Raw genomic sequence first — 71,447 nt, 5'->3', positions numbered from 1 at the left:
ATCACATGGCTTTGAATTCCTGTCACCTACAATTTTTCTCTATAGGGTCTTTGCCTAATCTGATGCATAGTAGCTGATAGATAATGAGGACCTAGAATGCATTTCCAAGAAGGACATGGGCTGCTAGGAATGTCTGTTCTAAAAATAAAAATCAGCTGTTGTCAGATTTTTCTGTGGGACCTCAGCAGACAGAGCTTTGAGATGTCTCCACCATGTCCTGGAGTCCTTCAATTTTAGTCCCTTAGATACTGAGCCTTTGTCAGACTTCTGAAAAGGAGTATCTGAGGTCAGACAGAATCTGACCTCCCAGTTCCACACGGAGCTGGTCCTGTGACACCAGATTTACATCCTTCTGTGTCTCATGTCAGTCCCTATGGCAGAAGCTTCCCCCGTCTGCACTGGGAGCCTCTGCAGTGTGGGGATTCTGGCTCTGGGACAGAAGCCCTGTGAATGTGATGCATGCAGCCCAAGTGAACGCCAGATTATGACATCAGACTGGGTTATGGTTAAGGTCTCTCAACATGCTCTTCTCCCCTGGGAAGAGGCCGAGGTCACCTCTCAACCCTCTTGTTGCACCCATCATGCCTCTGTCACCAATTGTCATAGGGAGGTCACTGCTGTCCATCTTCAGCAGCACCAGACTATCTAAGGCCATATCTTCCATTTGCATCTTCAAGAATGTCTACTTGAATGTTCCCCTCAAAGCTGAGACATAAATATAAATTTCTCTTGTTTAATCTTATTGTCTAATACTTACAGAACGGTGTGAATATTAATGGAGATAAAGGTCACCTTAGCCTGTTCCTGATATTTGTGGAAATACCACTTCCCATTTGATTAACTAAGATGCTGCATTTAGTACGAAGTTATGTATGTGTGTGAGAGACTGGTTATTACCATATTATAAGTGTGTATATTTGTATATTATATTGGTTTTCAAGATGTGGCATTAATCTGTTCAAAGTCTTTTTCTGCCTCAATTAAGGCAAAAAGATCATATTTATTACTATATTAATATGTTGTGCTATATTAATAATATTTCCTACTATGAAATAAAACTTTTAGAATTTGAATAGATTACACATTTTAAAGTGTTTAAATTATTTATCTGGTATTGGGCTATCCATTAATATTTTTAACTCAAGGTAATATTAAATATTATTTTCTGTAATTACCCTTTCTATAAAATTTATCAATATATGTAAGATGTGTTATCAACATCATAAAATAAGTCATGGCATCCTACTTACTTGGAAATATTATAGAAAATATAAAGAATTTACATTGGAACTATCGAATCTCTGAAGGATTGGTAGAGTTTTCTTCTGAAAATGCCTGCATTTCTGCTATTCAGTGTAGTTGTTTTATTACAGTTTTTATTCCTCTACAAAGTTGCTCTTTTTAATTACTTTATTTCTTCTACAACCAATATTGTGTCTTCCAAGGAAAGTATATATTTATCTATTTTATTAGTTCACTCTCTCTCTCTATATATATATTTTTTTCATTTTTCTGAAGCTGGAAACAGGGAGAGACAGTCAGACAGACTCCCGCATGCGCCCGACCGGGATCCACCCCGCATGCCCACCAGGGGGCGATGCTCTGCCCACCAGGGGGCGATGCTCTGTCCATCCTGGGCGTCGCCATGTTGCAACCAGAGCCACTCTAGCGCCTGAGGCAGAGGCCACAGAGCCATCCCCAGCGCCCGGGCCATCTTTGCTCCAATGGAGCCTTGGCTGCAGGAGGGGAAGAGAGAGACAGAGAGGAAAGCGCGGCAGAGGGGTGGAGAAGCAAATGGGCGCTTCTCCTGTGTGCCCTGGCCGGGAATCGAACCCAGGTCCTCAGCACGCTAGGCTGACGCTCTACCGCTGAGCCAACCAGCCAGGGCCACTCTATATTTTTATAAATTTTCTATCTATTTTTACATGTATAACGAGGAGGAAGCACAGTTGATTTGCTCTGTGATCTCTACATGACTGCTAAGTGAGAACAATTGACTAAAATATTCTTGGGTCTCAAGGCTGGGCTCTGTGCTCACTGATGGAGACACAGCAGCTGTGTCCTCTCTGTCCTGGCAGAGTCCCCTGAGCAGGGACCTTTGTGTGGTCTCAGCAGGTGCTTCCTCCCAAGGCTTCCTAGAGAGTGAAGTCACCCTCCATCCTCCTCAGTGTGGGGTGTGAGCTGAGCTCAGCACCAGGGCTCAGGGAGGGGCTGGGTAGTCACTGAGGAACACACATTTGCATGGACAGCCCCTCCTCTGGCAGAGGGGGGAGAAGAAAAGGAGGCCTGGGGCAGCCCAGCCCCACTGTGGGCTCAGGGCTGTGAGCACCACGGCCTGGACCCCTCTCCTCTTCGTGCTCCTCTCTCACTGCTCAGGTAGGGACAGCCCTCCTGGACACATGGTAGCTGTCCAACCTATATCAGCCACTTTGGTTCAGACTCTGATAAACTTTACTTCAATGTTTGTTCCATGTACCATCTGTATTTGCAGGTTCCCTGTCCCAGCCTGTGCTGACTCAGCCGATCTCTCTCTCTTTGTCTTGGAGCATCAGCCAGACTCATCTGCACCCTGAGCAGTGGCTTCAGTGTTGGTGGGTACAGGATACGTTGGTTCCAGCAGCAGTCAGGGAGCTCACCTCGATATCTTCTATACTACAAATTGGACTCATAAGACCCAGGGCTCCATGGGCCCCAGTCGCTTCTCTGGATCCAAAGACGCCTCGGCCAATGCAGGGCTCCTGTTCATCTCTGGGCTCCAGCCTAAGGACGAGGCGGACTATTACTGTAATGTATGGGATGATGACAGTAAAAGTCACACAGTGCTCAAGAGTCACGGGGAAGTGAGACTAAAACCTCACTGTGCTCTCCTTGCCTGGGCTGTGAACTTTGTTCTACCTGGGACCAAGTTTAACTCTGGGTGACATCTGTTCTGGGCAACTCCTTTCCTTGTACCTGTGGATGTGCAAATCTCTTCTAGTTTTCTTCATCAAAATGTCCGTTTATTTATTGCTAAAAGGCTCCTATCACAGGACAGAGGATGGGTGGAAGCTGTGACCTGCTTCTAGACCCCCAAAAGTCTAGAGCCAGGGAGCATGTTCAGGATCAGAGTCCCTCACTCTGCCCCATGAGGAACAGGGAGCGCGGAGGGCAGAGTCACGTGCTGTACTTGCTCCTCCCAAGTCCAAGTCAGAAGCTGAGCAGCCTGCTCTCCCTTCCTCTAGGACGCCTTCCTCCTGCACCTGGTTCACACCTTGAGAATTCTGCTGTCATTGCCTTCCTGTTTGGGACACTTGCCTTCCTGGATCTGACCTCAGAATTGTTGCCAGACAAAAGAGGTGTGGGGTGGGGAACTGTGTGAACAAAAGAGAATGGATTGAGAAGTGCAGATTGTTGGTTACAGAAGAGTCACAGGGATGTAAAGTAACTGAAATGCAGACAATTGTGCTGTACTATGTGTGGTGCCAGGTGGGTCCTGGAAATATTAAGATGACATTTGTAAAGTATATGATTGTCTAGCCACCATGCTGTGCACCTGAAAGTGATACAATGTAATGTGGAAAGTAAAGTGCAATTAAAAAAAATAAGAAACATTCTATGTTGTGATTATTAAAGTTATTTGTGAACAACATGAAACACACTCCGCCACCACCTTGACAATTTATTTATTTGTATGTATTCCCTTTCTACTCTTATGTAGATGCAAATAAAGTTTCAAAACTGCCCAACATTGGATCAATTTCACCTCATTATCATGTAATGTGCAGGACACTATAAAATTCTCATATTTTATGAAGTTATTTAATGTAATTACAGAATAAATATAGACCTTCCTCTTAACTGGTTAGTTTTAGGCTTTTAAAAAAAATTTCCAGACATAAGATTACAGAGTCCAACAATCTCTGTATCTAAAAAGTATTGTAAAGGAGGGCTATTATTTTTATTATTATCTTTTCTAAAATACAGTGACTAAATTAAACTGTCATCAGAAATGTAAGTATATATTGGTGTCAACCCATTTTGCCAGTGTGTATTTCTATTATCAAAACATTATTAATTTTGTAATTAGTACTTGCAAAGTTTACCAAATTAAGAAAATACATAGATATTTGAAATGATTACATTAATAGTGAGCTTAAACCTTCTCAACTACTTTAAAATTCTTTTCTGAGTTGATAACTTCTGTCTGTTTGCCCAGTGAGGTCTTTGTCTTTCCGTGAGGAATTGAAATGCTCATTTAAATATTACATTTTATCTGTTGTATTTTGTGTAATTATTTTTAGGTACTTATGTTTTTGTATATTTCAGCCTATTTTTATACTGTAGGTGTACGCAGAATAAATTTGTAATTGAATTGCAAAGATTGTATTTTTAATGTTTTACAGCATAAGATCTTGCAAAGTAATGAAAATATTCTGATGATTTCTTCCCGAATATTCAGAGAACAGGATAATCTGCAGTCCCTCAAATCCAAGGCCACGTATGAAGGCAGAGGGGACATTGGCAGCTTTTCCTGGTGAAGGATCCTGATTCTGGATTGCTGGGGAATATTCCAGTAGTAACTGTACAGTGTTCACTATGGGCTCATTCAGTGAGCAGTTTGTTTGCTTAGCTACTTGTTTATAACTTTTCATTAAAACCTTTAGTCCAGTATGTGCATGACCTGTTGTGGCTCAGTGGATAGAGCATCAGCCTGGAATGCTGAGGTCCCCAGTTCAAAACCCTGTGCTTGCCCGATCAGAGCACATACGAGAAGCAACTAACATGAGTTGATGCTTCCTACTCCCCCCCTTCATTCTCTCCTCTCTCTAAAATGAATAAAAAATCTTAAAAAATATTATAGTCCAAAAGTATTCTTCTCTATTAAATATATAATTCAAGGACAAATGTGCTTTTTACTGATAAAGAAATTATATTCACTCCTTAAATTGCTCACAAATACCTAGCAATTTAAAATGTTTTTAAACTGTTAAAAAACTCATAAGTGTTAGAAAAATATTATCAAAGAGTTGATCAGATGCATTATTTTAATAGAAAAGAAGAACTTTCTAAATGGGTAATCTTTAAACAAGCATCCATAGGGATGTAAAGTACAGCACAGGGAATATAGTCAGTAATATTCTAAAAGCTATGTAGTGAGATGATATGAGATGATATGAAAGCTCAGATGGATATGAGATTTATCGGGATAATCACTTAGTAAGCTATATAATGTCTAATAACTGGAGTTATACTTGGAACTGATATAATATTCCATGTCAACTGTATTTGAAAAATAACAAGTGACTTTAAAAAAACAGCATTTTAATTTTCACCAATGGGATCATAAATTAGCCATACTTTTTGGAAACTATTTGACATTTATATAAATATCTTCATAGAATGTTGCCCTCATTTGAGGTAACAGCTCTACTTTTCCTTAATGATGACCAGAGGTGACCACGATGACCAACGTTTAGAGGCCTTCAGTGTGGACTACGGGGTACTCACAGTCCAGGGGGACTTGTTCTCAGGGCTGGGTTTTCTAAGGAGTCTTCTGTCCTAATGAAGGGCACAGGGTTTGTGACATAAGAAACATATCCCCATCTTGTCTCCACCTTTCTGTGACCCAGATGTGAGACCCAGGTTTCATTGACAGAAACCTCTGGAATCACTTGTCCTAGGGTGGCTGTTACCGAGTGGCTGAGTGAACAATTTTTCTCTTGTGAATATGCTGGACACAAGTGCAGGGACTGTAGCTGTGCCCACCCCACACACAAGTCTGACACCAGCACCACTCTGCCCTGGCACCTCTCTCTGTGGTTGGTGTTCCTGTTACTGGGATGGACCTGAAGCTCACGGAAAGAACCCTCCGTGGGGTTTCACTGGGCACCAACTTGGGCTCCTGGCAGCAGGACCAGACCCCGGTACATAGCTCATACCCTCATGATGAACAAATAAAGTGATTTTAGAATATTTTATATTGTATATCTATCTTTTCAACCAAAAACAGAAGTCCAGACCAGGTGGTGGCACAGTGGATAGAGCGTCGGACTGAGACACAGAGGGTTCAGGTTTGAGACCCCAAGGTCACCAGATTGAGTGCTGGCTCATCTGGTTGAGCAAGGATCACTAGCTAGAGGCCAAGTCACTGGCTCAAGCAAGGGGTCACTCGGTCTGCTCTAGGCCCCCATCAAGGCACATGTGAGAAAGCAATCAATGAACAACTAAGGTGCCACAATGAAGAATTAATGCTTCTCATCTTACTCCCTTCCTATTTGTCTGTATCTATCTGTCCCTCTCTCTGACTTTCACTGTCTCTGTCACAAAAACAAAAACAAAAAAGGACAACAAAAAACCCCCAGAAGGCATTGCATTTCCAACGCTTTTTTATTTCTATACTAACCAAATTTATATTATTCATGGAATTGTTAAATCAATCATTAAGTTGGCATTTATATACAATAACATACATGCATTTTAAGTGGAGTGATGACTATTATATAAAACTTCGTCACGGCAATTTAAAAATTTTGTCTAGAACTTTTTTCATGTTTGCCCTTTTTATTATTAGATAAATGTCACACACAAGGTCTTTTGACAGGGCCCCTGCTAACTTTGACTATGAACTTGAGAATAGACTCCTAGGGGGACCCACTACTCATGGTATGAGGAGAGCTATGGCTTTGTGCAGGTACAGACATTCACAACAATAAAATATACACAGTGTTGCCACCAGAAATCCACGTGAAGGCTTCCTACCCACACCTCTCCATCCCTAGAGAGAAGGGCCACTTTCTCCTCAGTTCTGCTGAAGACTGACAGGGAAGGAGACCTCCAGCTATCAGGGGGCAAAGAACCCACTTCCTGCACAGAAGGAGACACGCCTCCATGGGCCGGTCACTGCCCTGGACGTGATCCTGGTCTCAGGCTTTACGTAACAGACACCACCTCAGTCCTGATCACTGAACAGCCAAGGGCGGTGTGGGCAGACTCACCCTGAGGACCCTGAGTAGAGCAAAAAAATGCCCTGAGTTGATGAGGAGGAAAAAAGAAGAGACACTTGGTCTGGACCTAAGGCAGGGGACAGAGACAAGAACAGAGGGAAGAAAGAAGTTGTCTCTGAAAGATCTGGTGACCATGTCACGCAATGATTTGTCTGGGTCTGTGCACTAGGCAGTGCTCAGGGCTTGTTGCTGAGGGATCTGGGGTGATGAGAGCTGAGACCAGCCCCCTGGCCCTGCCTAGTGCTCTCTGCTCAGGCTCACAGCTGTGACCTCTCAACCATGGGCCTCACAGAGCCCCACCCTGCAAACACCCATGGCCATCCTCAGGCAGAGGGACCTGACCCAGGGCCCCGGTAGGGGTCAAGTAGCTGGGGGTTCTCATTTGCATGAGTGGGTCACCCTCTCTCAGATTATAAAGAAGAGAAGGGAGAGACTGGAGGAAGTCCTGCTTTAGCAGTGAAGACACTGACAGCAGGACGCAGTGATGATGTCCACCATGGCCTAGTCCCCTCTTCTCCTTGCTTTCATAGCTCACTGCTCAGGTGACTAGAAAGAAATACTGAAGAGGGGACCCTGGGGAAATGAAGCAGAGCTTCACCCTCTTGTCACTCAACCCAGAATCACCATCTCTGTTTCTCCCTCTTCAAAAATCCTGGGGCCACGATGTGCTGACTCAGCCACCCTCAGTGTCTGGGGCCCTGGGACAGAGCATCACGATCTCCTGCACTGGAAGCAGCTCTAACATTGGTGATACTGGTGTTCAATGGTTCCAACAGCTCCCCGGAACAACCCCCAAACTCCTCATCTATGATGATAGTGATCGTGACTCGGGGGTCCCCGACCGATTCCCTGGCTCCAGGGCTGGCATCAGGGCCACCATGACCATCACTGGACTCCAGGTTGAAGACGGGGCCAATAATAACTGTGAGTGCTCTGACAACAGCCTCAGAGCTCGCACAGTGCTGCAGGCCTGTGGGGAAGTGAGACAAGAACCCCTCTCATCTGAGAGGTTGGGGAGCACTCCAGCAGTGGCCGCTCAGGCTCAGCCTGGGACCTGGGACTTCTGCTTATAATCTTGCTGCTGTCCTGGGCCCAGGTCCATCCGGGAACGCTGCCTGGGAGAGAAGTCCCCTCTCCCCCTTCTGTCCTCAACGTCACTCACTGCAGCCCTTTCCTGGCCTAGGGGTCCAAAATGAAATGGAATGTCCCTCTCCCCACCAGTGGGGACAGTTTACTTCCAGAATACTTTGTATTCATCCTTTATTTTGATTTTAAAATAAATTAAACATTGCCTTGGGCCCTTGAACCTATCCCGGGGCCTCAGCACTTTGCTGCGCTTGAAGGACAACCAGCCCTGTTTGCACCTCATGCTGTAATTTACTTCCGTTTCTCCAGTGCTCACTAGTTTTGTTCTGATTTCTGATTTTTAGTGCAAAATATGGCAACTGACAAGTATAAAATTATAACAGAGTGGTGGTTGGCAGAGGTGGGGGACGAAGGGGGTGGTCCGAATGGGCCAAGGGTACAAACCCCAGTTAGGAAAGAAGAGGTCGGGGACGTGACGACAGCACGGAGACCACCGCACAGGGGCTGTGATGTGTGCCTGGGACACTGCTGAGAGAGTAGGTCTTCAAAGCTCTCAGCACAAGAAATGATAAAAATTGAAACTACATATAGTGACAGAGGTCACCTAATTGATTCTGGTGATGATTTTGCCCTATATACCAATATAGAATCATAATGTTGTATACTTGATACCAATATAATATTGTATGCCAATTATATCTCAATTAAATGTTAGAGAAAAATTGTCAAATATTTGCCCAAATAAACTATTTTAGTACAGTAAAGGAACTTTCTAAATGGATATGCTTTAAACAAGCATCCAAGGGGAGGTGAAGTCCTGCACAGAGAATATAACCAATGATATTGTAATAACTATGTATGGTGTCAGATGGGTGCAAGATTTATTGGGATGATCTAATCACTGAGATGTATACCTGAAACTAATATAATATTTTATATCAACCATTAGTGAAAAATAAAAAATGATTTAAAAAACAAGCATCTTAGATTCCACCAATGGAGTCATAAATTAGCCTATTAGAAACAATTTGATATTTGGATAAATGTCTTCATAGAAAAATTAACAGCTCTACTGTTGTCCTAATGAGGTGACCAGAGGTGACCATGATGACCAATGTTTAGAGACCTTCAGTGCTGCTCACAGGGTGCTCACAGTCCGTGGGGACGTGTTCTCCAGGCTGGGTTGTCATTAATTCATCCTCCGCTGAAAATTATTTTGTCCCAATCCAGGCTCACAGGGCTTGTGACATCATGAACATAGTCCCCTCTTGTCTTCACCCTTGCATGACTCAGATATGGGACTTTTGAGAGTGGGCCTTGAGTAGTTGAAGTTCATTCCTTTAATCATTGAGTCATTGGATGAACAATTTCTTTATCCTGAAAATGCTGGACTCAAGGCACAAGACACATATGATATCACCATTGCTACATCCTGGGGTCTCTGCCAGTGGTGGGTGATTCCATCACTGCAATGGTTCTGAGGTTCACAAGAAGAGACCCCTCATGTGGTTTCACTGGGCACCAAGTCATGCTTTCCGATCTGCACCCAGACCCACCACACAACACTTATGACTAACAACAAAAAGTGAATTTAGGAAAAGGTTTATATGCCCTTTATTCAACTAAAAACATTAGTTTTCCATTGTTTTTTCATCCATGGTATTATGTACAATTTCCACCAATACTGATCACCACTGAATTTTAAATCAAAATTACTGAGGTGAATTTTATATAAAATTACATTTTTATGTAATTTTATATAAAATTTCTCTACTTTCTGTGCACAGTAGGGAATTGATGACTAATTTATAAACTCTTTGTAAAGATTCTTTTAAAACCAATTTGAAATTTTTACTCACTCTGGGGCCTTCACCATGTTTGCCCTTTTTTATGATATTTAAATGTCATGAATAAGGTCATTCATGGGGCAAGACCCCTGCTCACCTGTGACTGTGAAATTGACAATGGACTCCTAGAAGTAAATCACTGCTCACAGTATGTGGAGAATTTTGATTTCAAGTAAGTGGAAATGTTGACAAAGGTTTACACATCACCCATTTAGAATGCACAGAAGCTTCCTTCGCACAACCTCCCCAGCCCTAGAGAGAGGAGACCTCCTTCCTCCTCAGAGTTATAGGATCCACAGGAGAAGTGTTCTGGCTCCCAGGGAGGAATCACATAAGAGGAAAGAACCTGAACTTGCAAAGAAAGAAACATCCCTCCACAGGGGCCGGTCACTGAGCTGAACTTGATCCTGATCTGATAGGAGTTTATAAAAGGGTCACAACTTCAGACCTGATCAATGAAAAGCCAGGGATCCATGAACAGACTCACACTGAGGAGACTGCGGAGAGCTTAAGGGCGCCCAGAGACAATGAGGAGACCACATGAGGGGTTGGGTGGTGTGGCCCTAAGGCAGAGGGTCAGTGGACAGAGCAGTGGGAAGTCAGGAGCTGTCTCTGATCAGCTTTGGTGACCTTACCACACACGATGTGTCTGGGACTGGGCAACAGGGGGCATTCAGGGTTCCTAAGGGGTCTGGGATGATCAGTGCTAGGACCAGCCTCCTGGCACTGCCTGTGCCCTCTGCTCAGGGCTCACAGCTGTGACTTCCTCACCCTCTGGGTCACACAGCCCCACCCCTATTCACCCCCTTTCCGTCCTCAGTCCTCAGGCAGAGGGACCTGACCCGGGGCCCAGGGAGGGATAAAATTGTGGGGGTGTCTCATTATCATATGTGGGCCCTCCCCTCTCTCAGAGTATGAAGAAGGAAGGGAGAGATTTCGAAGGAGCTCTGCTTAACTGCGGGGCCACTGAAGGCAGAGCTTGGTGATGATCTCCACCATTTTCTTGTACTCTTTCCTCCTCGCTTTCATCGCTGGCTACACAGATGCCTGTAAAGATGCTCAGAAAGACACAGGGGGCCATGCTTCCTCCTTTTGTCTCTCAATCCAGAATCACCATCTCTATGTCTGACCCTGTTCAGGGTCCTGGGTACAGTCCATACTGTGCCTCAGTATCTGGTGCCTGGAACCCAAGGGCCACCCTATTCTGCACTGGAAGCAGTTACACCATCACAAGTGAATGTGATCTGGTACCAACAGCCCCTAAATGCCTTATCTATAGTAACAGCAAGTTCCTCTCAGAGGTGCCTCACTGATTCTCTGGCTCTGAGATTGGCAACTGGGCATTCCTGACGAGCACTGTCTCAAGTCTGCAGAAGAGGCTGCTTATTATTGCTCAATATGGGACAATGGTCTCAGGGCTGACACACTGTTTCAGGCCTGCAGCAAAATGAGACAACACCTACTATCCCCTGAAATGAGATTTTCCTGGACAGACACCACCACTCTGATAAAACAGGTGCTTCTTTTTCATTTGATCAAAAACTGAGGTCCAAGACCCACTTCAGGGATCTTTGTCTGGAAACCCCATGCACATCCTTTAAAGCCCCCACACCTGTCCGTTACAGCAACACATAATGTGATTCTCTCAGATTGAGCAGAAATTCCTGGAAAGCAAGGGGCAGGCTGCCTGGGTGACTGAGTCCATGATGACAGAACCAGGGACACAGAATCCAGCTCTGAGTCCGGCGACATCCAGAGTGTTTGTGTTCTGTTACCAATGGCTCACAGGAGTCATCTATTATGATTGAATCTTCAGCTCACATTTGGCAATTCAGGCTCTTTGACCCTCAATGGGCTCAGGCCTGAGGACAAGGATGTGACAGCAAGGTGACAGCAGACTCAGTGCTCACACAGAGCTCCAGGCCCGTGGGGAACTGAGACCAAACCCCTTAGCAAGAGGGAGAAAGATACCCCAGCAGCTGTTTCGGCTCAGCCTATGACTTCTGCTTCTGCTGCTATTGTGTCCACCCTGGACCAGGTTCATCGGGAGAACCACCTGGAAGTGAAGGCTCCTCCTCTCCCTTCTGTCCTCAAAGTCACTCACAGCTGCTCATTTTTGAGAATAAGGGTCTCAAAGACAATGGACAGTCCATGTTCTCATCACCCAGGCAGTCTGAGTCTGTTTGAAGCTCAGGGACTGAGGTTGGATTGGGGATCCAACTGAGGTCATCAGACCTGAACACTCACTGGGGAATCGCTTGTCTTCATCATGAATCATTTCCCTATGCTAGAAGGTTCCAGAGCTTTGTCATCCTCTCATTAGTCCTCAGTATGAATGTCTCATCTTTTTGCTCATGCAGAAATTACTTCTGTGACTGCTACACTCACACCTGAATATCTCAGGGTGTATCATACATTCAGGTTTTCAGAAAAGAATTACTGTCCACTCCCATCAATGCTAACATCTAACTATTAATTTCTTCTTTAATTGCATTATCTCATACATAAAACATTACGTTTAATGATAATGGAGTTAAAGGCACATTGCCCTTTCCTAGTCTTCGTGGAAATGTCCTCCTCCTCAACTCATGAGCTGAGATGCTGGTTGTAGGACTAAGTCATAGGTGTGTGGAGAATGTGTGAATTATAAACATGTCTCTATTTTTGTTTTTTTCTTAATTAAATTTATTGGGGTGACATTGGCCAATAAGATTATATAGGTTTCAAGTGTACAATCTTATATAATCTGTATATTACATTATGCGCCCTCCACCCAGCGTCAATCTTCCGTCTCCATATATTTGACCCTTTCACCCTTTACTACCTCTACCCCCTTCCCTCTGGTAACCGCCACACTGTTGTCTGTGTCTATGAGGGTTTTTTTCTTTGTTTGTTCATTTTTTTGCTTTTAGTTTTATATCCTATATAAAAATTAGTTTTAAATTTGGTCAAAGAGTCTTTTAGGAACTATTGAGACAATATCATATTGTCTGTTGACCTATTAATATGATGTATAATATTAAAAGGTTTATAAGTAAGGAATCTAACTTGGGTAAATGTAATAAATTACATATGGTAATGATGTTTTCATTTATTAACTGATATGAGAATCTGTTAATATTTTATTTATAAATTTGCATTAATATTTCATATTATTGGTTTATAATTTTCCTTTTTTGTATTTTATCTGTCAGGTGTGGTATCACTGTACACTTGCTTTCTATGATAATTGGAAATTTGTCATTCTTCTCAATGTTTGGATGAATATTGTGTATGTAATACATGAACAAATTTAAACCATCTGATCTCTGAGGGTTCTTAGTGCTCCCTGTGAAGCTACCTGTATTTTATACATTTTTCTGAGGGTTATTTCCATAATAATGTTTTCTTTTTTTTTTAGGGAGTTGTTCCATTAGTAATTTTTTTTTTTTTTTGTATTTTTTCTGAAGCTGGAAACGGGGAGAGACAGTCAGACAGACTCCCGCATGCGCCCGACCGGGATCCACCCGGCACGCCCACCAGGGGCGAAGCTCTGCCCACCAGGGGGCAATGCTCTGCCCCTCCGGGGCGTCGCTCTGCCGCGACCAGAGCCACTCTAGCGCCTGGGGCAGAGGCCAAGGAGCCATCCCCAGCGCCCGGGCCATCTTTGCTCCAATGGAGCCTTGGCTGCGGGAGGGGAAGAGAGAGACAGAGAGGAAGGAGGGCGGGGTGGAGAAGCAAATGGGCGTTTCTCCTATGTGCCCTGGCCGGGAATCGAACCCGGGACTTCTGCACGCCAGGCTGACGCTCTACCGCTGAGCCAACCGGCCAGGGCAGTAATTATTTTCTAATACATCCAATTTTTAAATTTCTAGGAAGATTGGTGTTTTATCTATTTTAATATAGGTTAACTTTTAGATTTTTCCCTTTTAAAATTTTTCTCTTTTTTATTTGTATATTATTAAATTATCCACTTTTATTTGAAAGTAGCAAGTGGTTCTGTCATTTAAGAACATGATTTCATGTGCCGATTAGTTATTCAGTTTGTCTACTGTCTCCCTCATTCAGTTACACTTATTATGAAGGAGAGATGTTTTTGTCTTATTTGTCGTTTTCTTTTCCTGTACCCGGCCATACTCTCAATGTCTCCCTCTTGATTGCTTTTCTCTTTACCAGATGGTAAATTTTCTACCAGCATTTCATCAAATAAGTATAAAGACATGAGTATTCATAAGCCAATATAGTCCCACTCTAGCTGGGATCTGAAAGCATTTCCTCTACTCACCTGCATGTGGACGGAAATTCAGTGACACCCAGACAGCAGCCTGCAATGAAGTCTCCCGTCACAGAGGCTCCACATGGGCCCCAAGGAAGACCCCCACCAATCCCCTGGGGCCACGTCAGTGGCAGCACCAGGGACAGCATGACTGCCATCACTTTAGGAAATGTTAATCTAATACTAAAATTCAAACTCAAAGGTGAAATAGGGAAGGTATCATATAAAGGACCTGGAGTTGTGTGGGTTTGGGTGTGAATATTTTGTCATCCATTAGTCCCCAGAGTCCCAGAGATTCCAGGAGTCACAGTGAGGTTAACCCTATATTTTGATACTTACCTGGATAACAATGTATAAGACTTTACTCCTCAGCCTGATTCTAGGCCTCACTTCCACCCCTGGTCCTGCTCTTATTTAAATGCAGGATCTAGAATGATCACTTGTGGGCAGGTAACTGCAGGTAGGACTTCACTCAGTGTGCCCAGGTCCCACACCGGTGGCAGAGACTCCCGCATAGTCCTCAGGCTTCTTTAGACCTTATGGTTTCTGAATCCATCAGTTCACTGTCCAAGATGTCAACACAGAGCTCTGGGAACCAAAATTTGCCTTATTAAAGCCCCCTCATTCCTCACCCCCTCCAGACTCCAGGGAGGTTGTGCTCACCAAGGATGCCCCTGGGAACCTCAGTTTGCCTGAGGCCCCAGACTAGGTCAGGGATCTCCAAAAGATAGGCCTGTCCGTTCTTTTAAAAAGGAAAAGGGCCTGACCTGTGGTGACGCAGTGTATAAAGCATCGATCTGGAATGCTGAGGTCGACAGTTCAATACCCTGCACTTGCCTGGTCTAAGGCACATATGGGAGTTGAAGCTTCCTGTTCCTCCCCCCTTTTTCTCTCTCTCTCTCTCTCTCTCTCTCTCTCTTCTCAAAATGAGTAAATAAAAATTTTTTAAAAAAAGGAAAAGGGTTTACAGTGGGAAGCCCGGTTTTTGTTTTTTTTTCATTTGTTTTTTGGAAGCCTGGTTTTTGAGTGTACAGTCAAGAAACTCGGTGCACAGATAAGTTCCCTAGGCCTTTTTAGATGACAACAACTGCTCCAATATGACACTCAAGAGAGTCTAATTATGGGACTTCATTATACTGTTGTGGACATGTTGGCCTTAATTAACACAGGACAAAAAAAGTTCTAAAATGCCAGGCAGTGTCAGTGCGTTTATGAAGGTCAATGCCCAGTTTCTACACGTTCATCCACTTAGGATCATTTTTTTGTGTGTGTGACAGAGACAGAGAGACGGATAGATAGGGACAGACAGAGAGAAAGGGAGAGAGATGAGAAGCATCAATTCTTCATTGCAGCACCTTAGTTGTTTTATTGCTTTCTCATATGTGCCTTGATTGGAGGCTACAGCAGACCAAGTGGCCCCTTGCTCAAGCCAGCAACCTTTGGATCAAACTGGTAAGCCTTGTTCAAACCAGATGAGCCCATGCTCAAGCTAGTGCCCTCAGGGTTTCAAACCTGGGTCTTCTGCATCCCAATTCGATGTTTTAACCACTGTTTCACCACCTGGTCAGGCAGAACCACTTTTAATCATGTAAATCGTGTATTGCTATTTCAGGATCACCTTGACAATTCTCTTAAGTCATTTTTCAATTCCAATTCTGCTGTGACTAGTGTGGGGAAGTGAAGACCTAAATGGATGTGATGAATTAATGAGAACACAGAGACGTAGGTAGAGTTTGGGCCAGGTGAGACACTGTGCTTGGATGGAGACACAATGACACTGAGCCTGGAAAACCCGTCACTTGCCAGGTCACTCAAGGACAAGCAGGGCCCTTCCTCTGCTCTCAGCTGCATGTAGGCCAGACACATTCAGAGGCAGTGGCTCTCTACACAATTTTCTTTTTATTTTGTATTTTTCTGAAATGAGAAGCTGGGAGGCAGAGAGACAGACTCCTGCATGCATCTGACTGGGATCCACCGGCATGCCCAGTAAGGGGTGATGCTCTGCCCATCTCAGGTGTTGCACCGTTGCACCCTGAGCCATTCTAGTGCTCGAGTTAGAGGGCATGGAGCCATCCTCAGCCCCCCAGGCCAACTTGCTCCAATGCAGCCTTGGCTGTGGGAGGGGAAGAGAGAGACAGAGAGAAAGAAGAGGGGGAGGGATGAGAAGCAGATGAGTTCTTCTCCTGTGTGCCCTGGCTGGGAATAGAACCTGGGACTTCCACACGCCGGGCCTATTCTCTACCACTGACCAAACCGGCCAGAGCTCTACACAATTTTCTGATTAACTCCAAATACTACATCATTGTCGGGAGTCAATCAACGACTGCTGGCTGACAAGGTCACAGCAGGAGAAGACCCACAACTGCTGGCTAACAAGGTCACAGCAGAAGAAGATCAAAAACTGCTGATTGACAAAGTCACAGCAGAGAAGACCAATGGCTGCGGGGTGACAAAGTCACTGCAGTGAAGACCAATGGCTGCGGGGTGACAAAGTCACCGCAAAGGAAAGGCACAATGATACTTCCCCCTTTGACCTTTGAATTAATCTGGCCTTATATCCCCCCTTTTCTGGGTGTGTGCTATTATTTGTAGCACAGGGATAATAGTACCGTGCTTTCCCTGTAGATTTGTAGTAATTTCTTTGGAAATGAGACAGAAGGTGTAAGTTCCACAGAAAAGCCTGTAAGCCCCTTGAACTGGGCTCATAAACATAAGAGGCTGGCCATGATATCCCTCATAAAGGGTTAAGTTTGTAGGAGAATTTCTTCTTATTAATCATGTTAGAAAGAATAAAGTTAGAACTTAACTAGTGTATGAATATAGTAAATGAATAAAGTTTAACTAGACATTAGAATCTTAGGTAAAGTGTAGTGGAGTGCCTGTTGCGTGGCCTTGGATAGGAGTGCAGCTGGCAAGTAAAGAATGTTTTGTTAAAAGACTTGTTTTGTCACTGAAGGCAGTTGCTGGGCTTTTCTCAGTAAAACATTCTCATGAGATTTTTGTATTTTCCAAGAATAAGGAGAGGAATGTGGTGGGATTCATAGCAGCAGTAGCAACTAATGCCTTCTGATATTGTGTTGCTGCTAGCTATCTTGCAGATGCGCTCTATGTATCTTTGGGTGAAAGTTACTCTTAATACTATGTCAGTTTCTTAAATAGCAAGCCTTTTGTAGTCTCGTGGGAAAAGAATTAGGACACTGCATGAACTCAAGGCCATTTGCCTGAGCAAGCGGTGGTCCTTTTGCTAGTCCTTGATGATTTCGTCTGCTATCTCTTTCTGCGCCCTCGACTCACAACAACAGTAATATAGAGTTATTAATTAGTACTAATCTTTTAGAATTTTGTACCAATATTGTTATTACTATTCAAGTTATTGTATAACTGTACTTTGAATAACTTACCACCTGATCTGTAGTTTATAGATTTGAATTAACTGTTATCTGGAAATATGTAACCACAGTGAAACTAAAACAATGATGTATTCAAAATACCATGTGATTGTAACTTAGTGTGTGTGCATAAAAAGGAAGCTAGACCAGCATTTAGCGGAGATGCCTGGCAGTAAATGCTAACCAGAGAATAAAGAATTCGGCTCTCTCACTCGATTTTTGCCGACACCGTCTCCTCCTGTGGGACCCCTGGATCCCCGCCCCCCCCGGGGCTGGACCCCGGCACATCATTACATGCTTCTCAAACTGGAATGTCCCACAGTCCAGGCCTGGGCCAGCCTGCTACAAAAACAGCACAATATCTGTGCACAGCTTCCTGGGGCATCAGGCTTCCTATCAGATTTGGAAGAAACAAGTTCAGTGAGTAACAATAATCCCCTTCCCTCCCTCCACAAACATGAGAGATAAGACAGAGAAGAGCGGGGGAGGGAAGGACTCCCAGAGATACAGTCCAGTCTCCGAAGAGTCACCAGGTGGGCTGGATGGGCCAACCTGCAGCGAGGTGGTAGCCTCAGTTCTTGTTTCCCAAACAAACCTGGCAGCTCTAAGAGCTCAATGGTTGTTTTGGAATCAATAGTTTTTGAGGTCCATGGAGGTGGCAGCCAACCTCTTCATCTGAACCTTATTGAGGGAACACCCTGTAGTTTGCAAACCGCCATCCTTCACAAAACCAAGTCCCCTGTCCTGGTCGTGCTGTGCAAACAGGACCACGAGTGCTTCTTGCACAACTCTCACCACAGCTGCTTGTGTGCGGCACCTGGCTGGTCTCCTGGGATTCTCTAGAAGTAGTGGTCTTCCTGCTCTATATAATGTGCAGGGTATGTGGCTTCTCCACGCATCCTTGACCCTTAAATGGTGAATACTGACCCCATGGCTGAGTGATACTTGCAGGTCAGTAGTTCAGAGCATCGGAATTGCCTGGTCCACACATTGGCTTTTCTACATAAGAACCGGAGAGCTTCGGCTATTGAAGATCAGCATCTCAGCGTCTCCATCTGATGGGCTGGAGAAATAAAAAGAACTCCAGGTGAAGCTGGTGTGTGTGTTGTATGAGATAATGTAAGAAAGTGTGCAGCTGTGATGGAATTTGAAGATGCCTTGCTCACCCTAGATCCGCACCTGTGACATGGTTTCCACCGCCCTCTGCCTGTTTCAGGTCCCTGGCTCTCACAAACGGGGTCCTATGCGCATGCGCGGAACACATCCCTTCTGCTGGCCTTGGGGCTGGGCCCACTACAGACCACCTGTTTGGCCTCCAGGGAAGAAGGAGCCCACCCCATCCCCCAAATCGCTCTCAGGCAGCAGCTGCAAATGGGAGACAGCCCACAGTGGGACCTGGGGCTTCTTCAGAACCAGGGCTCATGAGTCTCTCCTGTGAGGACACAGCTGCTGTCCCTCCAGTCCCTCCCTGGAAGGCAGCCAGGTTTCCTCTGTACTAACCCTCAGGGCAGTGAGGCCCTGGGTGGGTTCGGGGTCGCACTGGGATAGATACAGTGTCCACCCGAGAGACTGCGCTCAGGGCTGTGCCTCCCCGTCCCGGACCAGCTCCGCCCAGAGCCCTGGCTGCCCGCGCCTGCGCACTTCTCACCGTTACCTCAGCCTGCGGAGCTGAGCCCGCCCTCAAACCTCCATAGTCTCCGGGTCAGAGGGAGCCAACGACCCCACATGGCTCCAAGGCAGCATCTGCAAATGAGCATCAGTGTGTCACCATGAGGATGTGTGGCCTTACAGGCTCCCAGGTCCTCCAGTGGAGGACACCCCGCCCGTGTCTCTCTCCCACCTGAAAAGCAGTTCGTTCTCCTCTACTTTCCCGTGGACAGATGTGCATTGGGTAGTTTAGGTCTGTGCATGAGGAGCTGCCTGGTCCATAGACTCTGCTCCCGTATCCAACCGTCCCTGCTGTCTGGCTTCTCCAACGTCTGCGGCTTCTAGAGCCCTGGCTGCGGGAAACGGTACCAAACGCGCATGCGCTGTATGAACCGTTAATGGCTGAGGCACGTGGGCCTCAATGCGCGGAGCTGAGGGATCCAGACAACCCGCGGGGCGGCAAGGTGGGGAGAGCCCATCCCCCTCAGATTGCTCCCGGGCTGCCACGGTCACTGGAAGGTGATCATTCCCCATGTGGACTTGATACATGGTGAAACCCGAGGCTTTTCCAGCAACCAGGGCTCCCGATTTTCTCTGAGGGAAGGTTCTCAGGCCACCCTGCCTGGCATCTTCCCAGCCTTGCGTGGAGGCTCCTCCAGCCCTGCATTTAATGAGACTGGGTGTCATTAGTAGGTAAAGCCTTGCAATTAAGCAGATCACTTGTTCCCCCAACATCTCAAACTCAGAACAAGACTCTCCCGACCCCTTGTGTGTTTCCAGTCCTGTCTGTCCTAAGCTGTGCTGACCCTGCGTGAAGAGTGTGCACCTGTCAGAGGCCCCGGTAGCTGGAGGCCATGGAGCATGCGCCATGCCACCACCACCTGCACCTCGTCTGTGTGCAGGGGGCTCGCCCCACCCTCCCCAGGTGTGTGCCCTCTGCAGACAGAAACCCAGACACAGCACAGTAATTCTGGAAACTCCGAGAAAACGCAAACTATGAGCCATTCTGACATAAATACACAAATTGACCAAGAAATCATTACATCGTAAGCAAAGAAATGAATTGCTTTTGGAAAGTTAATGTGTACAAATAGAATTGTGGAATTTGAAAGTAGGAAATTCATTACCAGTCAACTCTCATTCATTAATCAAGGATGGCTTTGTGACGATGGAGGGATTTCAGGCAACATGCAGATATCAGAAAGGTGAGCCTAAAGTGCACTTGTACAGGTGGGGTAAGTGGTCCACTGACCGTGGATGGCAAGTAGCTTTCTCTCACCACATCATCCAGGCTCCTAAGAGAAGTCATAGAGCACATGTCCCATGTCCTCTTCTCACTGAAGTCACAGGGTCACCATCACACGCAGATGGTGATAGCAAGTTTCTTATTCCTGTAAACTCACAGCTCTCTACTACCTTTGGAATTTGGGGCTGCTTAGAAGATGAAGAAGAAGAAAAGATAAGGTGTCTGACAGGCTATTCCACCCCCCCCCCCATCTCTGATTCTGGCTTCTTCTCACAGCCCTGGTTATCATCTTGCCGTCTATACAGCCGCCTACATAGCTTTCAAACAAGCCGAGAAACTGGCCTTCAGCAAGCATACTTTTGCAAGTGAAACAGCTTTAGCTGAAATTGCCTAACCTTGTAACAGACTCTTTAAATCTTCTGTTGAAGGGGCAGAGTGTGTGAACAGGAGTGGGGAGCAGGTGGTGGATGGGCTTACTCAATTCTAAGAACAAGTTGGTCTTTGGGGGACAGGACTTGGGTGTGCCGGCCCCTAGCAGAGTGCTCTTTTATTCACTGCCTCCCCTGTCCCCCACTTTCCCTTGTCCTGCCTCTGGGATGCACTTTCAACACGGCCACGTCATCTGAAGAGCTGCAGATTCACTCTGAAGGCTCTGCTGTAGAAGCAGATGGAATGTTCCTTCTGAGCTGATCCTTGCAGGCAGAAAGCCCCATCTTGACATCTGCCTGGGCTCCAGATAGTCCGTATAAAATGCTCACTAATTCTGCAGACCCTGCAGTCACTAAAGCAGCAGAACTACCTCCTCCAGAGCTGGCACCCTTTGTGAAACCGGCACGTGGTTACTGCCCAGCTGCTGGGATCAAGGGCCCCAGACACCGCAAGGTCTGTCTCCGTGCACACCTCCAATGTCACCTTGTCAGGTCCAAAGGATCAGAACAAAGCTGCATTACATTCTCTCTCCGATGTGTTTTATAAATGATGACTTAGTTTAGGGTTTTCTGGTTGTTTTGCTTTGCTTGCCTGACCTATTTTGAAGGCAGCTTTCCTTCTAATGATGTCTCAGTTATTGCCATGCTCTCTTTACAGCTGCAGGTATTGCCCGGGTAGCTTTTTCTCTAAAAACAAAAAGAAACCTCCTGAATCATTTCTCTTTTTTATGTTCTGCACCAGAAAACTGCCTGCAGGAGGTCCTTGAGGCGTTGGGTGAACAGGCACTTGGCTGCTGCCTAGTGTCCGACCTGAGAGTTTAATGAGGTGCAGAACCAGAGACCACTTCCAACCCTGAGATTCCAGTCTGGAGCCTTCTGCTCCTGCTCGAGGTCCCTGTGAACCAGACAGACCCACCCCCGTGCTCCTAGCCCACTTCTGCCTGTCCATTTCTGCCTGTGCTTGTCACTCTGCTGTCACTTCTGTTCCCATTTCCTGAGTTGAGGGGCAAGTTATGAGATCTGAGGGTCTAAGGAAGCCCTCATAGGTAAGTAACATCAACCCATTCATGACAGAAACCATCCAAGAGAAGACGGTGGAGGGAGAAGAATGCTGTTTGAGGTTTGCAGAGGCCCAGAGGTGAACATGACTCACCAAGTACCTGGTTCCAGTCCTCAGACCAGCATGTGCGCACAGCCTGGCGAACTTCCCTGATAAAATCAGTGTCCTCTTACTTGATGATCTCACAACCAGTGAGGCCCTGCTGACTTCAAGTGTGAGGAGAGAGATGCTCCTTGAGCTCAGGGCTGAGGTCTCATCAGCTGTGCCCACCCACCCAGGGTCCCGGCAGAGTCCAGCTGCCTGTGGTTCCACCCAGCAGCTGCTTCCTCTAAGACATAAATTCCTGAGGATTTCCTCTAACTGGGTAATTTTACTTCTTCATATATTAATTAGGAACAATGTGTTTTTAACCACTACTCTAATATAGAAGTGAAGGAGGGGAGTGCATTATCACTGTAAGTGAGAATATTCTGTGTCCCGTAGAGCATGCGTGCTGTTAGACATGAGAACATCATTCCAGGAGACATGCACAGAATGCTCAAGCTGGCACAGAGCTCTGAGCTAGAACAACAGAAGAAAAAACCATAGAAAAATCATTTGAACTTTGTCCAGTTTTAAATTGTGTGCTCTTTGAGAGACAATGTTAACAGAATGGCAACAGAGCCACAGACTTTTTGCAAATCACATATCTGAAAAAAAAAAACTATCACGTAAAGCACCGCTGATCAGGTTATCAAAAGATGCTCCACCAAAGATGATATACAGATGACAAGTAAGTGCATGGAAGAATGTTCAGCCTCAGAAGATCTCAGTGAAACGCAGATTGAAACCACAATGAAAAGGCACTGCATCTCTTGAGAATGGCTGAAGTTAAGACGGCCGACCATGTCAAGTGCAGACAAGGACGTGGCACAGTTAGATCCTTGTGTCCTTCTGGTTTAAGTAAAAATGATTAGATCACTTTAAAGAATGGTTCTTTACTTTCTAAAAAATTAAACATATACTTGTTAGCATGTCCCACTATTGTATATCACAAAGAAATGTACACATACTGTATGTGCTTACAATAAGTCCCCCACAAATATTTATAGCAGCTTTATTTATAATAGCCAGTTACTGTAAATGACCCCCATGTCTCTCAGTAGACAATAGTTTAAATAAACTGTGCTATATCCATAGAGTGGGTACTTTTAGCGACTAATGACTTATGGATATATGATACAGTGTAGATTAAGTTTTTAAAATGCTAATGAAATATAAGGACAAACATTGTAACCTTACACTTCATTTTGATGCCTGGACATCATTAGTGACCTCCAAAAATGAATGTCTCAACACAAAATTACACTGAGGGGATCTATTGATTCTACTGTACTGGGTAGTGGCATCAGAATGACCCAATTTCACAAACCAGAGCCCTTCCAGGAGAGCTGGGTGGTATGAAATGGGCTGCAGGATGTGTGTACTGAGACCAGCAGAGGTCGCTGGTGGACTGCACCTGAGGCTCAGGGTTCTGGGCCAGGCAGGCTAGGAAAGTTCTCTACTGGCTCTTGCACACTTGGGTAGACAGTGTCCTCACTGCAGTGTGACTTGCCTGCACCTGTGGACCCAGGAAGGCCCAGAGGGCTGTGACTCACACACTTACCTCATATCTCAGCCCCTTCCCCTCATGGATTTAATTGTCCAGGCCTGATTTACAGCTCAAAATAGATAGAAAATCACACAACACTTTAATTTTCTATTAAACAACTAATTAAACTGCAAACAGAATGAAATACATATAGATACAAAATGGTAAAAAAATGCGGGGCAGAGATCGCCAATGCATGCTTTGAGCCAGCCAACCAGATGGTGAAATGTGACCCTCGCTACGGTAAATACATGGCTTGCTGCCTGCTGTACCGAGGTGATGTGGTTCCCAAAGATGTCAATGCAGCCATTGCCACTATCAAAACCAACCATACTATCCAGTTTGTAGACTGGTGTCCCACTGGCTTCAAATTTGGCATTAATTACCAGCCTCCCACTGTGGTCCCTGGTGGAGACCTGGCCAAAGTGCAGCAAGCTGTGTGCATGCTGAGCAACACCACAGCTATTGCTGAGGCCTGGGCTCGCCTGGACCACAAGTTTGACCTGATGTATGCCAAGCATGCCTTTGTCCACTGGTATGTGGGTGAGGGCATGGAGGAAGGAGAGTTCTCCGAAGCACGTAAGGACATGGCTGCCCTTGAGAAGGATTATGAGGAGGTTGGTGTGGATTCTGTTGAACGAGAGGGTGAGGAAGAAGGAGAGGAATATTAAAGTTTAAATGTCACAATGGTGCTGCTTTTACAGGGAAACTTATTCTGTTTTAAACATTTAAAAGTTGTGGTCTTAATTTGAATGTAGCAGCGAGTACTGTAAACAATTATTGGCCTATGCTTTAAAACAATGCTTTGTTACAGACTCAGCTGTCCATTTCTCTGATGGGTTTGAATAAAGTATTCCCTGTCTTAAAAAAAATACTTGGAAAACTTCATTTTGATTTCATCCAAAGAATGCAAATGATTATGTATAATACTAAAATTTAATATGAATACAGTATTACATTAATGTATTATTAAAGTTCCACCACTTAAAGGAATCTGGATTGTATTTATTATTTGATGTATAGCGTTTCTGGCAATTGGTGTATTTTTACCAATTATTGAGGGATATTATATTAGATTTTAGTAAATATAAATAATCTTTATAATACAGCTCCAGTCCCCGATAGTAGGGAACGCCTGTCCACTGAGCAGATCTGAACAGTCTCATCACTGAGGACTATGTACACCTGGGAGTCAGCACCTGAGAATGTGCTCAACACAGTGTCATTGGGCATTACAAGCCTAAACAAGAGATGCCACTAGTCTCATTAGAATGGCTAACACTCAGTACACGGATGACAGCAAATGCTACCCAGGATGTGGGCAGCAGGAACTCTAACTCATGCTGCTGGCAGTTCAAAGTCGCATGGTTGCTTTGTGACCCTATGTCAGTTTCATACAAAAATAAACACACTTTTATATGACACAATTCCTGGGTGTTTACTTATATCAGTTATTTGTGTCCAAACAAACAATGCACAAGAAGTTGTAGCTTCTTTATTCATGCTTATTATAACTTAAGGAAGCAACTGCTATGTCCTTTAATAAGTGAATGAATTAGCAAATTCTTGTCCATTTATACAATGGAATATGATTGGAAATATAAATAATAATTTATCAGGATACAGAGAAACATGAATGAATGTAACACACGCATATTATTAAGTGAAATGAGTCAATCTGAGAAGACTGGAACCGTGAGGGGGCCGGATGAGGGCCAGGATAAGGGCAGGAGCACCGAGACCCAGCTGTCACCTGAGGCTGCCCTGTCTCCTACATCCACTCGAAGGAGCGCGTGCCCCCAGTTCCTGAGCTGTGAGTCCCCTCCCTGCCTCTGCAGGTTCCCTGTGTCATCCTTGGGCTGAAGCCCTCCCACTCCTCTAGTTTCCTGTTATCAGCTGGATCCCAGCTCTGTAAAAGGAGCCTAAGGAAAAGGAAGATTGCACAGCCTCCAGAAAGAGGAAGATTTGCATAGACTTCCCCCCTCTGTGTCAGGGGGACATATAAGAAGTGTAAAGGCTCAGGCCTGGCTGTGGGTCAGGAAGCAGAGTCTGGGGCGTCTGCACCATGGATTGGGCTCCACTCCTCCTCGCCCTCCTGGCTCACTGTACAGGTGGAGCCTGAGGGAATTCTGGGAGGGCACCTGTTTGTCACCTGGGAGGATGACCTCTCCCCCCTCCCTGGGAAAGGGGTCTGTTCTGTCCTCCCTGATCTCTGTGTTGCTCCCTCCTTGCAGGGTCCTGGGCTCAGTTTGTGCTGACTCAGCTCTACTCTGTTTCGGGGTCTCCTGGACAGAAAGAAACCATCTCCTGTACCCACAGCAGCAGCAACGTAGGGACTACTATGTGTCCTGGTACCAGCATCACCCGGGCAGTGTCCCCACCACTGTCATCTATGAATTTAACAAGAGACCCTCCAGGGTTCCGGATCGGTTCTCCGGGTCCACCCATAGCTCTTCCAACACCACCTCCCTGACCATCTTTGGGTTGCAGCCCAAGGGCGAGGCCGACTACTACTGTCAGTCTTATGATAGCAGCTATAAGCACTCAGTGCTTCTGATTCAGCGGAAGTGAGACCAAAACTCCCCAGAGCCTCCCTGTCCTGGGTGTGCCCTCACCATCTGCACCACAGAGAGGGGTTCCTTTCTGTCCCCTGCTGAAAAGTTTGTGTTGAGATTGTTGATCTCTGAGTCCTTCTCTTTTTTCTTTTTCCAGATTATTCCCACATCTTGATGATAATTGCCTATTTCCATTGCATTCACTTCATGGAGGTGATTTAGTTCAAAACAGGGTTTCTGAGCCTCTGCATGTCTGACATTGGAGATCGGGTCATCGCCTGTGGAGAGGGGTCTTCTGTACACGTGAGACATAGAAACATTCTTTGGGCTCCATGACTACAGTGCTAGTAGTTTCCTGTTCTCTAAGTAATGACCCAGAAATACAGCTTCAGACATTTCCAAATGTCCTCTAAGGAAGCCTAATCATCCCGGTATGAGAACCACTGTGTTAAAAGGACATGCTCTCGGCCCTGGCCGGTTGGCTCAGCGGTAGAGTGTCGGCCTAACGTGTGGAGGACCCGGGTTCAATTCCTGGCCAGGGCACACAGGAGAGGCGCCTATTTGCTTCTCCACCCCTCTGCCGTGCCTTCCCCTCTGTCTCTCTCTTCCCCTCCCGCAGCCGAGGCTCCATTGGAGCAAAAGATGGCCCGGGCGCTGGGGATGGCTCTGTGGCCTCTGCCTCAGACGCTAGAGTGGCTCTGGTCGCAACATGGCGATGCCCAGGATGGGCAGAGCATCGCCCCCTGGTGGGCAGAGCATCGCCCCATGGTGGGCGTGCCAGGTGGATCCCGGTCGGGCGCATGCGAGAGTCTGTCTGACTCTCTCCTTGTTTCCAGCTTCAGAAAAAAAGAAAAAAAAAAAGGACATGCTCTCAGCTATTGGGACACCTTTGACTTTCAGTCCTGTTTAGGCCATTCAGCTGGACGGAAACTAGATGTGTCATCTCTCTGTGCTTCCGTGTTCCCGTCTGTTAGACAGGACAGTTATACACACTCACATGAGGTCAGAGAGCCTGTGACCCAATCACATGGTACCAACCAGAGAGCAGAGTACAATATTTGGCCAGACTAGGTGTACAGTTCATATATTGAAACTTTATATAATGCACATAAAAATATAGCACAACTGTCTTTATATATTATTTTTTGGTGTATTTATTTTTTTAGAGCATTTTTTAAATGTATCTATTAATTTTAGAGAGAAGAAAGAAAGACAGACAGAAAGACAGAAACATTGACCTTTTTCTGTGTGTGCCCTGACCAGGGATCAAACACACAAACTTTGCATAGGCCCTGGCTGGCAAACTGCGGCTCGCGAGCCACATGTGGCTCTTTAGCCCCGTGATGGCTCTTCCACAAAATACCACGTGCGGGCGCTACCTCGATAAGGAATGTACCTACCTATTGCCATTTTATATCTTGCTTTCTGTTAGTTTTGTGTCTTGTTTGATCCTTCTCTTTTGTTTTTCTATCTTTTGTTTTTATTTGGTTGTATTCCATACATCTTTCCACTGTTGCTATCTTTTTTATCTCATGTGCTTCTGTGGTGGTTTTTTCAATGGTGGTTACCTTTGAATAATGAAAAGGGTCCCTACCCTGTTCATTGTAGCAAACTATTTTTTGAGTACTTTTGCACTCCATCGTCCTTTGCTACTGTTAATCTCCATCTTCTCCCCCTCTTTCTTTTTGTTGTTGTCACAGTTTAAATTTGGTTTTATTGTGTTCTTCTTGGAGCTTTTACTTGTGGCTCTGTTTTTTTTTTGTTCTTTGTATCTGATTGGAGAACCCCCTTCCATTTTCTCTCTCTTCTCCCTCTGATATACCTATTATTCTTATGTTATTCTTTTTGATGGAGTCAGATAATTCTTGTAGGGCTATCTCATTTTTTTTTTTGAGTCTCTTTCTTCTTCTCTCTGTTGTGCCTCAAGTTGCTTGTCTTCTATTTCACTAATCCTCTCTTCTATCTGACCTGTTCTATTAGCTAAGCTTGTTACTTCGTTTTTGAGCTCGTGAATTGAGTTTTTCATCTCTGTTTGATTTGTTTTTATAGTTTCAATTTCCTTGGACATATATTCTTTGTGTTCATTGAGTTGTTTTCTGAGCTCCCTAAATTGCCTTTCTGTGTTTTCTTGTATATCTCGGAGGATTTTTAGGATTTCTATCTTAAATTCTCTGTCATTTAGCTCCAAGGTTTCCAATATATTAAATTTTTTCTCCATAGATTTTTCCTCATCTAGCTGTGTTACCTCTCTTTCTTTTGTATCCATGATATTTGATTTTCTCTTCCTTAATGGCATCTGAGGGTGGTTTTGTTGATAGTATTAATGAGATTTAATAAAGAATAAAAAGTTTAAAAAAATAATTTAAAAAAATCGAAAAGAGTTGTTTTTTTTAAAAAAAATTAATAATGAAATAAAGAAAAATAAAATAAAATAAAAATTAAAAAAAAAAAGAAAAAAAAAAAAAGGAAATTATTCCCCCCCTCCTTTTTTCCTCTCCTCTCCTCTCCCCTCTTTCTTGATAAAATCTTGTGGTGGACTGTGAATTATAACAAACAATGCCTGTGATGGAGGGCCTGAATTGGGGAAAAGTAATAAAGGGGCAAAAAAAAAAAAAAAAAAAAAAGTAAGAAAGAAAAAAGAAGAAAAAAAAAAAGAGCGTATGGACCCACAAAAAGCAAATAAGGAAAAAATTTTGGTCAAGAATAAAATGATTTGCTTTTAGGTGTTGGTTGTCTAAGAGTTATGATGAGAGGATTAAGAGGAAAATGGAAAAATGGGGGGACAAATTAAAAAATTACTATTGTATTTAGTGGAACAAGAACTAGATAATATGGAGAGCCAGGGATGGGAGCACTGCTAGTGAGTTAAAAAGGTGAAGTAAAAACCCCCCAAAATGCCACAAACATAAGTTTGAGTCCTAGATAAGATAATTTGTTTGTTATTGAGGTTTGAATGAGAGGAGATGTAAAGGAGAAAGGAAGAAACTAATATAGAGGGAGAAAAGAAAGAGAGAGAGAGAGAAAAAAAGAGGGAACCACTAAAAGAAGAAAAAAGAAAGGAGAGAGAGAGAGAGAGAGAGTTAAGGGTTTTGGAGTGCAACCCTCATAGAGAGAAAGGAAGAGAAGAGAAAAGATAATGGGAGATGTAACACTTATGGGTAGTGTAGTTCAAGGAGAGGAGAGAGTAAGACCGGTAGAGAGTTAATCGGCCAAATTGGAGGAGGAAAAAAAAAAAGTATCAAGAATGAAGATAAGAGAAACAAACGAACAAATATAATAAAATGGGATAGGTTATAAAGTCTGCAGATTATTCTTGATTTTGAGAGGTTATCTTCTTGCTTTTTCTTTTCTCTCCCTCTTCCTGGTCGGTAACTCTGTACCCCGGGTTTTGCCCCTTTGCCACGCTCAGGTGGAGGTTTGCAGTTGATAAGTCTCTATGGCAATGTCATGTATTGTGCTTTAGTCTCGTTGGCAGTCGAGGCTATTAGCATTTATAGGCTCCGACAGTGAGAGAGTCCGTTTTCCTGGAGCCTTTCTCCTAGTCTTTCCTTCCTCAATTAGTAGCCTGATAATCCAGCTATGGGGTTGCTGCTGTTTCTGCCTGGATAGTAAGAGGCTCAAAGAGCTGGCAACTCCCCACTCTATTTCCACTCAGCACAGGGCTCTGGGTAAGGCTCAGTCAGTCAGAGCTGCTAGCATAATCAGGCGGGCTTTCCGGCCATTCAAAGACCTCTGGCTCTGCCACTCTGTCCGGTAACACAAGCAGGCGCCCACATCCGGGGCGCTTGGAGGAAACTCTCACTCACTGGCTGCGCACGCAGACCAGGATATCCGGCCAGCAGTCTCACGCTCTGAGTGAAACCCCCAACCGCAGGGAAAAGTTGCAGCGTTGGAATTGAGTCTCGCTCCGTCCCCGTGCGCGGCTTTTGCAAGGCGCTGGGGCGGCCCGAGATTCTGCTTTGGCCCACACAATGGCCCCTGACTCTGCCCCTCTGTGCGATAACACGGGCGTGCACTGCCGAGGCACTCGGAGGAATCTCTCATTCACTATCTGCGCGCGCAGACCAGGATATGAGGCCGGCCGCGTTTCCCTCTGAGTGAAACACCCTCCAGTACGGAAAATCTCCACCGTTGGAATTAGTTCTCACTCCCTCCTGTGCGTGGCTTTCCCAGGGCGCTGGGACTGCCCAGAGACTCTGCCCTCGGCCCACAGAAAGGCCTCTGACCCTGCCTCTCCGTGGGGCAACACGGGCACCCACTTCCTGGGCTTAGGAAGAAATCTCTCGCCCACTAACTGCGCACCAACCAGGAGACCGGGTAAAATGTCCGCGCCGCTTGTCTTTCTTTGTTTGGGTTTGGCGCGAGTGTTAGCTTGTATTGCCCGGGTTGCCACAGGATCAGATTTTCCTTGGCTTGGATCTCCGTGCCACAGCCTGGTTCGGCCGTTTGTGTTGCGGCCTGGATGTATTCACCCCCTTTGCCCGCCTCAGTTTCTATATTCACAGTTACCAGAGAAAGCCGCCCTGTTTAGGTTAGTGAGGAAGGCGGAGCATTTCTTACTCCCTATTTCCTTCGGGGTTTGGTTATATATTTAGCCAATTTTTCACTCAATCATACCTTTGGGTGTATTGCGAAGCATCTGGAAGCTCCAAGTATAGGTTTTTCTGTTTCTGGTTGAAGATCTTGTTGAGTTTTGGGGGAGATTTATCGGTATCGCTTCCTACCCCGCCATTACTCTGACGTCATCCAGGAATGTACCTACCTATATAGTTTAAGTTTAAAATATTTGTCTCTCAAAAGAAATTTCAATCATTGTACTGTTGATATTTGGCTCTGTTGACTAATGAGTTTGCTGACCATAGCGGGACGACACTCTAAGCACCTGAGATATCCAGTAAGGGCTGAAGAATTTTTCAAGCATGAGACACAAGGATGAATAAAAACATGATAGTTCTTATACTCTTGGTGTCCGTATTTTTCTGTGGGTCCTAAAAGAACAGGCAGCTGTTTAAATTTACCCTCTTCTCCCATTTCTGTAAATGTCATGGATACACTTAAACACCAAGAAAGACAATGCAAATCCCTCCTTTTTTGAAGCGTTCCCTAGGCTACCCGTTGTGAAGAAATGTGAGAGCCTCAATTCATCATACAGGGATCACCTGTAAGTTTAAATCAACCACACCTGTAATATGACGTCCCAGATGGATACACCCAGAGATGTTTTCACAGATTTCATCAGATGGTGTTTCTCTGGGGCAAATGCACTTCTTAAAACTTCAGAGGACACAAAACACAGAATTCAAAGCAGTGCATAGTCCTGAGGTCACCCTTCCTGGGACTCTTTTAACTTCTCCATAATATATGTGTATAGATACACACTATATAGACATTAACACAGTAAGTCAATGATATACTTTAAAAATTGATTCAGTATATTACTTTACAAAACAAGCCACATGTTTTCTTTGGGATTGTTTTGTTCTCTAACATGGAAGTTCTATGAAAAGTAGATGACAAAGAAGGGTCATATTTTGGAGGAGCGAATGCTGGTCGCGGACAAAAGGAAGGAGCTGGAGAGGGAGGGAAGCCTTCATAGAACGGCTGCTCCCAGGAAGGGGGAGAGAAGGATGGGTAGGAAGAGCCTCAGAGCATAGCGCAGGTCTGGGGAAGTCTCAGGTGGACAGGGGAGACTGAAAGTCTCCTGCGTGTGGGGTGCCTACAAGGACACTGCCTATAGCAGGAAAGGCTGGGCTTTAGGCACCTGCTGTGCCAATCATGCCTGGAGCAGCCTCGAGGCTGTGAGACTACAGGGCACCTCTGCTCCCCATTCAGAGTCTCCTGGAAGTCGTTCTGGGTGGTGCACTTCCAGGGCTGCTTCAGTGGCCTGTGTTGTTGCATTCCATCCCCAGGACAGGGGCAGGGCCCTCTTCCTCTCAGCCATCTCCTATAATTTGTCCCTACATCCATAAAGACACTGTCCTCCCTGCACTAGCTGCAGACTTGGAGGAAAGGCTCTGTAAGACACCCACTGTCTTACTGGTTAACTCATCTGGGAGATGCCAGGAATCCTTCAGCCCGGTAGGTCCTCTGGAGCCATCTGCACCCCGCCTGTGCTCGGATCCTCCTGCTCCAGTGATCCAGGCTCTGGCCCTTTCCATGTCGCAAGTCTGACTCACAGGAGACATTTCTATCTTATCTGGATGTCCAGGCCATGCCCAGGCCACATGCTCTGCGGAAACCTGATATGTGTGCCATCTCCTCTTTTATCTGCCCTGGAACTGTGAACATTCCTCACCTTCTATGCCTTCTTCTGTGAAGATCTGTTTCCCTTGGGTTTTTTTATGTGAGAGGCAGTGAGATAGATAGTGAAACAGATTCCTGCACACACCCTGAGGCGCATACACCTGAAACCAGTATTGTGCCGATGCTCTAATCAACAGAGCTATTTTTAGCACCTGAGGCTGACTCTCAAACCATCCGAGCTATCCTCAGTGCCTGGCACAATGCTTGAACCAGTCTATCTAATGGCTGGAAGAGGGAGAGAGCAATTGGAAAAGAAGCAGATGATGGCTTCTCATGTATGCTTTGACTGGGAATCAAACCTGGGATTGTCCATACACTGGGCCAAAGCTCTATCCACTGACTCAATTTTGATAGTGCCAAGATCTGTGTTCCTTTAATAAGCCTTTGTTCACACAGTACACAGAGTAATCCCCTTCACTGGGCCTTCACACCAATGGGACTCACTGTTTTATTGTTCGTTTGTTGCCTTCTGTTGCCCTCTCTGTGTTCCTCTGCTCCACGGCAGTCCTCAGGCTCTCCTGAGTCAGGATTCACGTGTGCCTGAATCAATGAAGGTCAAACCAGAACGCACTTGCATCGTCCCCTGAAGGGATGATTCTTAACCTGTTGAAAACAGAAGAGTCAACAGGCAAAGGCTAGATGTTGAAATAGCTTGAAAAAAGGGCGGTTCGCCCGGCGACCAGCAGAGGGCGCCTCATGACTGTCAATAGGGATTTCTGCTAAACGAGCTCCCTGCTGGGCAACACTCCAGTGAGTGGACGCTCCAGGGCTAGGCCCTTTGCTGCTTACAGACTAGCAGACATAACTCCTCTGGGCCTGGCTGAGTGCCCTCCATGTGAACCCCTGTGAGCTCTCAGCCCCAGTCATGGTGAAACTAGTGCAACAGTCTGACCTCCCTGTTCAAGGGCCCTAGACCCTGTCAGTGTACTGGGGGAGGGGCAGGGGATGGGGTATATTTGCATAAGCTGTCCCTCTTCTGTGAAGCCACCTGGGAGGGGATAAGAGGCCTAGGCAGCCCACTCCAGCTCTGTGGACTAAGGAGCAGCTGTGAGCACCATGGCCTGGACCCCTGTGCTCCTCGTCCTCCTCTCTCACTGCACAGGTGGGGACAGCACCCAGAGACCCAGAGCACCTGCACCCTGACCCTTCTATTCACTCTGATGTGTCTGTTTGCAGGTTCCCTGTCCCAGCCTGTGCTGACTCAGCCGCCCTCCCTCTCTGCATCTCCGGGATCAACAGCCAGACTCCCCTGCACCCTGAGCAACGACCTCAGTGTTGCTGGTAAAAACATCTACTGGTACCAGCAGAAGCCAGGGAGCGCTCCCCGGTACTTTTTGTACTACTACTCGGACTCAGACAAGGAGCTGGGACCCGGGGTTTCCAACCAAGTCTCTGGAACCTAGAACAAGTCAGCCAATACAGCGTACTTGCTCATCTCTGGGCTGCAGGCAGAGGATGACGCAGACTATTACTGTCAGATCTGGCACAGTGATGCTCCTCACAGTGACACACACAGATGGGGAAGTGGGACATAAACATCAGCCTCCCCAGAGTCTTGTTCATGACAGTTTAATAAGTTGCATATACACAAACTTTACATGGAAGTATTTCTGATTCACAATGTCTACTATTATCCATTCAATGTTTCGAATCCACAGGAAACATAAAAAAAATTCAAGATGACAGTGAAATGTTGCCTGACTTTTCATGTGATAAAACCAGAGACATTAAAGCATCCTTTATTCTCTTGAAACAAATAAAATGAGCTTGTTCTAGGTCATTCTCTCCAGAGCTCAGGGACCACCCCAGCAGGGGGACTATCTTCCACAGCATAGACTGCCCATCAATGGGTCAGGGCAGAGACTTTTCTGTTTCTCCTCAGCTCCCGTGCTCAGGTATGGTCCAGGAGAACTGTGTCTCAGGGACCAGACACTAAGATATGAGACGCTGTGTGAGGACACAGGCCCAGGAAGAATAGAAAAAGGAGAGAACCTCAGAATAGAAATAGAAGTCATAAAAAGAAATCCAATAAATATGTAGAAATGAAAATACAATAGATGTAATTTAAAAATAGAAGTCTCTGGAGGGATCAAGAATACATAATGTTTATTTATTGTCTTATTTATTTGTGTGCTAATATGTTTATAAATTGAGGAAATTGTTCACACTGACCTAAATATTCTCTAGAGGACTTCACCAGGGGACGCTGTGTTTCTTCTTATATCTACAAGGCCTGAAACCAACTCAGATGGCCCTAACTAAATGGGCCCAGGGCTGATGCTCATGGCCTGAGTTAGAAGTGATAGACGGGCTTTCTGTTAAAGGGCCAGCCATGCCAGCCTCCTCCTGAGAGTAAAGCTATTTGCATAATGCACCATCGAACACCCTTTACCAAGGAAGCTAAGGAGAAAATAAAGACTCCCAGAAGCAAACACCAGCTTGAGCTCAAGGAATCTTGAGAAGTCTCCACCATGACCTGGACTCCTCTCCCCCTCCTTCCTCACTCAGTGCCAGGTTCATGGACATTTCAGAGACCAGTCTTTTAATCTACCTCTCTGACTTTATACTTCATTCCTGACACGTTCTATTTTCATTTCATTTCATGGTCCCTGTCTCAGGCTGTGGTGACTCAGGACCCCTCTCTGACTGTGTCCCCAGGAGGGACAGTCACTCTCTCGTGTGGCTCTGGCACTGGAGCATGTACCAGCAGTGTGTGGTCACACTGGTTTCAGCAGGAATCTGGCCAAGCACCCGGACATTCATTGATTTGTGATACAAACAATAAGCAGTTCTGGACCCCAGACTGGTTCTCAGGGTCCCTCCTTGGCCACAGAGCTGTCATGACCTCTTTGAAGGCTTATTTGTAGGACAAGGCTTGAGCACTAGTGCTGGGACTCTGTAGTAGTGATTGACACAGTCACAGAACCAGGAGAGCGACCGAGACACCACCTGCCCTTTGAAAGCCTGGGCACAAACACTGTCATATGATATAAAATTACATGACCAGACAACTGAACTCACAGGGCAGCCAGAGTGTTGGCCATTCATAGATAGAAGGTATGGAGGTTGTTATTAATACAGCCTCGAGAGTATCAGGATGTTTTCATTGGCCAAAAACGCGCTGGGTTGTCTCCCAGTTCGAAGCATTCAGCAAACAGTCGCAAGGCACAGCCACCAGAAACGGACACATGATTTCCATGACAAGTATGGTAATGCTATATTAGCTGGTGGAGCTACTTTCTGTATTGCTACATGGACATGTGCAGTAACTCAAATTGGGATAGAATGGAACTTGTCCCCTGTTGGCAGAGTCACCCCAAAGGAATGGAGAGAACAGTAATCATCGCAGCTGATGTGCTTGTCTGAAAACCAACTCAAAATTGATACCAAGTGAAAGCACTGTGTATCCATTAAAACATGGCATGATTGAAGAAATAAAGTACATTTGAAACCTTAAAAAAATACAGCCTCGTGTGACTCAATGTGTTCGAAACGTTTTCTCCCATATATTGTTGTCCTTGGTAGTTCTACATCCCAGGATGGACAGTCATTCACAGGCATGCTCACAGCATGTGCGCCATCCTCGGCTTCACCGTTAAGCTGATATTTGTGAACTGACCAACAACCCAATAACTGAATACTTCTCTGAAGAGGTAAATATTTGTCCTAAGGGATGAGGCCAACATCCAGCCTCCTCAGTCCATGGTGTGAGCTGAGCTGAGCCCCAGGGCTCAGGGAGGGGCTGGGCAGTCACTGAGGGACACACATTTGCATGGACAGCCCCTCCTCTGGCAGAGGGGGGAGAAGAAAAGGAGGCCTGGGCAGCCCAGCCCCACTGTGGGCTCAGGGCTGTGAGCACCATGGCCTGGACCCCTCTCCTCCTCATATTCCTCTCCCTCTGCACAGGTAGGGACAGGTGTAGGGGACACTGGGCATCCTGAGAATATTTTCTTGGGCCCTAGACCCCTCACACACTGGTAACTGTGTTTTCAGGTTCTCTGTCCCAGCCTGTGCTGACTCAGGCACCCTCCCTCTCTGCATCTCCTGGAGCATCAGCCAGACTCACCTGCACCCTGAGCAGTGGCTTCAGTGTTAGCGACTAAGGTATAAACTGGCTCCAGCAGAGGCCAGGGAGCCCTCCCCCGTAACTTCTGTGGTTCAATACAGACTCAGATGAGCACCAGGGCTCAGGGGTCCCCAGCCGCTTCTCTGGACCCAAAAACACCTAGGCCAATGCGGGGCTCCTGCTCATCTCTGGGCTCCAGCCTGAGGACGAGGCCGACTATTACTGTGCGATCTGGCACAGTGGTGTTATTCACAGTGATACACGCAGATGGGGAAGTGGGACATAAACATCGACCCTCACAGTCTTGATTCACAACAAATGAACATAAAAAAAATTCTACATATAAACTATATTTGCAAATAACTTCTGGTTTAAAATCTATACTATCCATTTTGTATTCCATGTTTCTGAAGTCTAAGGAAAATAAAATCAATATAGAAAATAAATTCCTCATTATGTCACTGACATTTTGCCTAATAGTCATGTGTGGTAAACCAGAGTTTGTGGGATGGCTGCTCTTTTCTTGAAATAAGCAAATGACTCTTTTTTTTATTTTTCATGGTTCGGGGACCATCTCAGCAGGAGGACCGTCCTCCACAGCCAGGACTCTGCCCTTCCAGAGGTCAGAGCAGTGACCTACCTTCCCTCCCAAGTGCCTGTGCACAGGCAGCGGAAGAGCTCTGAGTACCCTGGACGGGGCCCAAAGATGTGGGGTCCTGGGTAGCGACTACAGCCCAGAGGACTTCCAGCACAGAGCTGGGGCAACCTTTGCTGGGCACCCGAGCCTGCTGTTCAATCAGGAGAGAGGGAGTTAACAAGAGGGAAATTTGTGGCTAAGCCCAAGAAATCTTCTTGGGGGTTTTGATAGGGTGGGAATGCTCCACTCTTGCTGAGGAAATGCAAAGCCTGCTCCAGGCCAGGGTGTGAGGTACATCCACGAATGAGATGCTCATAAAGCTTACAGCGCTCAGGGCTGTGGGGACTCCTGAGAGGGGGCTTCCTGAGCCCCAAGGCCATGACTGTGACCCGTCCTTTCACCCCACTGGAACTTTAAACAATCTGGGTTGTGGGTTCGGCTGAGGGACTGCAGGAGCAGGGACTCCCCAGTGTCTGTTTCTCCCCCTGTGAAGCCTTTGATGAGCCAGGGTCCAAGGTCACCATCTCCTGAGCATGGAGCAGCAAACACAGTGAGCACCCAGCCAGTGCACTCTTATGCACCTGTGACTTGGGACAAAAGTGCCTGAGTGTCAGGGGTCCAGCCCTCTTTATGGCTCCTGGTTGTGCACATGGCCTCACTGACCTCCTTTGACCTCCAGCCTGATGAGGAGGCTGACTATCACTGTCACTTAGATAAATACCACCCCATGCACAAAGAACACCTGTGCCAAGGGAAATTGAAGTAATAATAGCTCTCCGCTCCCCAAAGACCCATCATTTTCCATGTCATGGATTGTGACCATCACCCACTGGTCATGAGACAGCTTCTGCTGTCACCAGGGCTATTACACTAGGCGGCCTTATGTTCTAGCCTTGGTCTGTCTTCAGTGGTCAGTAAAAGATTTACTTTTATTACTGGCCTTTCATTCAAAAATAATCACTTTGTACTCAGAAAAAAATACCCCTCAGAGCTGCTGGGCAGGTGACAAGAAATGCTCAAGTCTGTCATCTGTGACCTGGGAGACTCGGGGGCCCTCTCCCGCCTCCCTGCATGGCCCTGCTCCCGGCCTGGGCTTGATGCCCGTCCCCTGCACCCTCACCACTCAGGGAAGCTGCTTTCTCTGCTTCCCAGGGGCTGTCCTCTGAGACCCCTGATCTCCAGGTTCTGGGGGACCGTCCCTGTGAGGACATGGCTCTCAGACCTGTCACCTGCTCACTTCCTCCACTGTAACCACATGACCTGTCATACCTTTCCCTCTGTGGTTCTTTGTTTGGTGTGAGAATAAGTAAACATCTATGTTTGGAGGTATATATTTATAAATCCAACCCCCATGAAAACCACCAAACTCTTAAAAAATGAACTTTATCAGGGTTAATGTGGATTCGGATACAACAGGGGAGGAGCAGTTTTAGGTCAGAAATGAAGAATTAAGCTCCAAAAAGAGATGAGATGTGCTTTTATGGCAATGTTCAGGAAAATCACAAAACTAGACAAAAAAAACCTTATATTTATCAAATATGTGTGTGCATGTGTGTGTGTGTGTGTGTGTGTGTGAGTGTGTGCAGAAGTGTGGGCAAGTGTGACTTAACATTTGTGAATATATGAAACATAGAGCTTAGATTTCTATTCTTATATATTAATATTGTATTGTTTATCTGTAGTACAATTGTAAATGTACCTTTGTCCATTCCTGTGTATATGCATTTCCAGGTTGAGTTTAAACATAAATGAGAACACACTGAATTAATCAACAACAAAAGATCTTTCTTAGCCCTGCCCGGTTTGCTTAGTGGTAGAGTGTCAGCCTGGCATGCAGGAGTCCCAGGTTTGATTCCTGGTCAGGGCACACAGGAGAAGTGCTTATCTGCTTCTCCTCCCCTTCCCCTCTCCTTCCTCTCTGTCTCTCCCTTTCCCTCCTGCAGCCAAGGCTCCATTGGAGCAAAGTTGGCCCGGGCATTGAGGATGGCTCCATGGCCTCTGCCTCAGGCACTAGAATGGCTCTGGTCGCAACACAGCAATGCCCCAGATGGGCAGAGTATCGCCCCCTGGTAGGCATGCCGGGTGGATCCCGGTCGGGTGCATGCGGGAGTCTGACTGCCTCCCCATTTCCAACTTCAGAAAAATACAAAAAAAAAAATCTTTCTTCTCTGACAGCCTCATGTTCTCATGGCAAAGACACAGATAAAGAGCCAGGACGTGTCTGGCTCCCCGTGCAGTGAGAACGGGGAGCTGACGGGAGCCCTGACCACACCCCCAGAAACCAAATCAATCCACTGACAAGTCTCACCAAGTAGAGTGTCCCCAGATAGGAATCAACAGGGTTCTTTGCAGAACTTTAATCTAAGATCTTGTTATTAGGTAGTCACTTACCAGTAATGAACCCCGGGGCAAAATAGAAGTAAACTCGAAGCTCAAACAATCCTGTGATATCTGGTAACCTTGCACTGCTTTTGCTGCCTGGAGATAATTAGTGACCTATAACAATAAATGTCTCAACACAAAACCACACTGAGGGGATCTATTAATTCTACTGCCCTGGGTAGTGGCATCAGAATGACCCAATTGCACAAACCAGTGCCCTTCCAGGAGAGCTGGGTGGTGTGAAATGGGCTTTGGATGTGTGTTCTAGACCAGCAGGGGGCGCTGGTGGACTGTGTCTGAGGGCTCTGGGTTCAGAGCCAGGCCCAGTGGGAAAATTTTCTAAGGGCTCTTGCACACTTGGGCAGGCAGTGTCCTCACTGAAGTGTGACTTCCCTGCACCTGTGGACCCGGAAAGGCACTTGAGCAGTCGGCTCTGACTCACACACTTACCTCATATCTCAGCCCCCTCCCTTCATATATTCAATTGTCCAGGCCTGATATACAGCTCAAAATAGATAGAAAATCACACAACACTTCAATTTTTTATTAAATACCTAATTATACTGAAAATGGAATAAAATACATATTGATACTAAAGGGTAAAACATGTTTTGAAAAGTTTGTTTAGATATCATCCAAAGAACTCAAGTGTGTACAATATAAAATTTAATATGAATATTACATTCTTACATTATTAAACTACCACCACTTAAAGGAGTCTGTATTGTATTTATTAATTTGATATGAAGTGTTTTTTGCAATCTGTGTATTTTTACCAATTATTAAGGGGTGGTATATTATATTTTAATAAATATAAATAATCTTTATAATACAGCTCCAGTCCCTGAGAGTAGGGAACGCCTGTCCACTGAGCAGATCTGAACAGTCTCATCACTGAGGACTATGTACACCTGGGAGTCAGCACCTGAGAGTGTGCTCAACACAATGTCATTGGGCATTACAACTTTAAACAAGAGATGCCACTAGTCTCATTAGAATGGCTAACACTCAGTACACGGATGACAGCAAATGCTACCCAGGATGTGGGCAGCAGGAACTCTAACTCATGCTGCTGGGAGTGCAAAATAGCATGACTGCATTTGTAGACCCTATGTCAGTTTCTTATAAAGCTAAACACACTTTTACGTGATACAATATAGACATCACATTGCTGGGTGTTTACTTATCAGTTATTTGTGTCCAAACAAACAGATGCACAAAAATTTGTAGCTTCTTTATTCATGTTTCTTATAACTTAAAAAAGCAATTGCTATGTCCTTTAATAAGTGAATGAGTTATCAAGTTCTTGTCCATTTATACAATGGAATATGATTGGAAATATAAATAATAGTTATCAGGACACAGAAAAACATGAAGGAATGTAACACACACATATTATTATTGAAATGAGCCAATCTGAGAAGACTGGAAACATGAGGGGGCCCGATCAGGGCCAGAAGCCCTGAGACCGAGCTGTCGCCTGAGGCTGCCACGTCTCCTACAACCGTCGGAAGGAGCATGTGCCCCCCAGTTCCTGAGCTGTGAGTCCTCTCCCTGCCTCTGCAGGTTCCCTGTGTCATCCTTGGGCTGAAGCCCTCCCACTCCTTAATTTCCTGTTATCAGCTGGATCCCAGCTCTGTAAAAGGAGCCTATGAAAAAGGAAGATTGCACAGCCTCCAGAAAGAGGAAGATTTGCATAGACTCCCCCCTCTGTGTCAGGGGGACATATAAGAAGTGTAAAGGCTCAGGCCTGGCTGTGGGTCAGGAAGCAGAGTCTGGGGCGTCTGCACCATGGATTGGGCTCCACTCCTCCTCGCCCTCCTGGCTCACTGTACAGGTGGAGCCTGAGGGAATTCTGGGAGGGCACCTGTTTGTCACCTGGGAGGATGACCTCTCCCCCCTCCCTGGGAAAGGGGTCTGTTCTGTCCTCCCTGATCTCTGTGTTGCTCCCTCCTTGCAGGGTCCTGGGCCCAGTTTGTGCTGACTCAGCCCAGCTCTGTGTCAGAGTCTCCAGGACAGAAGGTCACCATCTCCTGCACCCGCAGCAGCGGCAACATTGGGAGCAGCTATGTGTCCTGGTACCAGCAGCGCCCGGGCAGTGCCCTCACCACCGTGATCTACCTTGACAACAAGAGACCCTCCGGGGTTCCAGATCGGTTCTCCGGGTCCATCGACAGCTCCTCCAACGCCGCCTCCCTGACCATCTCTGGGCTGCAGCCCGAGGACGAGGCCGACTACTACTGTCAGTCTTATGATAGCGGCTATAATCACACAGTGCTCCACACTCAGGGGGAAGTGAGACCAAAAGTCCCCAGAGCCTCCCCGTCCTGGGTCTGCCCTCACCATCTGCACCACAGAGAGGAGTTCCTTCCTGTCTCCTGCTGGAAAGTTTGTATTGAGATTATCGGTTTCTGTGTCCTGGTTTTTTTTTTTTCCAGATTTCCCCCATGTCTTGATTATTGTCTATTTCCATTGTAATCACTTCATGGAGGTGATTTAGTTGAAAACAGGGTTTCTGAACCTCTGCATGTCTGACATTGGAGATCGGGTCATCGCCTGTGGAGAGGGGTCTTCTGTACACGTCGGACATAGAAACATCCTTTAGGCTCCATGACTACATTGCTAGTAGTTCCCTGTTCTCTAAGTAATGACCCAGAAATACAGCTTCAGACATTTCCAAATGTCCCCTGAGGAAGCCTAATCATCCCAGTATGAGAACCACTGGGTTAAAAGGACATGCTCTCAGCTATTGGGACACGTTTGACTTTCAGTCCTGTTTAGGCCATTCAGCTGGACGGAGACTAGATGTGTCATCTCTCTGTCTTTCCATGTCCCTGTCTGTTAGACAGGACAGTTACACACACTCACATGAGGTCAGAGAGCCTGTGGCCCAGTCACATGGAATCTCCTGTTAACCAGAGAACAGAGTACAATTTTTGGCCAGACTATGGGTGCCGTTAATATATTGAAATTTTAAACAATGCACATGAAATTCTAGCATATCTATCTTCATATATTATCTTTTGGTGTATTTATCTTTTTAAGGGTGCTTTTAAAATGTATTTATCAATTTTAGAGAGAAGATGGAAGAAAGACAGAGTAACAGAAACATTTATTTTTTCCTGTGTGTGTCCTGACCCGGGATCAAACACATGAACTTTGCGTAATGGGACGACACTCTAATCACCTGAGGTATCCAGTCAGGGCTGGAGAATTTTTCAAGCATGAGACACACGATGAATAAACACGTGATAGTTCTTATACTCTTGGTGTCTCTATTTTTCTATGGGTCTGAAAAGAACAGGCTGCTGTTTAAATTTACCCTCTTCTCCCACTTCTGTGAAGGTCAAAGATACACTTAGGCACTGAGAAACATAATGCAAATCCCTCCTCTTTGGAAGTGTTCTCTAGGCTACACATTGTGAAGAAATGTCATAGCCTCATTCATCATACGGGGATCTTCAGTAAGTTTAAATCAAACCATAGCTGTAATATGACATCTGATATGAACATACCCAGAGCCCAGAGTTATTTTCACAGATTTCATGAGATGGTGTTTCTCTGGAGCAAATGCACTTCTTAAAACTTCAGAGGACAGAAAACACAGAATTAAAAATAGTGCATAGTCCTGAGGTCACCCCTCTTGGGAGTCTTTTAACTTCTCCATAATATATGTGTATAGATACACACTATATAGACATTAACACAGTAAGTCAATGATATACTTTAAAAATTGATTTGCTGTAATAATTAACAAAGCAAGCCACATGTTTTCTTTGGGATTGTCTATCTCTCTAATCTGGAAGTTGTATGTGATGTAGATGACAAAGAAGGGTCATATTTTGAAAGAGGGAATGCTATTATAGAATCTGTAGCTGCTTCCACCACTGCTTTAGCTCAATCGGTTCACACTGCAAATCATGTAGATAGTTTATCTCGTAATATATCTTTTGCATTAGCAGTACAGGAGACTCTAGATAAGAAGTTAGAAATGAAAGTGAATGCTTTAGAGGAGGCTTTTATTCATATAGGTATTGAGCTGTTAGCTATGAAGGCTAGGATGACTCTTAGATGCCATGCAGAATTCAGGTGGATATGTGTGACTCCTTTAGAATACAATCAGTCTATCATAGCATGGAATAATATACAGAATCATTTGTTAGGTGTGTGGAATAATAGTGATATTAGTTTAGATTTGAAGAAATTACATCAGCAGATACAAAACTTAGGACATTCAGGCTCTTTAGTCTCTGCCTCAGAAGTAGCTGATCAATTTGTTGAAAACATTAAAAGTATGTTTTCTATGCATGGCCTGACCTCTTTAGCTACTGATATAGGCATAATAATAGCTGTGGTAATTATCACTCTTCTTGTCCTTCCAGTCATGTTCCGACTCTTAAACAACAATCTCAGGGAAACAACGGTGAAAATACATAGGCTTTATTTAAATAATAAAAAAGGGGGAGATGTCGGGAGCCGATCCACAACTGCTGGCTGACAAGGTCACAGCAGAAGAAGACCCACAACTGCTGGCTGACAAGGTCACAGCAGGAGAAGACCCACAACTGCTGGCTGACAAGGTCACAGCAGAAGAAGACCAAAAACTGCTGATTGACAAAGTCACTGCAGTGAAGACCAATGGCTGCGGGGGACAAAGTCACTGCAGTGAAGACCAATGGCTGTGGGGTGACAAAGTCACCACAAAGGATAGGCACAACGATACTTCCCCCTTTGACTTTTTGAATTAATTTGGCCTTATATCCCCCCTTTTCTGGGTATGTGCTATTAATTATGGCACAGGGATAATAGTACCGTGCTTTCCCTGTAGATTCGTAGTGATTTCTTTGGAAATGAGACAGAGGGTGTGAGTTCCACAGAAAAGCCTGCAAGCCCCTTGAACTGGGCTCATAGACATAAGAGGCTGGCTATGATATCCCTCGTAAAGGGTTAAGTTTGTAGGAGAATTCCTTCTTAATCGTGATAAAAAGAATAGATTGTGACTTGTGAATGGTTAGGAGGCAGTGGCTGTGCACAGAGCACCCTTCGGCCTTCACTTAACATTTTTTCCTCCCTAGCCTTTTCATGTGATAAGTAGAGAAACATTCCTTTCTTCTTTGATCTGCAAATAGTGGTATATTCTGAGAAGAATAGAGTCAGAACTTAACTAGTGTTTAAATATAATAAATAAGTAATATTTGACTAGACAATAGTATCTTAGGTAAGGTATAGTAGAATGGCCCATTGTGTGGCCTAGGATGAGAGCGTAGTCAGCAAGAAAAGAATGTTTTACTAAGAGAATTGTCTTTTGACTAAAGGCAATTGCTAGGTTTTCTCAATGAGATGTTCTCATGAGATTTAAAAATGTAGGGAAATCCATGGAATGTCTTGTGTTGCTGCTGGGCTATCTTGCAAGTGCACTCTGCATATCTTTGGATGAAAGCTATTCTTGATGTTATGTTAATTTCTATAGAGGCAAGCCTTTTAGAACTAATACTCTAAAAGCTTTTACTGATGTTGTTATCGCTATTCAAGTTATTTTGTATTTTGAATGATTTGCTACCTGATTTGTGACTCATAGATGTAAATTAACTGTTATCCGGAAACATGCAAACATAGTGAAAACAAAAATAATAATTAACACCATGTGATTGTAACTCGGTGTGTGTGTATAAAAAGGGAGCTATACTAGCATTTGGCAGAGATGCCTGGCAGTAAATGCTAACCGGAGAATAAAGAGAAAGAAAAGAATTTGACTCTCTCACTCCATTTTCGCCGACGCCGTCTCCTCCTGTGGGACCCCTGGATCCCCCCCGGGGCTGGACCCCGGCACTACCGCCCACCATGAAAGCTGGAACTCCCACTAGTGGGCGATAGGGACCAGGTTGACTACCACTGGTTTAAAGGATGACTTTATGAATGAATAAATGCATGAATGACACATTCAAGAGCCCTGGCAATTGGTGACTTCTTATACTGTTGTTCTTCCCGTAGAGGAGGACACCAGTCTCTGCAGCACTGATTGTCTCTGAATCTTCCTAACACATCTCCACTTTCAGAGCCTGGCCTCAATGTGACAAATGGACCACAAACCTGACACACAGCCCTCACACCTGCCCTTCCACCCAACAGCACCAGTGTCGGTGGGTCATCCCCACCTCGATCAGTAATACCATTCATCTACCTGATACTGTGGCCCATTTCTCCCAGTTCCCCAGCTTGCAGTTCAATCAGTCACCTACCCGTGTCCTAACTCGTGCCATGAGCCATTCCAGCCCTTCCCAGTTTTCTCTGCTGTCATTTTCCTCCAGCTTCCCCAGGATGTCCCCTTGCAAAGTCCTAGAATGATCCACAGACATAAACCTTTAATTTGAAGCACTGGTGACAGGCACAGCCAGATTAATAATGTCCCTGCACACAAGACAATATCTCAGGATGGCCGCAGTGGTCCCTCTGGATGTCCAGGCCACGCTCAGTCCCCTGCTCTGCAGAACCTTCATGGGTGTGCAGTCTCCTCTCCTCTCTGCCCCGGAAGGGTAAACATTCCTCAACTTCTAGGTCCTCTTCTGTGAGGATCCCTTTCCCTGAATAAGCTTCTGTTCACACTCAGCATCCAGAGCAAAGCTTCTCCGCTGAGCTCCCACCACGGGGACTCATTGTTTTTGTTTGTTGTTTGCTTTCTGCTCCCCTCCCATATCTTTTCCAGTTCAAGGACCCCGTAATAGACTTGTCATGGCTGGACCATGACAATTGGGTCCCAACATGGGGCCATTGAAAAAGGGAAAGTGAAAAGGTAATGAAACTTCCCCAAAAGTAAACACACGAAGTAAATTAAAGCTTTTAGAGAATAAAGCTTTTAAGTACAGTGTGTGTGGGGAGAGAGAGTATAGTAATAATTTGGGAGTAAATAACTATGGGAGTACTAGGTTCAAAAGTGAGGAACCTTTTTCTTTTTGTACAAATGTTTTTATTTGAGAATAAGTTGTTTGATCAGAATGAGGTAGAAACAGAGGAATGTAAATATAAAAGCTTGGAGTCTAAGATTAACTTGGAAAATGGGAATATCACAGTTATGGCCATTTTAAACTTTGTGGCTCTGCAGCCCTCTGCTCCCAAAGTTTTTGTCTCAGGCCCTTGGAAATCTCGGCTCCAAAGAGCAGAAGGCTGGCCTCCCCAGGCAGGGGCGATGAGCCGAGAGCCGGTAAAGCGGCAGGGACGAGGCCGCCCGTGGACTAGGGTTTGCGCTGGCCTCCAGGCTCACCCTGCCCAGTACCTCTGAGGTGAAGCGAGCAGGCGACAGCTGAGGCAGAAGCGATGGCTTCCCAGGTCAGTGGGGCAAAAAAGACACAAATGGGGCAGGTGAGAGCTCTGGCCAATACTCCGGAATCCGCATACAAAAGGTGTGCGGCCATGAAGGCGTGCCCCAAATACAAGGAAGGTTCCAGAAGCCACCAAGTTTCCAGTAGTGCAAGCATGAGAAGCCCTGGCAGCCACCGCCTTGAGTCCCAGCGGCTGCCTGGATGGCCGGGCCATGGTTGCCTTATGGATACACAGGTGGCCACTCGCGTGGGCGGCTAAGAAAGCGTGTCCCGCTAATGCGCGGGCAGCAGACGGGTTGTGTCTCATGGGTGGCGCAGGCCAGGTACACAGTGCAGCCTCCTTTGCTGAAGTGTGCAGCTCCTACAAGCTTGAGGCGCATCAGCAAAGGAAGCGCCTCCAAGGCCCGGGGCCCCAAATCCCTGTGGCTGCGGGGGTGGTGGTGGTGGTGGCGAGGTTGACAGCTCTATGGCAGGCTGACCTTTGTTCGAGGCAGGTTGGGCTCTGCCTGGGAGCCCCAGCCCCAGGAGAGGAGCGGAAAAATATTCCCCTTCCAGATAAGCTAAACCTGCCTTTCAGCGGGGGTTTAAACGAAAGGATTTCGGCTGCTGGTTGTAGCAGCTATTAGAATTTATGAATGATTAGAAGACTGAAAAGCTTTTTAAAGTTGTAATTATCTGATTTTCTTTAATAAATAGAAATACTTAAAAGTTTGGGAAAATTGCAGATTTTTCCAGTTATTCTCTTTCTCTAAACTCATTTTATTTCTTTATTGTTCTATGCCTGAAATGAGAGCGAAGGTAACTCCTATTTGGATGTGACTAAGCAGAATCTCATAAACGGCCGTTCTTGAACCTTTTCAAGAGAGTTCTGTTTAGTTTCTATCCTTCTGTTCCTATCATAATAGCCCTGCATAAAAATCAAGCAGGCCACGTTCTAATCTCTAAAATCCCAGGTTTCTCTTTAATTTGTCTACCTTGTCTAATCCTTGTTTGTGTTTGGTCTTTGTTTAATGTTGTCTAAATATGATGTTTCAAATTCTTGCATGCAAAAATTGGAAATACCGGCTTTAATATTGAAAAAATAAAATGATATCATCTCTACAAATTTTTCATTTTAATTGCAACAAGTATAATGCGCTCATTTCAATTTAAATAGAATGGAATATGAATCCTAAAGACTTGCTAATTTTGGCTAAACTGCTTCAAACTTCAGGCTGCTGCTGCAGCTACAAAGCTTGAAGCAGAGTAAATTTACCTAATAAAAATGTAAATTTTTGTTAATAATATAGAAAAATAATAAAAGTCACACTGGAATTTTCCAGCTTTAATATACTCTTTAATTTGTCTGTTAATTAATGGGGTAAAAATGTTTTAATAAAAATGGGAATGTTACTTGAAAATGCATTTACTATGTTTTGTTAGAAGTTAACATAAAGACAAGTATTTCTTACAATTTTGAAATAAAGGTATTATAAAATGTGCTCAACAAATGCTTAAAGGTCAATTATAAATAATCTTAAAAAGGGGGGATGGAGTCATATCCTGGAACTCCTGCAAATCTATTTTATCATGCTTTTTACTTAAAAAATTTTTTCTTTTGAATGCTGTTATACAGGTTTATTCAGCAGCTGAGAGACTCTAAAATCCTACAGAAGATGCCAAACTTCTTTTCTTTCTCCTGCAAACTTCTACCCTCTTTTATTTAATCCAGCTAATAATGCTGTTTTGTCTTTTTCCAATCAGCTCTAGATATACGAAAAAAGTTTATATAGGCAGATGGGGACCCTCAAACCTCTCAGCGAGATCTTCTAAGCATGGCTTTTAAGGTCTATAATGACCAAGAGAGAAACAGAAAAGGCAGACAGAGCCCAAAAAGAAATCAGGCAAAATACCAGCTCTTGGCATATGCCCATAAAGGTTCCAATGCCCTGAAGGGGCTTCATAAGACTCCATCAGGGCCCTGCTTCAAGAGTGGAAAGGAAGGTCATTAAGCTAAAGCCTGCCAGGCTTCTCAGCCCCCACCAGAGACATGCCTTTGCTATGGGAAAAAGGGACACTGGAAGGTACGCTGCCCCCTCAGTCCTCCAAGGGAGGGTTTAGTCTCTTCCAGCCCTGCTCCGGCTACCTGTGACCTGACCTTGCCAGCCTACTGGGGCTTGCCACTGAAGACTAAAGGTGCCCAGGGCCATTGATCCCATCTCACATCGCTATGGACAAGCCTAGGGTATTTCTTCCAAGTAGCAGGTAAACTAATCTCATTTCTTATAGACACAAGGGCCACTTACTATGCCTTGCCTGAATATTCAGGTTTTTATTCATCCCTTAAAAATCTCTGTTGTGGGTGTTGATAGTCTTAGTTTCTGCTACTTTGTTTAATATATAATATTTCCTTTACGTCTCTTGCCTCAATGCCCCATGCCTATTTTAGGCTGGGACTTGCTCCTAATTTAGATGCATTTACCTCTGCTACCCAGCATAGTGTATCCCCAGGTTCTCCTCACCACGCCATGGTTGCAAAGCTCCAGGGAAAGACACCCTGGGTTCACCTCTCCAGTTTAAAGAAAACAGAAGCTCTGTCTCCATACATGCTGCGATGGCTTTTCCAGTCTACTTGAATTGTTACCAGCTAGAAGCAGTAGTCATTGGGACTTAAACTGTAGCTGCAAAGCATGAAAATGTGATCACAACTCCAGTGCCTTGTTGACTTTCCCTGAATGTGTGTGACTCCTGCTCCTTGAGACACTTTGCAGACTGAAGTGGAGTTGGGTTACATTTACGAATAATATAAAGTGATGATGGAGTCAACATGGACTTAGTGAAATTACATTAACACGTTAAAGACATTTAAGACTAAGAATTTTATTTTAAATCCTATTGTATTAGTTAAGACTTTGCTTGATAATCTAATAGGCTTTAATCACTTCATTGTATTTAGACACTTGTTATAGTATCTGTTAGCATTGGCTATTTTAATATTGTTGTTTATTTTATATTTTTCCAGTCTGCCTCCAAATCCAAACATGGAAATTCAAATAAGTATGGATCACAATACACAAATGTGAAGTTTTAATAAATACAAAAGGGGGATCTGTTGGGGACTGAAATATAAACAGGGTGTTTTTATATCCAGGGGATAGGTGCTGGGCCTAACCACCCATCTCACTTGCCCAGTTAACAAAGAGCTATACCTGATTATTGCTTATCCCACCCATGTTCTCCAGAAGAGGCTGGAAGCTAGTTTCTTATTGGTATAAAGTTAGATCTAAATGGTATGGTGGGGGTTGTCTTTGAGTTGTCTTGGAAACAATTGAATTGCTAACAGACCACACTTTTTCCCTGAATAAAGACGAATGTTCTTCTGGGGGCCGCTATTGCATCAGCTTAGGAGCAGTAGAGACTGTTTGCCTTGCGGTCCTCCCAACCCATCTTTATGTATATATCTTTAATTCTCTATCATTTATTTAATTCCATACCTTTTCCCGTTTGAAGACCCCGCAATAAACTTGTTGTGGCTAAACCATGGCAACAACAAATGAGCATTAAAAAAAATTCTACATGTAAACTATATTTGGAAGTAACTTCTGGTTTAGAATCTCTGCTACCCATTTTTTATTCCATGTTTCTGAAATCTAAGGAAAATAAAACCAATATCAAAAATAAATTCCTCATTATATCACTGACATTTTGCCTGTTAGTTATGTGTGGTAAACCAGTTAGTGGGACTGCTGTTCTTTTCTTAAAATAAGCAAATGACTATTTTTTTTATTTTTCATAGCTCAGGAACCATCCCAGCAGGTGGACTGTCCTCTACAGCCTGGGTTCTGCCATTCAGGAGGTCAGAGCAGTGACCTTCCCCTTCCTCCCAAGCACCTGTGCACAGGCGATGAAAGAGCTCTGAGTACCGTGGATGGGGCCCCAAGATGTGAGGTCCCGGGTGGCAACTCCGGTGCATGCGGACTTCCAGCACAGAGCTGGTGCAACCTCTGCTGGGCACCTGCACCTACTGTTCAATTAGGAGAGAGGGGGTATCAGGAGGCAAATTGTGGCTGAGGTCAAGAAATATTTGGGGGTTCTTGATAGGGTGAGAATGCTTCACTCTTGCTGGAGAAATGCAGAGCCTGCTCCAGGGAAGGGGGTGAGTTGACCTATGGATGAGACGCTTTTAAAGCCGACAGCACACAGGACCATGTGGACTCCTGAAAGGGAAAGGGGCTTCCTGAGCCCTGAGGCCATGACTGTGCCCTGACTCTCACCCCACTGGAGCTTTACAACAATTCCGGGTGTGGGCTGGGCTGAGGGACATTAGGAGCAGGGACTTCACAGTATCTGTCAATCCTCCTGTGAAGCCCTTGATGAGACAGGGTCTGAGGTCATGGTCTCCTGAGCATGAAGCAGCAAACACAGTTAGCTCCAAGCAAACAAACCCTTCTGCACCTGTGACTTGGGACAAAAGTGCCTGAGTGTCAGTGGTCCAGACCTCTTGTCTGGCTCCTGGTTGTGCTTATGGCCTCACTGACCTCCTTTGACCTCCAGCCTGATGAGGAGGCTGACTATCACTGTCACTTAGATAAATACCACCCCATGCACAAAGGACACCTGTGCCAAGGGAAAGAGAGGTAATTTTGTGCCCTCCTCTCTCCCATGACCCATTTTTTTCTGTCCTGGATTGTGACCAACACCTGCTGGTCACAGGACATCTTTTGCTGTCACTTGGGCTATTAAAGCATGCAGTCTAATGTTCCTGTCTCAGTTTGTCTTCAGTGGTCAATAAAATACTTACTTTTATTGCTGGCCTTCCAACTCAAACAGAGTCACTTTGTACACAGATACAAAATATCCCTCAGAGCTGCTGGGCAGGTGACAAGCAATGCACAAGTCTGGCATCTATGACCTGGGAGACTCAGGGGCCTTCTCTCACCTCCCTGCATGGCTCTGCTTCCTGCCTTGACATGATGCCCGTCCCCTGCACCCTCACCACTCAGGGAAGCTGCTTTCTCTGTTTCCTGGAGATCACTCTCTGAGAAGCCCTGATCTCCAGCTTCTGGGGGACTCTCCCTGTGAGGACATGGCTCTCAGACCTGTCACCTGCTCACTTCCTCCACTGTAACCACATGACCTGTCATACCTTTCCCTCTGTGGTTCTTTGGTGTGAGAATGAATAAATTTGTTTTTTTTGAACTTAGAATTTATAAATATAACCCTATTAGAATTTCTGAACTTGAGAGAAGTGAACTTTATCAGGGCTAATGTAAATTAGAACACAACAGGGCAGGAGCAGTTTAGGTCAGAAATGAAGAAGTGAGATCTAAAAAGAGATGAGATATGCTTTTATGTCAATATTGAGGAAAATTATAAAACTAGACAAAAATTATGTTAAATTTATTTATTTATCAGATAGCTATATATTATATCTCTATATTCAATGGTGAGCAAAAGTATGTTTACATTTATGAGTACATGAACCACAACATTTTACCTTGTGTTATTATTTATTAATTACTGTATTATTTAGCTCTATTACAACCGTAAACCTACCTTTGCCCATCACAGGGTATATATATTTAATCCCAGGGTGAGTTCAAGTGTAAATGAGAACACATTGAATTAATCAACAACAAAGACCTTTCTTCTCTGACAACGTCATGTTCTCACAGAAAACACACAGATAAAGAACCAGGACGTGTGCAGTGAGGACGGGGAGCTGACGGGAGCCCTGACAACAACCCCAGCTCCCACATCAATCCACTGGCAAGGCCCACCCAGTACAGTAATCACCAGGTAGGAACTGAAATATAAAAAGGAAAGGCCCTTAGCACGAGTAATTTTTAGCAGAACTTATTTTCTCTAAAACAAAGAGATTTTTAGCAGAACTCACTTTTTCTAAAAAAAAAAACTCCCTCCCCCTGGCCTTGAGGTTGGTTTCCCAGGCTGTGGCCTTGGATAGTTCTGAAAGGTTGCAGATGTGTCTGGAATGTTTCTCCCTGAATTAATCTTATTAATAAACATTATAAGAGAGCATGTTTCACTGCTTTGTTTTACTGCTTGCTTCTTCTCCTCCCCATTCCCAATCAGTATGTAATTTTGTCTTTAAAAGCTAGTGCCAAACTGTGTTTGGAGCCACTACATTTGAAAATTTAGGTCTCTGTGAGATCACTGGCTTTAAAGTAAAGACTCCTTAATTTGGTTACTTAACTGTATGGGAAGAAGTCTGTTTCTCATGGTTGTGATACAACATTTTGGAGGCCTCAGCGAGATCTTGTCCTCTGGACACATTTGTCTTTGCCACACACAAGCAGGGCCACTGGCCTCCTCAGCCTGACTTCTGGGGACAGAAACCCAGCAGGAAACATGCCACCTGAGACTTTCCAGGGCCCTGCTGGGCTTTTCTGTCTGGCCTACTGTCAGCCATGGACAATCAGCATGCCTGTCCACCCATTCGGAGTCATCAGGAAAGCCTCCGGAGGTGAGTAGAGCCAATTTGCAATTTGTTCAATCTGTAATTTGTCTGTGGCTAGCCGGTTTAAAACTACTGTGATCAAGGATCAGACGTGATCACACTCATGCAATAGGCTCTCCAGGGCCAACACGTTAGCAGAGAGTAATCTGAAGTCTGTTTTTGTAGAAGAGTCCCAGGACACATGTGAATTTGCTCTCTTATATGTTTACCCTCTGCTTACTTTGTTGCTTTCATGTATTTTTACAAGATATCCTAGAGTACCTTTATTTTCAAAGGTTTCTCTCTGAATTTTCTCCTGCTGAGATGTCATTCTTTGCTTTTGTTTTGTTATTTTATCTCCACACCAAAAACTCCTGAGTGAAGGGTGTGTCAAAAAGGAGTTTAGGTGCCTGCGTTGGAGTTTCCAGTTTGGGGCTCCTTGCGGGGCATCCCCTTCCCTTGTATGTCAACCTTTGTCTGAAAGCTCTTTGTCCTTCAGTTCTCCAGGGTATGACCCAATGGGGGACATTTTAGAAAAATAGCACAAACCTTAGTTTTTTATTCCTTTCGTGATCTTAGGAAGCTCATTTGTGCTAATATTGTTTGTAGCAATAGGGGAAGGGCAAAGTAAGAGTTAAACTCCTCTTGAGTGTATGCTTAAGAATTACAAATTAGATTTTCTGATAACTATAATGTAAAAATTGTCTAAAGGTACATTGAAAACTCTCTGTGAATTAAAATGGCCAACTTTTAGAGCAGACTGGCCAAGTGAAGAATTGCTAGACCTGGAGAAAGCACGGGCAGTCTAGAATACTATCATGGGCCATTGTCCCTGTGCGCCGCGCACACCTACCCATTGGGGGAGACTGGGCTGAGCAAGAGCTGCAGCAGGCAGCCAGGCGGCTATAGCTGAGGCAGAGAAAGTAAAAGTGGAAGACAGGGCAATGCCACCTCCATGGTGTTTGGGGTGGTGGAGCTTGCACAGGGCTCACTTGGGCTCCCTGGTGCTGCTTGATGTGGCAGCTCCCCCAGCCCCTCAGGCACTGGGAATCCCAGGTCCCTGACCAATTCCCCTATATTGACCAGTGGCATGCTCTCATAAAAAACCCTCTTTCGCCCTGGCCGGTTGGCTCAGCGGTAGAGCGTCGGCCTAGCGTGCGGAGGACCCGGGTTCGATTCCCGGCCAGGGCACATAGGAGAAGCGCCCATTTGCTTCTCCACCCCTCCGCCGCGCTTTCCTCTCTGTCTCTCTCTTCCCCTCCCGCAGCCGAGGCTCCATTGGAGCAAAGATGGCCCGGGCACTGGGGATGGCTCTGTGGCCTCTGCCTCAGGCGCTAGAGTGGCTCTGGTCGCAATATGGCGACCCCCAGGATGGGCAGAGCATCACCCCCTGGTGGGCAGAGCGTCAGCCCTGGTGGGCGTGCCGGGTGGATCCCGGTCGGGCGCATGCGGGAGTCTGTCTGACTGTCTCTCCCTGTTTCCAGCTTCAGAAAAATGAGAAAAAAAAAAAAAAAAACCCTCTTTCTATGCTCAAGGACTGCACCAGGTGATTGGGACAAAAGGTTTTAGTGGCATGGCCAGCCAGGGACATTTGCATTTCCAAACAACTGCTTGTGTTGTAAACCACTCAGAGGAATTTCAACTGCTACCCCCTTGCTACAGCCCCTTCTATTTCCTCTGCTTTGACTCCAGGGAATAATCAGGTCACTTTCTCACTGCCTCATACCTAGAGCCAAACCCAAGGGGAAGACTTAGGTAATACTGTTCCTTTTAAACTCATTTTCCCCCTGAGGGAAGCCCCGCCTGCTGATGGGTTGCCACAGGGGAGGCAACTTTTCATGGTTTATGTCCCCTTTTCCTCAAGGGACCTACAGAATTAGAAAACTCAGAATAGAAGCCTCAGGCCCTAACAGAATGATTAGAATCAGTGCTGTAAACATCACCTCACCTGGAATGATTGTCTGCAGATTTTAGTCACCTTGTTCACTACTGAGGAGAAAGAATCAAATCAGAGGCAAGAGAAGCTGTCATGATAGGGAGAAATAGCTCTGATAATCGGGAAAACCTTGAGAATATGTTTCCAATTGTCCAACCCAAATAGGACCCCAATGCCACAGCAGGACAGGAAGCTTTGAACACTTTTCACCAATCTCTGTTAGCTGGGATCAGGGAGCTGCTAAGAAACCCATGAACTTGTCTAAGGTGTCAGAAGTTGTTCAGGGTCCTCAGGAGACTTCCGCAGCTTTCTGAGAAAAACTGCAGGAAGCTTCCACGGTCTATACATCTCTAGACCCCGAGGCACCAGAAAATGCTAGGGCAAGTAACTTAGCTGCTGTGTACCCAGTCAGCTCCAGATATTAGGAGAAAGCTACACAAATTAGAAGGTTTCCCAGGGATAGTAATTTCCCAACTGTCAGAAATAACTCAGAAAATTTATAATAATAGAGGCACCCTTGAGAAGTAACAGACTAAAAGGATGACTAGGGTAGTTGTAGCTGCTTTAGAACACCAGACTAAAAAGAAAGGGAACAAAAAGGGAGGAAAGCCTGAGTTAAGAAAAAAAATCAATGCGCTTAATTGTAAAGAAAAAGGACATTAGAGGAAAGGCTGTCCTAAAATGAAAGGAAAGTCACAGCAGACCCCAAGAGTCTTTAATTTACAGGAGGACTAATGGGGCCAGGGCTCCATACTCGTTAGCCCCCAGGAGCCCAAGGTAACTTTACAAGTAGGGGACTACCCAATATACTTCCTTACTGAGCTTCTCAATCTGTTCTTCTTGGACTGCTCTCAATGAGCAAGTACCTATATTAAGAGACTGTTAGAAGCTAGTATTCCTGTTCATTGTCAATCCCAATGGAATACTCCTTTGCTGCCTGTTCAGAAGCCAAGCACCAAAGACTATCATCCTGTCCAGGACTTACTGGAAGTAAATAAGCAGATTAAGACAATAGATCCAACTGTGCCTAACCTCTACACACTGTTAAGCCTGTTGTAACCGAACTTGGAATTTTACACAGTCTTAGATTTAAAAGATGATTTTTTCAATATTCTCCCTTAGTCCCAATATGTCAGCCCATCTTTGCCTTCAAGAAGAATGACCCAGAGGCAGGCATTTCAGGACCAGACTAACATGGACCAGATTGCCACAGGGCTTCAAGAATTCATCGACCTCTTTGATGAGGCTCTACATCAGGACCTGCTCGCCTCCCGCCAGGAACATCCTGAATGCACGCTGCTACAGCATGTAGATAAACTGCTTCTAGCTGTGGATACAGAGGTAAGCTGCCAGACAGCCACTGAGGGTCTTTTACAAACACTGTACACTCTGGGTTACCGAGTGTCAGCTAAAAAGGCGCAACTCTGCACCTCCAAGGTGAACTACCTAGGACACCACATTGAGGTGGGATGTGTACTCTCTCCTCCAGTAGTATAGAGGCAATTCTTCAGATCCCAAACCTCTCTAACAAGAGGCATGTTTGAGAATTACTAAGGGCAGTTGGCTACTAGAGGTTGTGGATCCCTAGATTTGCAGAGATAGCCAAGCCTTTATACTCCTGTACAGCAGGAACCCAAGAGTTAATTTGGACAGATAAAGAACAAGAAGCTTTAGAACTGTCTCAGAGCCATAGCCACCACTGCCATACTAGTGACAGAGGCAAATAAATGGACTATGGGGAAAGAACTGTTTCTGAAGGCCCCACATGCAGTAGAGACTTTACTTAGAGGAACTCCAGAAAAGTGGATGTGTAATGCTAGGATCACACAGTATCAGGCTCTGCTCATAGACCTGCCTCGGATTAAGTTTCTCCAGATGCAGGCTAACAACTCAGCAAGCCTGATGCCTGATGACTATTCAAGCATCCCCTAGCGTGACTGCTCTGAGCTGCTGGACTCTGTTCAACTGCAAGACCAGGCCTTACTGATGTTCCCCTTCCTAATGTGGAAGAACAGCTATTCACAGATAAAAGTAGTTTTGTCCTAGATGGGGTTCAACATGCTGGAGCAGCTGTAGTGACTCCTAATAATTTCATATAAGCCCAAGCCTTGCACCATGGAACCTTGGCTTAGCAGGCAGAAGTTATTGCTCTCACCCAGGCGTTAAGTTGGGCCAAAGAAAAAAAAAAGGTCAATATTTACACTGACAGTAGGTATGCTTTTGCCCATGTTCATGCAGCGATCTATAAGGAGAGAGGATTTTTAACATCTGCTGGTAAGGACATTAAAAACAAAGAAGAAATTTTAGCCTTGCTGGAAGCCATTTGGTTACCAGAGACTGTAGCCCTTACTCATTGCCCAGCACTCCAGAAAGGGGACTCAATAGAGGCAAAGGAAACTGGGTAGCTGATCAAGCAGACACAGAAGTAGCCCTAAAACCCGTAGGGCTTTTAGAAATTTTAGTGACTTTACTGGAACCCTTGTTGCCAGAGACACCTTTTTATAACCAACTAGAGGAGGATTTTGCTAAAAGAAGAGGAATGTCTAGAAATAAGGAAGGGTGGTTAGAGTTGCCAGACAAAAGGCCCTTCTTACCTGAAGCCCTAGGCAGAGAGATTATCGGCAGCTACATCAAGCTACTCATCTAGGCCAAACTAAGCTAATAGAATTATTTAGAAAAATTACTATTTGCCAGGCTTAGAATCTATTATAGAAAGTGTAGTGTCCAAGTGTTTAGTCTGTATGTAAGTAAATGCTAAGCAGAGTAGACAAGTTGTAAAAAGAAATAGGGAAAGAGGAGCTTTCCCGGAAGACCATTAGGAGAGAGCTTTTAGTGAAATAAAGCCACCAGCAGAGAAATATAAGTACCTATTAGTTTTTATTGACACCTTTTCAGGGTGGGTAGAAGCTTTCCCTACTGGAACTGAGACCGCAGTAACAGTTGTTAAGAAATTGCTTATAAAATTATTCCCAGATTTGGCTTGCCTATTGATATTGGGTCTAATAATGGGCCTGCATTTGGGTCCAAAATCTCACAGCTAATAGGAAAGGCACTCAGTATTAATTAGAAATTACATTGTGTTCACAGGCCTCAGAGATTGAGACAGGTCGAAAAAAATGAACCGAACTCTGAAAGAAGTCCTGACTAAATTCATTTTAGAGACAGGTGAAAACTAGGTCAATCTTCTTACCTTTGCTATTTTGAAAACACAATGCGTACCCCACCAGGCAGGATTCACCCTGTATAAGATTGTATTAAGCAGGGCAACAACCCTTCTCCCTAAGCTCCCTTGAAGAACCCTTCAGAGACCATGCATATAGATCCCACCAACCCCTGTAAGTTGACCCTAAGAAGGACAACATGCCCTGCTCCAGCCTCAAACTGGGAGCTGGCTGGTCTCTGTACCACAAAAGCCTGAAGAACCCCGAAATGGAACTCTTTATAATTGAACTTTAGAAAGGGGGGGGGGGAGGGCTAGTGTCAGGTGACGGCCAGAGCAAGTCATCTTAAGGTTTAATGTGTATGCCGCTGTGGGTCATGCAGAAGGGGGGTATAGGTCCCTTCACTGGGAGAGGAGCTACAAGGTAAATGCAAAGTATATATGTGCTCATAGCTACCCCTGTAAAGTGACCTGTAAATATTAGTCATGTGTACGATGGGCTCCTTGAGAAGAGGGCACGTCCAAAAGGAAGTATAGTTTGAAAAAGAATTGCTTGTTGCTAGCTTGGTTGTCACTGAAGTTTGAGGTTTTTAGAAATTAAGAGTTCCAATTAATTAGAACAGAATTCTATAGTTTTAATAATGAAAGATATAAGGTATAGAAATGCTTTTGAAAGAAAAGAGGGAGAAAGTAAGTTGTTATGAAAGCTAGTTATTTCTGAATAGTAAAGAGGGTTATGTAAGTTGCAGAAGGTTTGTACAGGTTGTAGGAGGTCTGTAAAAAAGAAAAAAAAAACACGTTTAGAGAACAGAATAAGCCTCTATTGTGTATTCTAATATATGTTATGCTTCAAGTTTATTTGTATTAAGGAAATAAAGGAAGACTATTAATGCAACCACCTAGCATGTTGTCCTGTTGGAAACAAGTCCCAGTTCTTGTCCCCTTACTAGTAGGATTAGAATTAGCAAGAAAGAGCTGTAGTTGGGACTGCGGCCTTAATAGCAGGAGAAATACAAATAAGGAAGTTAAATAGTCTAATCAACTATGATTTAGAAAATTTAAAGTAATTTATCTCCAAGTTAGAAGCACAAGTAAATTCCTTAGCTGAAATAGTTTTACAAAATAGAAAAGGTTTAGACCTACTTTTCCTTCAACAAGGTGACTTATGTGCAACATTAGGAGAAACTTGTTGTTTCAATTTTAATAATTCTGGTATAATTTAAAAAGTCTATATTTAGTTAGGACAGATATAGAAAAAAGAAGAAAAGAATTTGAAAAATTGGAGAATTGGTTCCAGAGAATGTTTAACTGGTCACCATGGCTACCTACCCTGTTTCCTACAATCGGTCCTCTTACTTTAATTTTATGCTGTCTGACATTAGGACCATGTTTAATCAATTTTATAACAAAGTTTGTTCAAGAAAGAATAAATTCTATCAAATTATTAGTTATCAGAAGTGCCGGGGTCCAGCCCCAGGGGGGATCCAGGAGTCCCACAGGAGGAGACGGCGTCGGCGAAATTCGAGTGAGAGAGCCGAATTCTTTTCTTTCTCTTTATTCTCTAGTTAGCATTTACTGCCAGGCATCTCTGCCAAATGCTAGTACAGCTCCTTTTTTATATACACACACCAAGTTACAATTACATGGTATTAATCATTGCTTCTGTTTCACTATGTTTACATGTTTCCAGATAACAGTTAATTTATATCTATAAACTACAAATCAGGTGGCAAATCATTCAAAGTACAACTACAAAATAACTTGAATAGCGATAAAAACATTGGGAAAGCTTTTAAAAGATTAGTACTAACTGATAACTCAACTTTACTGTTGTTGTGAGTCAAGGAGCAGAGAGAGATTAACAGACGAAATCATTAAGGATTAGCAAAGGACCACCGCTTGCTCAGGCAAATGGCCTTGAGTTTATGCAGTGTTCTAACTTTTCTCACAAGATAACAAAAGGCTTGCCCATTAAGAAATTGACATAACATTAAGAGTAACTTTTACTTAAAGATATATAGAGTGCACTTGCAAGATAGCTTAGTAGCAACATAATTTCAGAAGACATTAATTGCTATTGCTTCTATGGATGCCCCCCAATTCCTCTCATTATCTGAAAAAAAAAATCTTGGAAAGTATACAAACCTCATGAGAGTGTCTCACTGAGAAAGCCCAGCAACTGCCTTCAGTCATAAAACAATTCTCTTAGCAAAACATTCTTTTCTTGCCCTCTGCGTTCCCATCCCAGGCCACACAACGGGCCATTCCATTACTCCTTTCCTAAGATTCTATTGTCTAGTCAAATTTTATTTATTTACTATATTCACACACTAGTTAAGTTCTAACTATATTCTTCTTAGAGTGTTCCACCATCTGCAGGTCAGGTAAGCAAGAAGAAAGGAAAGTTTCTCTACTCTATCACATGAAAAGGCTAGGGAGAAAAAATGATGAATTAAGTGAAGGCCAAAAGGTGCTCTGTGCACAGCCACTGCCTTCTACCCATTCACAAGTCACAATCTATTCTTTCTAACATGATTAATAAGAAGAAATTCTCCTACAAACTTAACCCTTTACGAGGGATATCATAGCCAGCCTCTTATGTTTACGAGCCCAGTTTAAAGGGCTTACAGTCTTTTCTGTGGAACTCACACCCTCTGTCTCATTTCCAAAGAAATCACTACGAATCTACTGGAAAAGGACGGTACTATTATCCCTGTGCCATAAAAAATAACACACACCCAGAAAAGGGGGGATATAAGGCCAGATTAATTCAAAAAGCCAAAGGGGGAAGAATCGTTGTGCCTTTCCTTTGCGGTGACTTTGTCAACCCGCAGCCATTGGTCTTCACTGCGGTGACTCTGTCAACCAGCAGCCGTTGGTCTTCTCCTGCTGTGACCTTGTCAGCCAGCAGTTGTGGGTCTTCTCCTGCTGTGACCTTGTCAGCCAGCAGTTGTGGGTCTTCTCCTGCTGTGACCTTGTCAGCCAGCAGTTGTTGTTCGGCTCCTGACACAGAAGTCAATATATACCTATATAAGAAGATAGCAACAAAAATGAATCAATGATTTGATTAAAATTTAATTAAAACCAGTAGAGAAAGAAATATGAAAAAGAAAGGCTCTTAGCATGAGTAATTTTTGGCAGAACTTAGTTTCTCTAAAGAAAGAGACTTTCAGCAGAACGTACTTTTTCTAAAAAAACTCCCTACCCCTGGCCTTGAGGTTGGTTTCCCAGGCTGTGGCCTTGGATAGTTCCGCAAGGTTGCAGATATACCCGGAATGTTTCTCCCTGAATTAATCTTACAGATAAACATTGTAAGAGAGCATGTTTCACTGCTTTGTTTTACTTCTTGCTTCTCCTTCTCCCCATTCCCCAATTTACCAATTTATCATTTTGTCTTTAAAAGCTAACCCTAAACTGTGTTCGGAGCTGCTTTTTTTAAAGACATAGGTCTCCTTATGGTTGCTGGTTTTAAAATAAAGACTCCTTAATTTGGTTCCTTAATGTTGTAACAAGATGTCTGTTTCTTGCTGTTCCGATAAAACAGGAACTAACAGGGTTCTCCACAGAACCTTAATCCTGGACCTTGTACAGGGTGGTCACATACCAGTAATGAACCCAGGGACAAGATAGAAGCAAATTCAGATCTCAGACAATCCTGTAATATCTGGTAACATTGCATTTTATTGTTTTCTGCAGATCATTAATGACATAGAAAAATAAATGTGTCAACCCTAAACTACAGTGAGAACTATTGATTCCATTGCCCTGAGTATTGGCATCTGAAAGATCCAATTGCCCAAACCAGAGTCCTTCCTGAGAGCTGAGTGGTTTGGAAGGAGCTGCAGGACATGAGTTCTGTGACCAACAGGGGGTGCTGTGAACTGTGCCTGAAAGCTCTGGGTTCAGGGCCAGGCCCAGTGGGAAAATACTCCACTGGCTCTTGCACACTTGGGCAGGCAGTGTCCTCAGTGAAGTGTAACTTGTTTGCACATGAGGACCCAGAAAGGCACATGAGCAGTTGGCTTTGACTCACACAGTTACCTCATATCTCAGCCCCCTCCCCTCATGGATTCAATTGTCCAGGTCTGGTTGATAGCTTAAAAGAGATAGGAAACAACAAAACAAAACTATATTTTCTTGAAGAACTTGACCTGCACTGCTCCATGGGCACAGGATAGGAGACCCCAAAGCAGGGATTTTTAAATGCCAACCATTAGTCCTCAGCAAACAGAATTCTGTGGATTCATGAGCATGGCTGATATTTCCTCTTACCTTGTTTCTCCCTGAACAGAGTCTCCTTTACAGGAAAGAGACAGAATGGAAGGAGCAGGCGTTTGCACTCCTTAGCGCCATCATGTGGCATCGGTGCTCATCACCCAGGATGTCTGCCTCCATCTAACCTGCTTCCGGGGGCCGGGTCAGATGCTGCTGGCTCTGCCATCCACAGTGTTGAAGTCATTGTTTACTTGTGTTAAAATGTATTTACTAAAATGAGCTCATGCATCTTAAACTCATTTTCTCCTTCTAGCAAATCAAAGCATCCTTACCCAACAGGGAAGTATCAGGATTGAACACTACAAGCCAGTCTCATTTATAATCATAACTGAGAGTTGCACAAACCACTCAGCATATGAGCAAGGGGGAGGCCTGAGGATGGGATCATGACAACATTCCCGAAGATGATGCGACTCAATGCATACAGTGCTCTGTGCTCAGGAGGAAGCGAGACATATAAACCCCCTCTGAGACCCCTGAGCTGACACTGATTGTCCTGTGACTTTTGTCTTCTCTGTCACTAGCATCTAAGGATCTGATGTCCTTCCACAGGTCGTTTATTCAAAACTGTTTCCTTCTCTGTCCCCATCTAGCCATTCCTAATGGCACTTGCACTGCCCAGTCATGTCCACACAGGATGGAGCTCCTTGGACAGGGCATAGTGTGTGCCCAGACAGACCCCAGTGGACAGAGGAAGTGATCCCATGCAGTGTCAGGAAGAGAGATTTCAAAACTGCAATTGTCTAGACACAGCAGCCTCAGATCTTACCTGGGTTTCCAGGCACATAAGAGTGTTGGGAAAACAGGTGTTTTATATTGGACCCTGGCTGGTGGTAGAGCATAGCCAGCTTGTTGAATTCCCCAGTTTGATTCCCTGTCAGGACACACAGGAGAAGCAACCATCTGCCCCTCCAAACCTCCCTTATCTCTCTCTCCTCTCTCTCTCTCTCTCTCTCTCTCTCTCTCTCTCTCTCACCCATAGCCGTGGTTGAATTCCCTGGTTTGATTCCCTGTTAGGACACACTGGAGAAGCAGCCATCTACTCCTTCAACCCTCCCTCTTCTCTCTCTTCTTCTCTGTGTCTCTCACACTCTCTCTCTCCAATAGCCATGGCTCAATTCCAGCAATTTGGCCCTGGGATCTGAGGATGGCTCCATGGCCTCGCTTCAGGGATTGAAATAGCTTGGTTGCTGAGCAACAGATCAGCCACCAGTAGGGGGCTTGCCAGATGGATCTTGGTGTGGGCACATGTGGGATTTTGCCTCTCTGCCTCCCTACCTCTATGTAAAAACAGAAATTTAAAGAAAAAGCGTAATTTTGGGCATTTGGTCTATAAAAAAAGAAAGAGAAAATAGTCTATATTTTTGGAGGTGAGATGGGTAGTAAACATCAGTGTGTGTGTATTGCTGGCCAATGTAAAAGATAAGGTCTGATACCCCTTAGTAGCAAGAGTTACAACCTTAGCCCAATGCCCTCTTTGTCTACAATCCTAGCGGCCCCAGGTCCCTCTGTGATGTCACAAGCAGTTTCAGAAGAGAGGATCAGGACAGCAGTGCTCCTCTACTGGAGGGTCCGGTGTGTCAGAGAGGACAGGAGGGGTTGGGGTCTGAGGGCAGAGTGGGACAGTGTGTGACAATCCTGAGATTGCTTCAACCAGCTGGCACATCACTCAGTGTCTCCTGGGAGCTTCAGGTATCAGTGTGCTCACTGGGTGAGCTGTCCCCCCAGGACCCATGGTGATCTAGAGCCAGGTGCCTCTGGCCCGGGCTCATCTCCTCCTTCCTCTCCTTCTGGTCTGTGAGGACCTGGGCACAGAGGATAGGAATATGTGCAGAATGCTGTGAATAGCAATGGAGATAAAGGTCACCTTTCCCTGTTGCTGATTTTTGTGGAAATGTCCCTTCCCCATTTCAGTAACTAAGATGCTGCATTTAATACTAAGTTATGCACGTGTGTGAGTGTTTATTACCACATTATAAATGCATATGTTGCTATTTTTATATGGCTTTTCAGAAGGTAGTGTTAAACCTCAAAGTTCTTTGCCAGCATCAATCAAGAACGACTGAATTGTCATATTTATTGATGTGTTAATGTATTGTTTTATATTAAAATATTTCCTAATAGTAAACAAAATTAGTTTTATTAGAATAATACACACTTTATAATAGTGTATAGAATTATTTATGTTACTAAGCTTTCTTATTTTATTTTTAACATTTACAGCAATATTTAATGTTATTGGACTGTGATTTTCCTTTTTGAGTAATTTCTGAATAAGTGTGTTTATCAATGCTGTAGCCAAAAGATTATAGTCTACATAGTTTTGGGTATTGAGGGAAAATATGAAGAATATAATTTGAACCATCGAATCCCTGAAGGTTTGGTCGAGGTTCCTTGTTTTATATTAAAATATTTCTTACTACTAAACAATTTCTACATTAGAATAAATCACACTTCATAATAATGTATAGAATTATTTATGTTACTGAGCTCTCTTATTTTCTTTTAAACGTTTATAGGACTCTAATTTCAGACTTCACCTCCACAACTGAGACAGAATCCATGTCCTGTGCTCTAAGTCACTCAGTGTGTGGTACTTTGTTGCAGCAGCCCTGGGACATAGGACAGCGGGACAGCACATGGCCAGTGACAGGGCTGAGGGCATCAAGTTCACAACAGTTGCAAGAGTAGCAGAGGTTCCAACCCCGACATGATGCCCTGATGATCAGGGAACTGTGTCCATATTGAATAATGTGACTCATCACTGCTGTGCTCTGTCCTGAACGGGGAGACTGTCTGAATCCCTGGGGGACAAGGTGCAGCAGTGGCCACTCTTCTCATCACTGCATGGCAGTCTCACCAGGTCAAGAGACACCCATCATGAGAAGTTTACTTTCAGGAAATGATCCTGTTCACAGGGACTTATAGCTGCTCTAACACATTAGGTTTGACTTTGGGATCTGTTGGCATAACACCTCTGCCCTATTTGAGGTAAGTTTACAGCTACAGCAGCATAGTTGTGGGAGGCAGGTGCTGTCTCTGACCAGCCTTAGTCACCATCTTATCCCATGCTGTATCTAGGCCTGGGCACCAGGGGGCGCACAAGAACTGTTCCTGAAACCCTGGGGGGAATCAGTGCTGGGACCTGTTACTTGGCATTGCCTGAGGCTCTCTGCTCAGGACTCATAGCTGTGACCTTGTCACCCCCTGGGCAATACAGAGCCCCATCCCTACCCATCCTCTAACATCCTCTGGCACAGGCAGGTCTATTGAGGAATAAAAAATCTGGTGCGGTCTCATTTTCATGAGTGTCCCCTCCCCCTTGCAGAGTATGAAGAGGGGCAGGGAGAGATGTGGGGGAAGCTCTGCTTTAGCTGTGGGGACACAGAGACAGGACTCAGGGATGGTCCCCACCATGGCCTGGACCCCTCTCCTCCTCACCCTCATTGCTCACTTCACAGGTGACTGGATAAAGAAAGGGACAAGGGAAGGGACCTTGGGAAGACACATGGAGTCTGCTTTGTCCTCTTGTCTCCTGACCCAGAATCAGCATCTCTGTGTCTCTCCCTCTTCCAGGATCCTGGGCCCAGGCTGTGCTGACTCAGCCGCCCTCAGTGTCTGGGTCCCCGGGACAGAGAGTCACCATCTCCTGCACTGGGAGCAGCTCCAACATCGGGGGTCACATTACCCTGTGCAGTGGCTCCAACAGCTCCCAGGAACAGCCCCAAACGCCTCATCTATGGTGATAGCAATTGTTACTCGGACGTCCCTGAGAGATTCTCTGGCTCCAAATCTGGCAGCTCAGCCACACTGACCATCACTGGGCTCCAGGTTGAGGACGAGGCCTATTATTACTGCCAGTCCTATGACACGAGTCTCAGTGCTCCCACAGTGCTGCAGGCCTGTGGGGAAGTGAGACAAAAACCTGCTGTCTCCCACAACGGGTCCCCCTGGGCAGTCCCCACTCCTGTGACAGCAGCTGCTTCCTTCTTGTAAGATAGCAGTTCACCCTCAGGAGTCCTCAGCTGATTCTCTGGCTCCCAGTCTGGCAGTTCAGGCTCCCTGACCATCACTGAGCTTCAGCCTGAGGACAAGACTTATTGTCACTACAGCCTTGTGAGACATCCTCTGAGCCCCCACCGTGCTCCAGGCCAGTGGGGAAGTGAGACACAATCCTGTTTTCTCCCTGTGTCGGTGCCTCCCTGAGAGACCCATATTCTGCCAAGACAGTTTCTTCCCTTTTGCTTTGGACAAAAATTGTGGTTTGAGAGCCACCACAGGAGTCGTTGTCTTGAGAACATGCCTTTATAGTCTCAGATTCTGCCCTCAGGCCTGTCCTTGGTGGCAATGCATAGTCTGGCTTTTTCAAACTGAGCAGAAATCCCTGGTTGCCGAGGGAGATGACCTGGGTCCATGAGGACACGTTAGCGCAGGGCCACTGTAACATAAGAAACAGACTGGGCAGCTTATTCAACAGAAACAAATTTTCTTACAGGTTTGAAAGCTGGAAGTCCAAGATAAGGTGTTGGCTCATTTTGTTTCTCCTGAGGTGTCTCTCCTTGGCCGAGGGCTGCACTGCAGCTGAGACCTCACATGTGTGCTCACCGCATATTTCTTTGTCTCTTCTTATATTAAACCAGCCCTACTTGATTTGGACACTCCTTCCATATGGCCTTGGTTACTTTAATTACCTCCTTTAATGTGTTTGCGCCAAAGACAGTCACATTGTGGCTGGGCTTTACCACATGATATTGAGGGGACACAGTTACATTTATATCAAGGGGTGAGGACAGAACCAGGGGCTCAGAGTCCAGGACAGTTGACTTTCCAGATGATGTGCATCCACCCCATTTTCTCAATACCTACCACATGCCGGACGTAGGTCTTGAGCAGGGGTCAGGAACCTATGGCTCGCAAGCCAGATGTGGATCTTTTGATGGATGCATCAGGCTGGCAGACTAATCTCTATTAAAAAAATAATAAAGTTAAAAATATAAAACATTTCATGTATTACAATCCATTCATTTCCTACCACTCATATTCATGGTTTCAGGTGGCTGGAGCCAATTACAGCTGTCCTCCAGGACAACACCAAATTTTTAGTGGATAATGCGTAATGTACACGGGTCGTTGTACAGCTCTCATGGAATTACATTTTAAAATATGTGGTGTTTATGGCTCTCACAGCCAAAAAGTTTCCCAACCACTGGTTTAGGGGCTCAAGGTGATAAGTGGACATAGCAGGAAAGTTCACCCCACTGCTAAGGTGATGTAGTCTGGGGAAGAGAGATAAAAAAGGCAGAAATATTCTTTCTACAGGCTGGTTTCCTACATGGGCACAAAATGTCTCTGCAGTCACAGGCATCCCATATCCACGACAAACCCTGGGGATGGAGAGGCGGTCCCTCCCTGACCATTGACCAAGAATCCTGTTTTCAAGGTGACCAGACCCAGTAACACACCATCTCCCTGTCAACATCCTTGAGATAAGGAAAGGGCTTGTCACATTGGTTTAGGTAACGTAGAGTCTGTCCATTTAGAACTGGGGTTAGTCACAAATCAATCATGTTTCAGTGACATTTGTGGTCCATATAAAAAAAGAAAATGTAGAAATTTCAGAGAATATGTCCCCCTTATGCTCAACACTCTGCCTTCCAACCCCATCATTAGTTCTCTTTGGGACATGTACGGTGGACACTGGGATCGGACAGGGGACACGAGCCAGGCTGTTTCCATCTCATGAACTGCAGCTCAGCTCCCTGGCCATTCAGATATCCCTGCACTGAGCAGTCTGGGCCAGCACTCTGATCTGTGACACACTGAACTGAAATTTAGGTATTCTCATGAGAGATAGAGAGATTGCTTCATCTTAACAGAGGTGGTAAGAAGTTAAAGGAAGTTTAAGACCCTGCAATGGTGGTTACCACCACACTACACCTGGGCACCTACCTCTCTTTCACCTGTCACTCTGTCAGGTGAGGCCCAGGCAGAGTAAAGCACCCAAAACAATCTTCTGTTCACATAATCCATGTTGGGGCTCCTTCTGATCCCCAAACAAAGCAACTTCTCCCTCTGTAACCTTTGTGCCATTGCTGAAAATGTCCACCTCACAGGGGCCTGGTCACAGAGTGACACCAGAATCAGCCTGACTCTGATTCCATTGGGACTGTGCCCCTCCAGGACTTAAGCCAACCATGAGAGCCACAGGTAAACTCTCCTGATTTCCCCAGCTTGGCTGTCCTTGTCACTGTCCTTCTGGAATTAACTATCATGTCATGTCATGTCCTCAGGCCTAGGGTCAATGATTTTTCCGAGTTCTAGCCTCTTATATTCTCATCTTCCTCCACTGATCAGCTAATGAACACAAAGAATCATCTCCAGCCCGTTGTCACAAAACTGTGTCTGTGGCTATAAGGTTCTTTTTTCCTTTTTTTTTTTTTTTTCTTTTCTGGAGCTGGAAACGGGGAGGCAGTCAGAAAGACTCCTGCATGCGCCCGACCTGGATCCACCCAGCATGCCCACCAGGGGGCGATGCTCTGCCCATCCGGGGCGTCGCTTTGTTGTGACCAGAGCCACTCTAGCACCTGGGGCAGAGGCCACGGAGGCATCCCCAGCGCCCGGGCCATCTTTTGCTCCAATGGAGCCTCGGCTGTGGGAGGGGAAGAGAGAGACAGAGAGGAAGAAGAGGGGGAGGGGTGGAGAAGCAGATGGGCGCCTCTCCTGTGTGCCCTGGCCAGGAATCGAACCTGGGACTTCTGCACGCCAGGCCGACACTCTACCACTGAGCCAACCAGCCAGGGCCTGTGGCTGTAAGGTTCTGAAACGCAAGGTCAGCAAAGAAAATTTTAGTAGCACTTGGATACAACAGGATCCTGAAAAACTAATTTACTGAGGTTTTACTTGATACACAGTCACAACAGTATAAACAGATTATAAATAATAACAGACTTAGCTATCTCACTGTGTAATATCAACATGTCACAAAATAATTTTTAAAAAGTTACGCACATAACTCTCACACAAACAGGGCAGGAGCATGTTTCAAAAAGTTTGTTCAACTCATATTTTACCTTGGACACCACTAAGACAATGAATACTTTTAGGGAATATTTTTGAAATGTACTATTTTTATTATGCTAAGATATGGCTAATGATGCAAATTGTTTATGTTGAAAATAAGATGATTAATATTGCAAAGGGTAATGAAATGATAAGCTTTGGATTTATCTTCTCTTGACCAATATTGACAAATCAACATGATTCCTCTTATACAGAACTTCCAAAGAACGACATCGAGATTTTGGATGTTCTATTAGAGTTGCCATCTGATCTGTCCTAACAGGACTTTGTTGTCCCTCTGTCCACCTTGTCACCCTCTCTTCACATCCCATCCCCCGACACATTATTGCTACTCTCTTCCTTTCCAGGAGCCTCAACCAGCCAGCAAGCTCAGTGACCTGATGAACCAAATCACATCTTCTGGGGTCGTGAAGCTCTTGCTTCTGTGAGTCTGCATTTTAGAATTCTAATCTCATTTTTCCTGGCTGTCCCCTTCTCCTGGGTCATGTGATCCATCTCTGTCTTCCCTGTTCATATCGCCTGTGAATCTCTCTACATCTTCACCCAGACCCACAGGATCCTCACGTCATGCCCATGTCCCCTCAGCTCTCATGTTGTGTCTGATTCCTGCTCCTGCATGACCCCACCCACATTCACCTTTTTGCAGTCTCCTGAGGGAAGCAGCGAGCTCTCTGGCATCCCTGTATCCAATGTAGAAGGGGAGGGAGAAGCCCGTGTAAACCTCCCTCCCTCAGCATCAGCACCATTAGGTTTAGCTGAGGCTGTCTAGCTTGGTCTGGAATTCACTGCCAAGGGCCATGTGGGCACGAGGCACCACAACGTGAGATGCTGTGTGAGGACGCAGGCTCGGGAAGAATTCCGGCACAAAGCTGACCTGCACTCTCACAGGAACTTTCAGGTGTGATGTCCCGGAGATGGTAGTTAGTCGAGAGGAGATGGGTTTTGTAGTCTGAGTCCAGTACAGCTCTCTATGGGGCCTGTGGGGATGGGTGACACTCCACCATTGCTGGGGCAATGCAGAGCCTACTTCTCAAAAGGGAGTGAATTGGGTCCATCGATGAGATAACAGCACTCAGGGTCGTAGAGACTCCCCTGAGTGGGTGACCTGAACCCACAAGCACTGACTGAGCCCTCTCTCCTCTGACAGCCCATGGGAGTTTTCTAATAGTCCAGGGTGTGGGCTGGGCCGTGGTACACCAGGAGCAGGAACTCCCCAGTGTGCACCTGTGTCCCTCTCCCTGTGAAGCTTTTGATGAGCCCAGACCTGAGGTAGCCTTCTCCTACTCAGGGTGTGAAATTACATGGAGGGTTACCATGGCAATGGTTCCAAGGGTTCTGGGGCAGATCTCTTACCTTGTGACACAGACAGGGGTGAATGACCCTCAGGGATTGAGCCTCCTATCTGGTTGGTGTGTGTGCACACGGCCTCCCTGACCCCCAGATTCCTACTGATGAGGAGGCTGACCATCACTGCCACAGACTCAGTACAACCTGATGCCACAGAGAACTTCCCGCCATACAGAAGTGAGGTGAAAATCTACCCTCCTTCCCCTGGGACCCATCACTGCTCTGTTCCTGACTGTGACCAACCTTGCTCAGGTTTTGACCTCTGCTGACACTTTGGATTTGAAACCAGGGGCTCCCATGATCTTACTTTGGCCTGTGTCTAGGGGTCAATGACAACATTTTCATTTCTTACTTGGTTTTCAATTCAAACAGAATCACTTTGT

General features: G+C 45.2%; 2 protein-coding genes, 1 long non-coding RNA gene, 1 other non-coding gene and 1 pseudogene across 4 annotated transcripts; 4 read left to right on the top strand and 1 right to left on the bottom strand.

Moving 5' to 3' along the window:
* Positions 1-17,772: 17,772 nt before the first annotated feature.
* LOC136392861 (uncharacterized) lies at positions 17,773-19,567 on the bottom strand. Its single transcript, XR_010748997.1, has 3 exons — positions 19,401-19,567; positions 19,209-19,303; positions 17,773-18,623 (listed from the first exon to the last, which is right to left on the bottom strand). It is a non-coding gene; the product is annotated as an uncharacterized lncRNA (long non-coding RNA).
* A 4,165-nt stretch (positions 19,568-23,732) lies between these two features.
* LOC136392468 (tubulin alpha chain) lies at positions 23,733-24,443 on the top strand. The gene has a single exon (XM_066364629.1). It carries the CDS (start codon positions 23,733-23,735, stop codon positions 24,240-24,242), a length of 510 nt encoding a protein of 169 aa, XP_066220726.1. The 3' UTR covers positions 24,243-24,443.
* Positions 24,444-26,593: 2,150 nt separating this feature from the next.
* TRNAV-AAC (transfer RNA valine (anticodon AAC)) lies at positions 26,594-26,669 on the top strand. The gene has a single exon. It is a non-coding gene; the product is annotated as a tRNA-Val (tRNA).
* Positions 26,670-35,523: 8,854 nt separating this feature from the next.
* On the top strand, positions 35,524-35,891 carry LOC136393858 (cytochrome c oxidase subunit 7B, mitochondrial pseudogene; annotated as a pseudogene).
* Positions 35,892-41,269: 5,378 nt separating this feature from the next.
* On the top strand, positions 41,270-57,134 carry LOC136392467 (uncharacterized). The gene is made up of 5 exons (XM_066364628.1): positions 41,270-41,351; positions 41,475-41,809; positions 51,364-51,446; positions 56,357-56,543; positions 57,078-57,134. The coding sequence occupies exons 1-5, from the start codon at positions 41,306-41,308 to the stop codon at positions 57,132-57,134; spliced, it is 708 nt and encodes a 235-aa protein (XP_066220725.1). The 5' UTR covers positions 41,270-41,305.
* Positions 57,135-71,447: the final 14,313 nt, after the last annotated feature.

Source organism: Saccopteryx leptura, chromosome 2 (assembly GCF_036850995.1).
Source record: "Saccopteryx leptura isolate mSacLep1 chromosome 2, mSacLep1_pri_phased_curated, whole genome shotgun sequence".
Lineage (NCBI taxonomy): Eukaryota > Metazoa > Chordata > Mammalia > Chiroptera > Emballonuridae > Saccopteryx > Saccopteryx leptura.
This window is presented reverse-complemented; position numbering and strand designations above follow the sequence as displayed.

Bases quoted from the DNA above. Each gene is read 5' to 3' on its own strand.
- LOC136392468 (XM_066364629.1), top strand. From the start codon at position 23,733: ATGGTAAAAAAATGCGGGGCAGAGATCGCCAATGCATGCTTTGAGCCA.
- LOC136392467 (XM_066364628.1), top strand. From the start codon at position 41,306: ATGGATTGGGCTCCACTCCTCCTCGCCCTCCTGGCTCACTGTACAG. The intron at 41,810-51,363 runs GTGAGACCAAAA...TTTGACCTCCAG, and splicing joins TGCTCCACACTCAGGGGGAA to CCTGATGAGGAGGCTGACTA. The intron at 51,447-56,356 runs GTAATTTTGTGC...TTTGCCTTCAAG, and splicing joins CTGTGCCAAGGGAAAGAGAG to AAGAATGACCCAGAGGCAGG.